The sequence below is a fragment of the Erpetoichthys calabaricus genome, chromosome 1, assembly GCF_900747795.2.
Source record: "Erpetoichthys calabaricus chromosome 1, fErpCal1.3, whole genome shotgun sequence".
Lineage (NCBI taxonomy): Eukaryota > Metazoa > Chordata > Cladistia > Polypteriformes > Polypteridae > Erpetoichthys > Erpetoichthys calabaricus.
Window position 1 is genome coordinate 91,091,490 of NC_041394.2, and position 70,492 is coordinate 91,161,981.

Here is a 70,492-nt window from a genome sequence, read left to right on the forward strand (position 1 = left end):
GTCATAGCCTACTGTCTGAGTGTCACATGAAAGCTTATTAGGGTACAGACAAAAAAATAGGCACACAGTGGGAAAAAAGCACGAAATGTCAACTTTAATCTCGAAATTTCCACTTTGATCACATAGTTTATTTTGTCATTAAAGTAGAACATCACAAACTTCATCTTAAAATAATTTAATTTACTAATTTCTCAAATCCCATCATAACTAAAGTAGCACATTAAATGCTTTGTTTTGTATTTGATCTTCTATGTGCTTTATGTGTGTGAATCACTACGTGCTTACCGGCTTTCTCTTCCTCCAACAGGACACAAAATCCATTACATTCGTAATATTACAGCTCTCTGAATAAATAAAATACTGCGATGTATACTTGATATAATTTTCATGATGAAAGGAGTTAAAGCATGTTATTAGACATGGGAACACGGTGATATAGTGATTGTGAGCGACCTTTGATGAAATAATTTATTGCAGCAGTGCTGTCTCTTTCAAACGTACTAACCCCCAATTCCTGTCCTTACTTTTCTTTCTCCAAATACCTAATCGCCACACAATTAGCTCTGTAATAGACGTTAAGCCCATCTGTAAGCTTAGAACGCTGAATCTTCAAAACTTTTAAGGAATGTTGAAATATCTTCATAGTGCATGTTTAATTATTCTACCCTTCACGCCAGTCCCAGTGAAGCATACAGTGCGAGGCAGGAACAATCCGTGAACGGAGCGCCAGATCCTTGCTACCGTAGTGACACCGTGTCCATTAATTATTAACAATATAGATTATTTAAATTAAGTTAAAGTTTTATCTGTATAATATAATAAACATATTTTGCTGCATTTCATCTTAAAAATGATATCGTCATCATATGTAAATATGCGCTTTATAAAGTGGCTCAGGTTGTGCAATATTATAACTGTACTGCAAGTTTACAGTGAGGTGATTGTACTTATAAGTACAAACAGTTCTACAAGGAGCAGTTGATGGATTGATTGATTACGTTTAGAGCTCTTGGGATGAAACTGTTTCTGAATCGCGATGTCCATACAGGAAAGGTTTTGAAGCGTTTGCCATATGAGAAGCAGTTCAAATAGGAAGCATGGCTGAGGCAGCGTGTGCTTGATGCTGTATACCGATAATTCTCTTTCTGATCAGCTGCTCCGAGTGGTGCAGTGAGAGTAATATGGAAAAAGATGATCCGCTGTGGCAACCCCTAACAGGAGCAGCTGAAAGAAGTAAAAGAAGGTGCAGTGAGAGTAACAACGCTAAAGCAGTTATGGTATTTGGAATAGTTTGACCATTCCGTGGACCATTATATTGTTACTGGTTAATTACAATCAGATGCATTAAACTAATAAACAATATGTGGTTAATTTCAGTGTATTTATAAAGCCGCGTCAGGGATGTGGATCTGAAAAAGAAACGGTAACCACACAGGAACAGTAGCACTGCTTTGACGCAGGGTGCCACCAGTCTGCAAAACCGAGCGGAGAACTTGTGTACGCCATGGTATGAGGTACCGTGGAAATGTGTGTGGCTTTACGGCAAGTTTAGGTTTTATACATCGCAATTTGAGCGTGGAAACGTTCGTAAGCAACATTTCTGTGCGTACGCACAATTTATACATGAGGCCCCTGGTCTGTTTACTTTTATTTTTCCTGCTAATTTCAACTCATGCATAACAGTTCCATAGGTTAATCAACAACGTTTAAAGAGGCTTTATTATTGAGAGTGGGCATGTACATCGATTTTATTGGTTCAGTAATGTAGGAATGATTGTAAAGTTCTCACTGAGCTGTCTCTCAGATCTCGTATTTTCTGGCATTTTCTTCATCTCTGTGGATCTTCCTTTGCCATATCTTAGTTCCTCGCTCAAACCACCACTGCAATCACCCTCCCTGCCTAACACATTCAGTCTCTACTCACCACCTCAGTATCACCTATTGTAGAAGATGCCATCCAGTGTGCATTTCCACTCTGACAGATATCACAAGTTCCACCGTGCAGACTACATTACTATCGAAAGATCTCTCATGCCTTTGGCACACAGAGGAAATGTAAGAGTTCGAAAGCAGAAATGGAGGTTGTTCAGTTGCACTGTTCATGAAAAAGCCTCTTTTCAAAGGGTTGATGGGTGGCAAAGCAATCCTACTGTCTTCTTCAAAATAAAATTTTTGTATAAATTACGTGATGTTTCTATGTTTTTTCAGCATTGTTTTTTGTTTATACTGATTTTTTATTTCATGCTACTTTATATTTGTAAGGCTGTTGATGCAATGTTCTGGATATTCTCTGATTCCTTTCTTTTATAACGTATCACTCCATGGTTGTGTGGTTTTAATAATTCAAGCACGTTTTTGCTGGCTGCATTTTTGGGTCCTCTTGTCCATTGTAGGCAGGAATTTCTGATATTTCTATTTCCAATAAGTGTAGAGAAAAAAAAATCATAATCTTTGCTGAATCAGAAACTCCAGCACTCCTTGTGGTGTTGGGGCCTGTTCAACTCTGAACAGTTTCACACGTGCCAGTATATAGTATATATTTAAAAGTGTACTGTATACATTTGTAATTAATAAGATTAGTATATATTGAGAAACCCCACTTTTATAAAAAAATCTTTCATATTCAGTTGTGATATTTTGACATGTGAGCATTTTTATCCAATTAAATGAGTACTGTAATGATCTTTATGTTTACTCACATAATAAAGGCTAAACACATTAATATAATTACATGTTAGAAGATGGGTTTTAATTTTAAATTAAATACAATATTTAATGCAACTTATATCATTTCAATATTTTATACAGCAAACACTATTAAACAGTGCTTTATATAGCAAAAAGCAGTAAATTACTGTATATTTATAGATAAAGAGATAAATTAAACATTATTAGAACAATTTAAAAAATACATGGGCTTTATACAGGTATTACATTACCAGGTATACAAAACTTCTTTTTCCTTTCATTGAAATTTATACTTGAGTCAGAAGTGAAACATGCTGGGTGTCACCCCAGCATTCGTAGAGCCTGCCTACAGGAGAGGACATGTAAGAAGTCCAAGCCCTGCGAGATGGTTAACAGACATACTTTAGCTAAGTGGATTACAAAGCCAGAAACGATGTGTTGAAGACGTGGAGAGGCTCAGCACGGTTTTATCCAGCTTCAGGTTTAATGACAAGGAAGCTGTAAATGGAGATCAATAACTGAAGGTTTCTGCGTTTGGGGAGGTAATGATATCCAGGGCCTTTTGATGACAGCAGGTAAAGTGTCACCCTCCTGCAAATGATGGTGACAGTTAAAGCCATATACGGAATGAGTATGTCACTGGGGAGTGACATGGTGTTGGTGTTTAGAGCCAGTGGTCTGCCAACCTGGCCAGTTCACATTCACATTCTACATAGCTGGGCCTGCATATGGTGACAGACGACTAGAATTCTTTATTTGATTAATATTATTTATAGAATTCTGCCCTCCACAGAAAATAATAAAATATCACACTTCTTTACATTGGTCCAGTAATTTCTGATTTCTTAATGGCTCATAGTTTACTCTGCAACAGTTTGCACTTTTTCCGTTTGTTTGCATATAATGTGAAACGCTGCAGCTCACTTCTCCTGCTCCATGCAATCGAAGATGGTAGGTGATATAACGTTCATGTCGGTAAAAATGAAACAAGATCCAAACAACTTAACTTATGTAAAAAGGCTTACAAGATGACTCGATCACACTGCAAGCTGCAGTGACTAAATATGTGCTCAGTAGTTCTGTTACACTAAAAGCAGCTTCACGGATGCATTATCTACAGATTTTAACGATTTACTATTTCTCTGACACTGTAATTAATCTGCCGAGCACCACGATGATCCACTATGTGTCACGTTTGGATGAAGCCAACAATTTTAGCATTAAAAAATACTGCATTTAAGAATTTTGAACCATAGTTAGCCACAAACCCTCTAATAGCACACGAGTCTTTTCATCACTTGAGTCGGAATCTGATGTCTTTGAAAGCAACTTCAGCCACACAATGTTATAAAATGGCATTAATAAAACATGTTTTATGTACACCACAGATACATGTAGTTACATTCTGTTATTTTTGAATATGACTCTCAGTTACAGAAGTATGTAAAAGGCAAATTTTGATAACAAAGTGAATAGAAAATTCTAAAATGCTCCAACTTTCAAACCAGCTAACCAAGTCACTGAATGCACCTGAATGTTATGCCACACATACGTTTTCTTACTTGTTGAAATTTACAGCAAGCTGTATACATCTGTTCCTGTTAACATGGTCCATGTCTCCTGTATCATCTATGATTTAAATAGTGATGCTGTTTAAACTGGCAAAGCAAAAGTGTAGTAATGACAAAAAAAAAAATATTACATGTTACTCTCAGGTCTGTCCCAGTTATTAGACATTTTATATTAAATCCCTACTAAGAAGTGCTTACCACTTTGCAAGTTCGGTGTGAACTTTTGTCAAATTAAATACAGGGTGTGATAGTAAAAAAACTATTTTCCAAATGAGTATTGGCAGAACCACCGCCATCATTGGATACCTTGAGAGATACACCTTCATTTGTTGAAAGTGGACTCTGGCCACAAAGTAAATGTGCTGGGAGGCAGATATCAACAAGTGCTGGACTGTAGTTGTTCTGTTAAATCAATAGCACCCCCTCTGGTAAGTTTGCGTGTCTTACTGAGATCCTGTCCGCAACGCTGATAGATAAGAGAGAAGCCAGAGTCCAGCTGGCTGGTAATGTCTTGAAGGTGACAGTCCAGAGATAGTAGGCGCATGTCTCCTTCAGAACGTAGAAAGAGGCCGTAACTGTCGGCCTCTGAGATTCCAAATTTCTGAGCACATTTTTCCATAAAAGATTCCACGGAGTCTGTTTTTTTCAGGACCACCATTTTCACCACGCTGGTATCGGCCTCCGTGTAGACAACGTGCAGGAATTTCTGCAATAAAGGAAAAAATATTTCTTATCATGCTTAGAATAAAAATAAGCAAGACATACAAACTAAGTAGGTAAGTCTTAACCAAAAAGTAAACGACAATTTGAATTTTTACTTTTGAGAATCCGTTGCATTCAGCACTACAGAGGATTTTTCTTGTGAGAATTAGACAGGGAAGCCTGCAACCTTCCCCATGCTCTTGTTACCGTCATTGGAAGCATATCTATGCCCCATATATTTAATTCATAAATAATAAACCTAATGTCCGATTTTGTAAACATCTGTTAAATGTACAGACTTTACATTACCCTTCGCAAATTACACACCATGGTGTCATGGTCTTTGCAGAGTTCTGCCCCTGATCTCAGTCTCTTGTATTATTATGTAATTATTTTGTAATATTTGTTCATTTAATGTTCTACATTTGATAGTTTGTTTTGCCTTTATTGTTTTAAATTAATTTGGAATTGGCATTGCCTAAGGGCTAAATAAAACCTCAGCATGCCTCAGTCACACTACTGCTATATTAGTTTCTGACTTCATTTGTTACTCTTCAAGTTTGTGCCTTTCCATTTATGACTTTGGAGTAAGAAGCTTTTTGAACCTTTGCATTTGTTTCTTCAGTATTCATTTCAGTATTATTTTTCAAAGCTACGTTATTGTGAGACGGGGGCTTTTACAGTTCCCTCCTCTGTTTTGTTGCCTTATTTATGCCGCAGTACTTTACTACGTGTACACCTGAATTGCAGCACATGGACTTTTGTCCTGACATCTTCTGCCATCTCTGCTGTCTTGGTGTTCCCAGCACATTTACTTGCATGTACATGTACTCATTTTCTTCTCCTGTTTTGATATTTGGTCTTAAATTTATAACTCAATTTTTTGATGTTGTCCATTATATCTCCCCCATTACCTGAAATTCTTATTCTGGTAGACCCCTCTGTCATGGCTTATGGGCACCAATGTAATAGTTGATTATAATGTTCTACTTGTTTCTGAATAACAGTGACCCTAATTGTTGTGTGTGTGTGGAGTTTGTGTGTTCTTCCTATCTCTGAGCAGGTTTTTCTCCCATATTCCCAAATACATACAGTTTAAGTTAACTGATCATTTTAAATTGGACCCAGTAGAATATAGGATTTGTTTTTGATTGAGTCCGAATGGAATGGCACCATGACCTTGGCTGTTTCCAGCCTTCATCTCTGTCAGGATAAAGCCAAGTAATACTAACTTTAAAGGAACACCTGATCATACCTATGGAGTAATGAGAGCAGGATGTACAAGATGTTATTCCTGGAATCGATTCTGTAAACCTGACGTTACATGGAACTTAGAGTCCAATTGACCAGTTACAGCATACCATTCAGTCACCTGAACACACTGCCGCACCCCAAATAGCCATTCATCAAAACTGGCTTAAAAGAAAATATTCCCATGAGCATATCTAGCGTTTCAGAATTGTAATAAGAGTGCCAGATTTGTTTACAGTTTTTTTGATCTGTTCTCAAGCTATTCATGAGACGCAAGCTCAGAGGCACAAGAAATAAGCGAATTTCTAACATATCTAAATCCGTCAAACCCTTTGAATTTTTGATGTTAAAATGTTTTTTCCTTTCATAAATGACAAAATAATGGAAAGTATAAATATTTATTGTATCCCTAATTGTATTCATCTATTTTTTTCCTATTTCTTTCTTAATTCGTTTAATTATATGTTAGTTTTAAGCATCATTATAATGTAGTGTTTAGCACCGCTGCTTTGTGTCTCCTGTATTTAAGTTTCAGCCTATTTGGTGTTTTTGTGATAAGGACAAAAGCAACTTTACTTTTCCCAGATGTGTGTGAGTGTGTGATGTGCCCAGTGTTAGCTTCTGCTTTGCACCCAATGCTATGGAGGTTCAACTCCTGTGACCAAAACAATTTTGTAAAAAACAAAATCCATATTATTTGTTATAGGAACTTAAAATTTTATATTAAGGATGTTCAAAGAAACCGACCCTCAAATTTTCTACACAATATTAACAACTTCATGTACAGCATGGCCATCGTGACATTCACTGTTTACCTGGCTGTCCCGTGTAGCTCTTAAATTGTTTGCTTCAGTCCCCCTGCGTTTTGACCACTGCTTGATAGATTCGCGCATCTCCTGTGTGAGTATACGTTTGGGCTGAACTTCAGGGGGTGATTGTATTAGGCACAAACTGGCATACACACTTGTTAGGTAGTAGCCACCTGCAGAATAGTGAAAATGATATAAGGAACAAAGGATCAGTACAGTCTTGGGCAGCGGCGGCTCGTAGCTAAAATAAGTGGAGGTGCTGCTCCAGAAAATTTTTAGCCTTTGTTTTAAATTGTGTAAAAGGAAACAAACATGTATAAAAAGAAAATTTATTCAGAAACCGAAAAAAAATGAATCAAATAGAATAGCTGGAAGCAGGATAATAATCTAATTCTACACTTTATCACATTCAAGAATATGGTACACGGTTTTTAAGCACAACACACGCGGAGTAAAAGAAAAAACACTACCTTCCACCAGCGCGCCAGGGTCTGCACTGCGGGAGCGACAGTGCTCTCTCTCCCTCGCAGCCTCGCGTGCAGCTGCCTATGTGCGCATGCGCACAACAGCCAAACACCACACCGCTGGAACTGTGAAGCGCACAGTTCCATACAAAGATTTTTGTATCTTTTTCATAAACTGGGGGATGGCTACTGACATTAAGCTTAAGGATTATATATTGTACAAGTATAAAGAAAGAATTAAAGAAAAAAGGACTCATTATATTAAATGTTATCGATAATATCAAGTGGAAATAGGGGGTGCTGCAGTTCCACAGTGCCTATACGCGAGCCGCCACTGGTCTTGGGCTTTAACCTGTGCACCCTAAACATGAGCTGTTGCTTACCTTCGCCTGTCAATAGGGAGGGCTCGAGTAACTCCATCATGTACTCCACTTGCTGAGGAAGGTCAGGCATGTTACATTGCACTAGGACATAGGACAGAGCTGGCAGAAACTCATCGGCTCCATGGTCACTCCCTGGAAGAGATAAATTGTGACGTGAGAAATCACACAAAGCAGTAGTCAAAGTGAACATGAAGCTGTTGTAGTTCTTATTGTTGACAAACCCCTCGATAAATTGCAGTCATGGACCACAAACTAAAACTGCTCCTAGAGATAAAGAGGTTTTAAAGGTAAATACAACACCATTTCTCCTTCAGTGTGGACATAAAAAGTGATAGCTTAATTGTTCTACCAATTCATCTGGGATGTGTAAATGTGAATTACCCATAATCTTTAGGAATCCAGATAGACTCCTGATGTGCACTTTTCTGCTACTAAACAAAAATGTACACCGCTTATTTAATATAATGCCCTTTTTAATCGTTTACAAGTACTTAGCCACAGTACAATTGTCAGAGATGAGTTCTACTTTACCTTGTAGCTGTCCATATATAATATTATGATTCCAGTTCGAGTAATGTTTGTCTGACAGACGGGGGCTCTCCTTTCACAGATTGTATACTTGCAACGTGTTATTGAGGTCACGACACAGAGGGAGTGTTAGATCGGACAAATCAGAGTTTCACCTTCACTCTAGTGGCACAGGAATGGGCATGGTGGATGTCAAGAACCTATCAATACTCACAAAGTGTTTGCAAGCCATGTTAGATCTGAGGAATCAGCATTTCACTTCCAACATTTTACTGCAGCATTAGGGAATGGCAGGTAGCAAGCAAGCAAGCGCCTTTCAGGACGTACTAACTGATTGCTGGTCAGCATGTACTGTGGACACATCATATGGGTGATGTGTAATCTTATGAAACAACACCCCTTCCCTTTGACATTTTTACAACCACAAAAATGTTAACACCATGGTGATCTTTTAATGTCGTATTTTTGATGCCATCAGTCATTTTATTGAATAATCTCATCCTTAACTGTCTTCATATATACTTTTACAGTTGGAAAACAGTTTCTAGCCAAAAGTGAAAGAAGCTAGTACGGGTACATATCTCAAACCAATGAGCAGTATCAACTAAAAGGCACAGCAGTAAACCACCAGGGAGAGACATAAGCTAGAAGGGTGTCTGTGACCGGGAGCTGTTATATACTACAGTATACAGCAGAAGAACGACAGTATAAGAAATGTAGTCAACTTGGAGAATCATGCATAGAGACTGGTCAGACATGACAGATGTAGCACCACTCACCAGATCCAGACCTCATGGCAGTGTATATGCACTTGCAGGCTTGTAACAGCAGGATGATCTTGTCAATAGGAGAATAGGCCTTCTGCATGGTGGTGAGCTTCTGACGAACTCTTTCAATTCCATGGGAGTTTGGGACTGGCACTTTAACCTCAAAGCGCTTTAGAGCTCCTTGCTGGCTCATTTGCATACTGTTCTTCATCATCTGCAGGGAACCATCATTGGTGTGAAATGTCCTCAGACGTGTGTCAATGTGAGCCTTCAAGGGCTTAAGGATGCAGCGGTAGAGGGCCTTTTCAAGCACAAACTCTGTTGAAGGAAAATGACAGTGATGAACATCTGAATGGCAGGGTTTCCTTTATCGGTTTGTCTTTATCACCTGAGCCTATTTTGATACAACTGCTGTAACAAGTAAATCAACCAAATCAGACTTTTTCTTCATTAGTCGCCTTAACTAGGAAATCTTCAATCAGCAGCACCATCATTTTGCATACAACACTATACGGCTCATTCTTCACTATCATAAAACATAGGAGAAGTTTTGATAAGGGCAGGCCATAGTCCATCATTTTCCACTTCCCTGATGTTTATGCAATACCATCAGCATCTGACGGTTCCAAAGGTGCTTCTTTCAAATACACTCCTTGGTAACATGTTGCATGTATTAGCCATTTTCATTATAAAAAAAATATTTCCTGGAGTGGAGCACAGGTTAGTGCTGCTGTCTCACACCTGAACTGTCCCTGGTTTGAATCTTGACGCTGTCTCAGGCCTGTGTGGGTTTTCATCCAACATTCTAAAAATGTGACTTAAGTTAATTGTCAGACTGTCAACTGGCCTTGAATGAGCGAGTGTGGTGAGTGTGCCATGTAATCAACACAAAGTTGGCTCCTGCTCTTATAACCGTTTGGATCAGGTCCTTATCAGTGAACTCATCTAACAGTTCATCTAACAGTTTTTGTGATTAGCAGAAGCTCCTTTCAAATGGAATGAAACATAGAGGTGCTAATGGGAGTGTAATTTACAACACTGAATTAAAGATGGATTAAGACCCCCACAGGCCTCTGGATGATTTAATGACTAGAGCTCCCTAACAGAGACATGATCTTATTTTTAATAATTCATTTCATCTCGTTCAGGGTTAGGGTTTCTGTTGTTGTAAGTTGAAAGGGCCACTTGCCATCAAGGACCCTAGAGTGTGGACCCGGAATTCCCTGATGGTATTGACAAGTGTCTTTGGTAAATGGGAAATAAAAAAAATTAAAAGTCACTTAAATATACTGTCGCAGGAGGCTGGGGGACAGACCTGGCCAGGACGCCTGGAAGGACCGGGAGGTGGCGTATTCATCCTCCGGGCCACAAGGGGGCAACCGCCCTGGATCGGGAGAGGACCAAGGTAGAGGAACAAGGAGGCTCAATCCCGTTGGGGCCCGTGGCCACTGCCAGGGGGTGCCCTGAGCCTCAGGGAGCCCAGGAAACATGTACTTCCACCACACCTGGGAAAATGGAGGATGATACTGCCAGACACACCAGGAAGTGCTGCTGGAAGAACATCCGGGTGAGAATAAAAGGGGCCGCCTCCCCCTAATCAGGGAGCTGGAGTCGGGAGTGGGAGCAGGACGAGGCTCCCGTGGAGAGAGGAAAGGTGGCCCACGGACAGAGAGAGAGAAGTCCGGAGGAAAGGTGATTGGTGTTGCTGTGCGGGACTGTGTCTTGTGCAGAGAAAGAAAAATAAATGTGTGTTTTGTATAAAAATGTGGTCTCCGACTGGTGGTGTCTGGGCATGTCTCACAATACCTGTAAATTTCTAAAATGTTAAAGAATATATCTGAAACCCCTTCCCTTATTTTGTAACATACATTTCAAATGCCATGGTGTCAGATGTGGTGCTGTGTGTGCACCTAGCAATGACATATATGACAATAGTTGCATTGAACACTGAGGCCAGTGAAATCATCAGTGATCAACAACTGCGAAGAAAATTAAAGCAAATTATGAAAATGTATTCTACATTATAAATTGACAGAAGTCAAAGAAAAGTTGAGCAGGTTAAACTTTCGATCCTGACGCCTGCGTTGCACCCATTTCTCCTGGGATGGGCTCCCACCATAGCAACCCTGAGTGCCATTACGCAGACAGAAGCACAGAGTATGACAAGTTTAGGCTTTTACGCTGTAGATAATGGAAGACCCTGGACCAAGCTGGCCATTGTTGTGGATTCCCTGCTGTCTTCCAGATAATGACTGGATGACAGGTTTGGATTATTAACGTAATTCCTAATGAACAAAATGAGATGGATGATCTACAGTATTCTTACTCCCAACTCCAGAGTTTTGGGTTTGAATCCTAGCCTGGCCACTCTTTGTGTGAAGTTGGCATGTTGTCCTGTTTGAGTTTTCTTCACATATACAGATTATTTTAATTATTTTATTTGGTGGCCTCATGTTAACAGCTGTTCGTGTACCCAGTGGTGGACTGATGACCCAGCATGCCTGTTAAGTTAATTGGTGCTCCACACAGGTTTGTTATGAATTTAGCTGCTAGTAAATCTGGTTGTTAACTGATATCCTTTGTTACATGGTAGTTATTATTTTATAACATACTAAGGGGCTTCACCCCCTGCTCACTTTGCTCGCCAACCCCCAGCCTGCACTATGCGCCAGCCACTTCGCATCTCTGCTGCTCGCGTTGTGAAGAGGTGGGCTGAATGCACCCCAAGGAGACGCGATCGCTCCTCCTAAACCCCCTCTTAAATGGTGATACAATGGGAAACAAATACAGGTTTGTTTTTTTTACCTCCTCTTTGCTCGATCAGTAGCTGCTGCTGCTGTGTTGCGTGATCTGCATCTCGTGTGGCACTTCGAACATTTAAAAGTCTGTACAGCAGCTGTCCTTTTGTCTCACTGCCTTGTCTCTCTTCTACCCCAGACATCCTCTACTCCTGTTGGGGGTCCCGTTCCCGGGGCACACCCCTATGAAGAGGAAGATTTTCTATTCTTTTAATTGAGAGACGGAACTGTCCCCTCCGACTACACATGGAGCTCGATTCACTCCTGAAAGAGTCTTATGTTTGTTTGAAGTGTCTGAATAACATTTCTGTCTCTAAAATCTCCTGTGTATCTGTGGAACTCTGTGACCCAAGCGTGACAGCGTATCTGGATTTCACTTTCACCAAAAATAAATCTTTTAATTCTCACAGATAGGCCTCTTCATTGGGAAGAAACACTACTTTTCCCTGATCGCAACACGAATTAAACGATCTACAAGTCTCTGACTTAAAGTTTAAATCCGAACAATATATTCAATCTCTTTTCGCTGTTCCGTTAGTTCACCGAGTAATAATTTCCGCGCTAAGGCGATCTTTACTATCTTTTTTTTTTTTAAACTTTCAAATTTTCGTACTTCCATTATCTCTAACCTGCTCTGCATGAGTACCGTGCCAATGTTTTTGAATTCTTTATGATGTTCTACTTTGTCATCTACTCTTTGTCTTTTATTTTCGGCCCCGGGTGTGGTTAAATCTCTTGGCACAAAGTCTCATCTTGCAGGACTTGAAAGTATCTCTCTGAGAAAATCACGTCTCGTCTCCTTCCAAGATTTTTTTTTTTATAATAGAGCACACAATGACAAAAGAACCAAAAGTAGACATTAAAGACTTCAAAAGCAAGTGTCATACCGTTATCCTCATCTGGAAGAAGTGTTTCAATGGGTGGCTCCAGCTCCCCACACTCCAGCAGTAAGCTCTTGGCCTCATTGATGAACCCTCGCACAGCCTGCAGCATAGCTCCACTGGAGGCATATTCCTCACGGCTCTCCCTCTGCAGAGTTAGAAAGTCTTGTACCAGCATGCCAAACGTTGTCCTCCGGTCCCGGGATAAATCCTCTACCAGTCGGGCAATTCGCTTTTCTGGAGCAAAGAAGGAATAGAGCACCTCACTCATCTTTCGCAATGCAGACAGGTGGGGGCGGTGTCTGGGAGTTGGCGGAGTTGGAGAACTGGTGCCACGGGTGAGAGGGGGTCTCTCCACACTCTCTTCTACTTCCTCCAGACTACTCAGTGAGCTGCAGCTGTCCAGTTCATTCAGAGATGGGGCCTGTCCTTGATCTAACATCAGGACTAAATCTTCATCTCCGGGAATAGCAGGTGGCAGCTTTTCAGGAACATCTTTATTACTTTCCTGTGGTAGAACCAGGTAAATACTATAAGTAAACAGGAAATTGTACTGGCATTTTTATGGGTTCATAAATGAGTCAACCCATACTAGAAATTAGCCGTTGTAATAAGAAAGCATTCTGTTTTGTCTCTCCGCAAACAAAATAATATCAGCAGTATCCATGGAAAAATGGCATGCTTATTGTTTAATGCACAAAAGGGAGGATTGTTCATAGGGCAGCCTCAAATGAATAAAGACTAGATAAAACAAAATACAACCTGCTACTTCTCTAGGCCTTCCTAGACATGTAGTTTGTGTCCAGTGGTATGATGTCTCCATTTACCACCTCATAGTGCCACAAAGCTCTCTCTTCCTCACCTCCCATCTCTCTTCCTTGCCTCCATTAAACTCATTTTATGGCAGTGGCCTTAAAACTCCATACCAGGGTAACCTTCAGCAGGGTCCAGGAATCACTGTGGGTTAGGGGCGACCTCTTGAATCTATTGGTCCATTATATCAGAGAGCCCTCTAGTGGCTGCTGAGCTCCTGCCATCCCTGAGTTTTTACCAATGAATAAATGGATAGCAATCCAAGGCATATTTGAATTTATGTTCCTACATGTTCATCAGAATTGTACCAGCAATCTCTCTCCATTTTTTCATCTGCTCAAATCTGCTGGAACCCTATGAGCTGCAATGAGCACAATCCTTACACAGCAAAACAATGTCAGTCAACTTTAGAGGAAGAAATGTGAGTCTGAATTCAAAATCTGACACCCGAGTAGTACAGGCTTAAACACTGCCTGCTGAACAATATACTGGATTGCTTTTTTATTACCTGTTGAAGAATTTTGGGCATTTGATAGTCTTCCTCCTCAGCAGTCGGTGAAAGAGCCAACCCTTTGGGAAATCCAGTCACGTCCCCTAGGTTGTGACTGGTCTTTCTTTCAAAGGCAACACAGGGCAGCATGTACTCTGAGTCTTCTTCACTACGTGTCGCTGGATTTCCTCTCCCAGCCGAGCTTTTTTCTTTTTTTAGCAGAGGAGGTGGGGGAGGTGGCATAGCAGGCGGGGAAAGGGGGCTCGAGTTCTCGGTGGAAACGCGCACCTTGAAGCTTCGTTTGAACTGGTTGCGCTTCAGCAGAGCACCTTTGCCTTGTTGTTCTTGCAAAAAGAGAGGATTGATGAAACAGAGGGCCCCCTGTCCTGTGCCACAGTCTAATTCAAAGGGACTGCGCGTATGGAGCTGACAGAATTCACTAAATACGGTGGTGTTCTCCTGAGGAGTGCAGCAGTCTGCAGGATGAATAGGGGGCAGGTCTGGAGGACTTGGGGCACTGCGTGGTCCTCGGAAATTTAAGGGCGAGCTCCAAAATTCTGCAAAGGTAAAAAGTAAAAAGAACTTTGGTTATGAAAAAACCTACAGAGTGATTGTTCATCAGATGTCCAGCACACTGATCTTATGTGGGTTCCTATCAACATCTGCTGTGGTCATCAAGCTGCTTTTATAGACAGAGAGAACCTGATAGATAGATAGATAATAGTCTATCTATCTATCTATCTATCTATCTATCTATCTATCTATCTATCTATCTATCTATCTATCTATCTATCTATCTATCTATCTATCTATCTATCTATCTATCTATCTATCTATCTATCTATCTATCTATCTATCTATCTATGTTCTGAGCACACACCAGAATGACTAAAAAGGAAGACAATTAAAAAGAAAGAAAAGAAAACGTCTGACTTAGCAGTCACAGTCTCAGTGAGGCACTACACAGACATATTGGTGTTGGTGTCTTGATATACTTCTACTGAATAATTCATTGGCTGAACATCCTCAGTGTTAGTGCATCACAGAGAGATGATGTGCCACATTTTTCACTCAGTTTTGTTTTAATTCTCTCTTTCGCTCCGACCTCCAGGGTGTCCAGAGTGCATCCTGTAACCAAGCCTGCCCTTTTAATTAGCTGGTTTGTTTGGTGGGCCTCACTTGAAGTGATGTTACCAGCCCAGCACACCACAAGGTAGAAAATCACACTTGCCAGTATTATAGAGAAGATGTGAAGGATGTCAGTTCTCACATTAAAGGAACACAGTCTCCTAAGAAATAGAGCCTGCTCTGCACTTTCTTCTATAGTTCCTCTGTGTTCCAAGACCAGTCCAGCCTGTCATTGATGTGGACTCCCAAGTGGATCACCTCTACATCCACTCCTTGAATAGTAACCAGACATAGTGGCTGTTTAGTGTGGCAAAAGTCAATAACCATTTCCTTGGTTTTGCTGATGTTAAGATGCTGACAGTTCTCTTTACACCAAGAAACAAACTTCTCCACCTGACTCCTCTTCATCTAATCCCCTTTATCAATACACCCAATAAGTGCAGAATCATCTGCGAATTTCTGCAAGTGTCATGACCTGCTATTATATGTATCGTTTGAGGCGTACAGAGTGCAGAGACAAGTAGACAGGACTGTTCCTTGTGGAGCTCCAAGGTTGCTAACATCCATTTCAGAAACACAGTCCTTGAGTCTCACAAACTGTGGTCTGCCTGACAGATAGCCCCTTATCCAGGACACCATAGGCTCATCCACCTGCACATCAATGAGTTTACTTGTTGACAGACATAGCTGGACAGTATTGAAGGTGCTGGAGAAATCAAAAAACATGATTCTTGTAGTGTGGCCGGCTTTGTCTAGGTGAGAATAAGCCCCCCTGGAGCTGATGAATAGTTGCATCCCCAACTCCAGTCTTTGTCTGGTAGGTGGTGTGACAGTGGAAACCTGCAGGGTCAGCCATCCTATCTCTTAAGAGCTGTCAGTGAGTCCAGTCACGTTCAATTTCAGATTCATAGCATGGGTCAATACACAAAGAATTGTTAAATCCTTCATCAAAACTCAAATTAGAATCGTAAGTAAGAAAAAAACACCAACATTATTTTCCTAGTTTATTAAATCTTTTAAGTTGCTCCAGCAATACTTAGAAAATTTTCTCTTTAAAAGTCTTAAAAAGTTTGAACATTTGCTTAATATGAGCTGGCGATTTTATATATCATGGCTGCCATTATGTCATAGGTCACATGACACATTCATCAAATGATTAGCCACCATGCAGTACGATAGTGAAAAGACACACAAAATGTCGGTGCCCATGAAACCTAAGAATACAAAAAGGTGATGTGAGCACATCAGTGAAATACAAATAAATTTAGAAACAATTGTAAAACAAAAGTGCACAATGCATGGAAACAATGACAAAAGTAATAAGTTCATAATGTCTTCCTGACAGGTACTTCTGGGAAATTCCCAGCTCCTCTCAAGTCAGTGGAGGCACAGTATAGACGTGCTCCAGCGTGCCTTGGTCTTGCCCATGGCTGTACTTGACACACCTCCAAGGACACCTCTTGCTGGAAATAAATACATTTGATTTACTAATTAATGTTACCTTTTGCAAAAAGGTTGTAAGGTTTCCAAGATGGTTTGTCAAGAGGAGCCCATGCAATGTCCTTTGAATCGTTCCGTTTGGATATAAAGGGCAGCTGGCCAGTGGGGCAGGTCAAGTCGAATGCGGCCACCAAGCTGAGCAACAGCTAAGAGCAGAGATGACAGAGCAGAAATGAACAATTCATTCAGACCCAGCGGGGCTCTGTGAGTTGTTATCCATTCTTTCGATTTGCGTTGCTCCCTTTGTTTTTCCCTCTCCTCTGCGTGAATGAGTTAAACAAAACCATTTTGACTTTTGCTTGCTGTCTGACAAGCACCTTAAAGGTGTGTCACTGCTGCCAGGACAGCAGCCTGTGTCAATACACAAAAACAGTTTCGTTTAGAGATTGTCTTTACTAATTACGACTTGCCAGAAGGTGCCAGCCTTTTGATAAGGCGCCTTGGATGCATCAGGGATAAGAAAATACAAGCGTGTTGCATGCAAACAAGAAATGTACACAGCTGTATTAAATGGGTTATCTGGGCACTGCCCAGCAGTTAGTTTTCAAGTCAGTAAATTCACCACTTGCTCCATGTTGATTAAATCTGTAGAGAACAAAAAGAGCCTTGGCATTTCTGGCCATGTCAGTTAGCTTGCTTCAGGAAATCAGCACATTTTCTTGGAAAGAAGTCTACAGAGTTTGGATTAATTATTTGAAACTATTTTAATGATCAAACATGCCAGCAATTTAGTCATGCCTTCAGGATACGATTGCCAACTGGTCTGCCTGATTAATGGTAGCACTTCATTTAAGAGAGGGTAGACAAATGTTAAAGGGATTCTTAGCACAAATAAATGGCAGCACACGTCATTAGCGTTGATGGATTAGTGGTGATTATGGTTTCAAGGTTTTGTTTAATGATATTTACTTAAAAAGGTAACAGAGGCACCTCTGAGGTTCCATTCCTCTTTAGTGATCTCATCATCTTTCTTCTCAAAAGCTGTTATGTAACTAGACTAAAATCTGCCTGATTCTTAATGCCTTCTTGTCCATTTGGTTAAGAGCTGGTGGACGCCTGACTTTCCTGTCAATGACAGCATCTTTTGTTCAAATCGCCTGCTTTCAATTGAAACCTACAAGATTGGGAAGACCAAAGCACCCTTTGAAATGAAAACAAATGAAGTCTGCTGGTCATGAGTGTTTGGATAGCCCCAGTTACAGTAAAATCCCATTTAAACAGCAGAGATTGGCACTGCTGCCTCTAAGCTGCAGGAACCCGAGTTCAGTTTCTAATCCATGGACCGTCTGTGTGAACATGCCTGGCGTTCTGTCTTTAGGTACTTCAGTATTCCTTCTGCACAAACAGAGCAGGTTAACATACAATTCTGGATTAGCCCAGTAGGAGTGGACTGGGATCTCTCAGGAGTTCATTGCTGACTTGTTCCCAGTACTACTGGGATAGGCTTATGGATCCCTGGAACTCAGCTGCAGAAAGTGGATAGACAGTTGTTCCGTTCCATTAAGCAGTGTGTGGACTCCAGGGCCTCCAAGCCTATGTCAAGTCAAGTCAAGTCAAGTTGGGGAGCATGCACTGGGGGAAACACGCCACATGGCCATAGTGCCGTGACTGACACTCCCTCACAATGCAGGTTATGTGCCTCATTTGGGACTCCATGAGCAACCGCTCATTCGACACAAAGTCAAACCAATGGTACCCAAGGATTCTCTGAAGAGACACAGTGCCAAAGGAGTCCAGTCTTCATCTCAGGTCACTGGATAGCGTCCATGTCTTACAACCATATAGCAAGACAGGAAGCACCAGGACTCTAAACACTTGGACTGTTGTCCTTTTGTATAGATATCGGGAGCGCCACACACCCCTTTCCAGTGACCTCATGACCCCCCATGCTCTCCCAATCCGTCTACTGACTTCATAGGAAGAGTCACCAGAGACATGAATGTCATTGCCAAGATAAGTACACCTCTCAACATGGTCGACACTCTCTCTGCAGACAGACACACTGCCGATGGCTGTGCCCAAGAGGTCATTAAAGTCCTGGATCTTGGTTTTTATCCAGGACACTCGCAAGCACAGACACTCAGACTCCTCGCTCAATCTCTCGAGTGCCCCAATCAGAGCCTCCGTTGACTCTGCAAAGATCACAGCATCGTCAGCAAAGTCAAGATCCGTGAATCTTTCTTCACCAACAGATGCCCCACAGCCGCTGGACCCCACAACCTTACCCAACACCCAGTCCATACAAGCACTGAACAGAGTAGGAGCAAAAACACACCCCTGATGAACTCCAGAATCACCTGGGAAAAACACAGAGGTCCTGCCTCCACTCTGCACAGCACTCACAGTACCAGTGTACACGCCGGCCATGATATCCAGCAACCTCGAGGGGATCCCGCCAACCTTAGGATGTCCCACAGGGCAGCTCAATCAACTGAGTCGAACACTTTGCGAAAATCGACAAAGGCTGCAAAGAACCTCTGCCGATATTTGAGCATTTGGATAGGATTATTTTAAACTGTGAATTTTAAAAGAGAGCAAACGCCTTCCTTGTTCCCATTTGCTAGAGCAAACGCATGCACTCTCCTCCCTGAGCTTTTATGATTTTGACTTATCTGTTGAACCCATGTCCCATCTTGAGTGTGTACTCTCCATACTATTTCTTTAAGTACCCAATCATGTTTTTTGATTGAAATTGTCTCTTATTACGTGTTAAGCTGAGTGTCACACCATCGTTTTCACCTGACAAGACTTCTTCAGTGGCAGAAGTGATAATCCAACTTATATTTTAAAAGTCGTCCTGCACCGTTAGGCCTTTGAGAACAATTAAGTTTTTTCGTATTTTTACTAAGCACTCCCTATCCGAGTTGAGATCTTTTTTTATGAGTGTTTGGTGTTTGCTTCCTAACAATCTGAGCATTTCTTGCATTTTTTAAGGCTGTCGGAGGAATGGTTCAAATAGACGCCATTTTGGTGGTTGAACCAATCAGAGTGCTCTGTGTATATTCCGATCCTCCAACCGTTGTAAAGCTGTTTGAGTGTATTTTACTAAACTGTCTTTTTATATTTATAAAAATTAAACTCATTGCTAATATGTTTTATGCTAATAAGTGCTGAAAAACTGGGTTAGGTACGTCTAGCCCTGGGAACTGAGGGACAAATACCTCTCTGGGTGAGTACCCTTATAATTAGGTTAGGGTTAGAATTGTCAATAAAAAGATTGCAGTTTTCTCAAGAAGGACTCTTAAACTGATTTTAATTACACATGTATGAGAACGGAACCCGGGGCTGAGTTCAATCTGAATCATGCAAAGCTAGATTTATATTGAGACAAATCTAAACGCCTCGCCTTAGGATGAAATGGCGGCTGACCGACCTGTCCATTGCTCCATTCTGTGCAGTTTCAGATTTGTAGCCCCTTTTGCTTGCTGTACAGTATGGTAGTCATTGTGGCTCGCTGCTGAAGACTGCTAAGAACTTGGCCTGTCTTGAGTTTTTCACTGGTTCATTGGTCCAAAAATAATAAACTCTTGTGTAACCATCCTGCCTTTTTTAGAATTTGATTTTTCCGGTGAAGTTTACATGGAACCCAAACCTTTTGTGACAGAAGTTGGCACATGAAAACGCCTGCAATGTGACTTGATCAGGGTCACCCCAGGAGGCAGCGCTGGAGTTTGTGACCTTGAGTCTCTCAGCCTGACAATCGTAACCTCAGGGTCACTCACCTCGCCCAACAAATGATGTCATCGATAGCATTTTTTTATCTAATGAGCCGCAATTCCCACCTAAGAGATTAAAGAAGTGCAATTATTTTCAGTATTAGTCTGATATAATAATAAAATCTAAAAGCCCCAGACTGTTAAGAATCAGAATTGTCAGATGACTGGAAAAGGAGCATCGCTTAGCTCTGACTCAAAGGAAACCCCTCTGTGTCCAAGCCAAAGGCTCCAGGGCAGTGAGAGAGGGGGCAGCCTTGGTCTGCTTTGACAGCAAAAATATATTCTGGCTTTTATAGTGGGTGACCACGCATTTTAAGGACACTAAACCCGCTGGGTGTGTTCATAATTAACACACACACACACAAAAAAAAACCTCAAATAAGGAACACTGGAAAGCCACCAAAAAAAGACGTAAATTTGGTTTTACTTAATTGCTTTCTCTGTTATTTTTTCCACTTTTGCTGTCATATATTCCAAGTTCCAGCTGTTTAAGTGATGAGCTGATAATTTTATTTTTTGTTGACACTCATTTGGTTTCACTCATAAGATGCCTGCAGCGAGAATCTCTTATTTTTTATTTTAAATGGAGTTTTTCTCCGTATCTCATTCACTTGCTGCCACTGATTTAAACTAAACATCTTCTTGCAAAGACGTCTAGTCATGTAACTGTAGACACAGCAGCTGGCTGGGACCTCCAGACTGGTTCCTTTCAATTTTTGGAAATATTTTGAGTAAATTTGATGTTTTTGACTTAATTGTTTTTAAGATACTAGCTGTGCTCCCTGTCTAAGACAGGTTGAAATCTAAGTAACATTAACATTTGCTGAGCAAGATCTATTGGAACTATTTTGTAATTCATGTAGTAGTAAAATGCATTTCATTTGTCATTCCAACAGATGGTGCATCACAAACTTTTGTAGTAATAAAATGCATTGTTACAAATGTTTGTGTTGTCTCATCTGTTGGAATGACAAATGTAACACATATGTTTCTGTTGTATGATATTTGATATGGGATTCATAAAAGCAGTGTTAATGTTTGCGATGCACCATCTGTTGGAATGACAAATACAATGTACACATTTCTGTTATATGCTATTTGGTGTGGGATTTGTAAAAGCAGTGTTAATGTTTGTGATACACCATCTGTTGGAATGACAAATGCAATGCATATGTTTCTGTTATATGCTATTTGGTGTGGGATTCGTAAAAGCAGTGTTAATGTTTGCAATGCACCATCTGTTGGAATGACAAATGGAATGCATTTCATTACTGAAAACATTTGTGGTGCACCATCTTTTGGATTTATAAAACGGATGAACATACAGACAGGAACACAGACACATCCTTTCATTAAGGTGGCTTCTCATCAGTATGATTGCCATGGCATAATGAACAGTTACTGTTCAGCAGTGGTTCTTAACGTGTGTATGATACTTTTTCTGGGGGTGCGAGTTGTTGTTCTCATGGTTGTTTGTAATAATGTGTTAAACTAGAAACAGAAATAATTGTCCCCCATTCCACAACAAACCAACTAATGTTAATTCGGATCATGAGGTGGTTCGTTGTGTGGTTGGTGCGCTGTATCAGTGCATGCTCCCAGCCACTCTATGATGTCAAGAACTTGGCAGGATGATAGCAGGAAGATTCACTGTGTGTCCTCTGTGTGTATAAAAATAAAGCACCCACCCAATTCTACATTTTGAACTCACTGAATGTCCCGGAGTTGGAGGAGCAGCAGCTCCACTGTGCATGTCAGCCCAGAGGCCGCACATTTTGACAGCTTCCCTGGTTGTCTTTGTTGTGCACTTCTAATTTTTTTCTTTTATTATTAACACTCAGTGGTGCTGGTTCAGTGTTTAGCTGTTATAGAGTGTCCAGTATTATCTCAGTTACATAGCTACGTTATTATTATTTGAGGCGAGTGACTGCAAATTTGTATACAGTCGAATTGCAAATACAACTTGAATGTTAGTTTTTAAGGTCTTGAAGTCTCCTTCAGAAAAACAGAAAGCTAATTTCTTTTAAATTAATGTACATCCCAAACCTTAATATTCTTTAAATATTCTTCGCTTTGCTCGCCAACCCCCCACCCGATCTGCAATACACGCCAGCAACTACATGTCTCTGCCGCTCGCATATCTGGATTTCACTTTAACCATCTTTTAATTCTCCCGGATAGGCCTCTTCATTGGGAAGAAACACTACTTTTCCCTGATGGCAACACAAATTAGACAATCTACAAGTCTCTGACTTAAAGTTTAAATCTGAACAATATATTCGATCTCTTTTCGCTGTTCCGTTATTTCACTGAGTAATAATTTCCATCTACTTCATTTTTTTGAGACTTTTCGAATTTGATCTCTAACCTGCTCTGCATGTGTACCGCGCCAACATTTTTGAATTCTTTATGACATTCTAATTTGTCATCTACTCTTTGTCTTTTATTTCCTGCCCCGGGCGTGGTTAAATCTCTTGGTACAACGTCTCGTCTCGTGGGATGTGAAAGTATCTCTCTGAAAATGTCACATCTCGTCCCAAGCTAAAAAGTCTCGTCTCATCTCAGGATTTTTTTTATTATAATAGAGAGACAGTTGTTAAGCATCTTCTGCTTGTAACCTCACTCATTAGTCACCTAATATGATTACCTAATGTCACTTTAACATCGCACTTCTTGTGACTGAACACTTAGAACATTCAGGGTGACCGCCATGTGTATTGGCCACATTTCCACGCTGGCTCTGTCTGTGTGAAGGCTGCATGTTCTCCTCATGTGTATGATCACTCACATTTGTTATTTCCGCTTACTGTGGGCGTTTTCCCCACATGTAAAAGTCAAGTAAGTTTGATTGGTTACTCTAAATTGGACCGATTTGAGGTGAGTGTGACATTTTATTGTGTGTCATCCAGAATTTGTGCTGTTTCTACTCTCACAGATGCTACAATATGTTCTCTTACCCCATCACTGTCTTTTGGAGTAAGTTAAGAAAATGAATAAATAAATGAATGAAAGAACATTACCTGCTCTACGTTGATGCGTCCCTGTTCTGAGGGTGCTGATGTTCATTTGAGTTCACAGAGTTCAGGAGTCACGTCTGTGGTAACTACTGGTGAAGCCACGCAGTTAGCTGATTAGGACAAAGCGTCGCACGCAGTGCAAAGCAGCAAGTGGGTAGAAAAGAATGAAAGAGTAACCCTGCCAGAATCACAATACATGAAATGTTTTACGTTGACTGAGCTCAGAGGCGTGGAAGCACTCATGCAGGTTGAGCTGCCAGCGGGCTAACATGTCTACCGTGGGAAAACTCCTGACAAACAATAATTATAAATTGTTCTGACAAAAAAAAAAAAAAACACACTCTCAGCGAGCTTAACTCTTTCAAAGCTCACAAGTCTGGATCTTCGCAGTGTGGTTACTTATCTTCCTAAACTGGATCCCTGAAACCAGCTTTTGCCTTTCTTTCTTATATTAACAGATCAGTGATTGTGAGTCATGTCAATCAGATCCTCCCGCCTTCCATTTTCTAACCTGCTTACCCAGTTTCATGGCAAGGGCGGCTATTATACTGATAGGTCCGTAAGTATTTGGACTGTGATGCAATTTTCACAATTTTGGCTCTGTGCGCCACCACATTGAGTTTGAAATGAAGCAATTAAGATGTTATTGAAGTGTAGACTTGCAGTTTTAATTTAAGGTGTTTAACAAAAACATTGTATGAGCCATCTAGAAAAGACAGCTATTTTCATACATGCCCCCCAATTGTTTTCAGGGGCTCAAAAGTGTTTGGACAGGCTAACATAATCATGAATATCATGATCATTTTCAATACTTGGTTGAAAATCCTTTGCAGTCAATGGCTGCCTGAAGTCACCCATGACCTTCTCCACATATTGGGTTTCCACCCTACTGATGCTTTGCCAGGCCTTTACTGCAGCTGTCTTCAGTTCCTGCTTGTTCGTTGGACTTTCTGCTTTCAGGTTTGTCTTCAGCAAGTGACATGCATGTCCAGTTGGGTTAGGTCAGTTGATAAAAATGGCTGTCATTCCTAAATGGCTCATACGATATTTCTTGAATTAATGCTGAAAGCCCACACTTCAATCATGTAATTATTTCTTCATTTCATATCCACTGTGGTGGTGCATAGAGCCAAAATGATGAAAGTTGTGTCAATGTCCTGGGTTGGGGGTGGTCGTTTTATTGCTATATTATAATGAACTTTTCTGTGAGCTGTTACAATTGTTTACGATTTACACTTCACAAAAAAAAGAAAATTGTGTCATTGTCCAAATACTGATGGACATAACTATAGTAGAGTGGCCAGCTCTTTACAAGACAGACCTTCACAGGGTACACTTATACCCATTCCTGATGGACCTAACATATAGTCTTTTGGTGCAGTGGGTATCCTCATAGTTCAGGGCTTCAGATCCACATTTGGTCATGGTCCATAGTTTACATTTTCCATCTAGCAATCATGTCTTCTTCACACATCTCAAAGACATGCATGTTAGAATAACAGACAATAACATGTTGCCTCAGTGTCGGCGTGTGTGCCCGGTAATGAATTGGTACCCTGTCAAAAGTTGATTTTTGCTATGTGCCCAATGTTACTGAGCTCTGGCTCAGCAAGACCCTCAACTTGATTAACTGGGTCTAAGAATACAGGTATGTTTGTATGATTTTGGGAGGACATGGGAGTAACTTGGGAGCATCCAAAGTAACAAAATGACACAGAAGTGTAGAGAGTGTGTGAATGCCAACAGTGATTAGGCCAGGACTCAAACCAGAACTCTGAAACTGTAAGGCAGCAGTGTCACCATGGCACCCTTAGTTTAAGTTATTTAGGGCAAGCCGAATTAACATTTAGAGATACCTCAAAATGAATTTCAGGTATCTTCAAATATCTCTTTGAGATATCTTAAAATAATTTCCTTTACATACACCACTCTATACTTTCATTTGTATTGAATGACATGAATTGTGGAATTGCAACGGCAAATTTAGAACACATGGAGGGTGAGGAGCAAACGCGCCCTCTCCGCTTTCTCACTGCTATAAATGTAATGATCTTTCATAGCCAAATATGAACCTTACCTCTGTGTGTGTAAAGAATGCTGATGAGATATAAAACATAAGCAGTAGTCAATGTGCAGGCTGCCAGCTGAATAGTGGATAAGCTACTCTTTTGGGTTCGTATCTTTGTAAATCTGACTTCACGGCACGTCAGTGTGCAAAACTGATCAGTAAACAAACAGATAGCCCTGCGTCCCCACACCTATTAGAAGTAATGCTACCCATTAATAATTTAACTTATGCCCAACATACTATTAACAACATTCAGCAGTGAAGAAGCAAACCTTTCGGGTTAAGGTGTGTCATTTGGCTGTTTAAACAGAAGGACATTAAGAGGTGAAGTGTCTAAAATTATGAAAGGAATTAGTACAGTGGATCGAGACTGTTATTTTAAAATTAACTCATCAAGAACACGGGGACACAGTTGGAAACTTGTTAAGGGTAAATTTGGCACAAACATGAGGAAGTTTTTCTTCACATAGAGAAGCATAGACACTTGGAATAAGCTACGAAGAAGTGCGTTAGACCGCAGGACTAGTAATAATAGTTTTGTCACAGTGAAATTCTCACTTGTTTGTTTGACCAACATATGACACATCACCACTTCTAGTGCCATGGTAAACAAGAATATTAGAATACATAACTTCATTTTATGGAAGAGAATCAAAATTAGTTTACCGGTGTACTCCTTACACCTGTTTAGTACAGTGTGCACAAGTGATCTGCCCTTAAAGACACACATCCTACTGAACAATACATTCTTAAGATGTTTAATAAATAAAATGATTATCGGGTGCGTCGCCATTCCCCCAGGACTTCTAGATTATCAGAAAGAACTGATTCATAACCTGGGCTCACATACATCACTGCTTTTTTAATAGTCTGGTAGTGAGTTGTCCCTTTTTTCTTACTATATTTAGTTATTTATGTTTGCATCAATCCAGTAATAGTTGTGTTTTTGTGAACTAAGACCAGCAAATACTAACTAAAAAAACAAAAAAAAATCCCCAGTTTCCAGTAGGAATGCAGCACTGCTATTTATACCCTTTCCAAAAATTCAGTCTTGGTGACAGTGACACATATGTTATTCATTTTTTATTTCTGGGAAAGAAGTGAACTGTTATCATGTTTTTGTCTTTTGCTTGCATTTTTAGGAAAAACTTAGTTGTTCCATTTGGATGAATAATGAACTGAACTTGGACTGACTTACTGGCAGCCAGTTTCAAGGCCAGTATCTGTTAATTCACTAAATCATCTGAAGTAGGCCTTGGCTGTTGCAGGTTTATAGCCACTGACAAAGAAGACGAGGCAGTCCTCTGCACGCAAGTTTTACAAACTGAGAAGGAACCAAGCAAGCAAGTTGTAGAAGTTTCTGCATCCTTGGAAAAGACGAATCTGCCTTTTCACACTTGGTTGTAATTGTAAAGCGAGCTGCTTGAAGTGATGTTATACAGTAGGTTGTTTCCGGCCATTCACTCAAGCATGTTATGACACTCACCTACTCCCATGTGCGAGATTGCCTCCAGCTGTTTGTGAGACGTCGCTTTTGCAATGGCTTCAGGCAAAATAAGGGGGAAAGGCAAAACATCCCTAAAAAAAGAAAACTTCATTTTAGGGTGGAAAGCAAATTAGGGCTTTAAATTTAAGTGCAAAGAGGAGAATTTGAAGGAATGTGGACTAACCCCAAAGCTGGCCCATTTGCTGACAACACTTAGTGACACTACAATCTGACACTTGTAACAATAGACACACTTTAATACGCTTAAGCTACTCCCCTTCTCCTCCCAGAAGCCCATTCTTCATCATAGCCATCTCCCTAATTTTATAAGCACACTCCACTGGCTCAGTGCTGTGGTTGCCATACATCTTTGCACAGAGTTGCTTTTTTTCAAATAAGTCACAGTATTTACATTTTACCTTTTCAAATATAATAGATAGATAGATAGATAGATAGATAGATAGATAGATAGATAGATAGATAGATAGATAGATAGATAGATAGATAGATAGATAGATAGATAGATAGATAGATAGATAGATAGATAGATAGATAGATAGATAGATAGATAGATAGATAGATACTTTATTAATCCCAAGGGGAAATTCACATACTGCAGCATACTGATAAAGAACAATATTAAAAAACAATATTAAATTAAAGAGTGATAACAATGCCGATAACAATGCAGGTATACACACAGACAATAACTTTGAATAATGTTAACGTTTATCCCCCCCCGGGTGGAATTGAAGAGTCGCATAGTTTGGGGGAGGAACGATCTTCTCAGTATATCAGTGGAGTAGGACAGTGACAGCAGTCTGTCGCTGAAGCTGCTCATCTGTCTGGACATGACACTGTTTAGTGGATGCAGTGGATTCTCCATAATTGACAGGAGCCTGCTGAGCACCCGTCGCTCTGCCACAGATGTTAAACTGTCCAGCTCCATGCCAACAATAGAGCCTGCCTTCCTCACCAGTTTGCTTAGGTGTGAGGCGTCCTTCTTCTTAATGCTGCCTCCCCAGCACAGAACCACATAGAAGAGGGCGCTCGCGACAACTGTCTGATAGAACATCTGCAGCATGTTATTGCAGATGTTGAAGGATGCCAGCCTTCTAAGGAAGTATAACCGGCTCTGTCCTTTCTTACACAGAGCATCAGTATTGGCAGTCCAGTAAAATTTATCATCCAGCTGCACTCCCAGGTATTTATAGGTCTGCACCATCTGCACAAAGTCACCTCTGATGATCACGGGGTCCACGAGGGGTCTGGGCCTCCTAAAATCCACCACCAGCTCCTTGGTTTTGCTGGTGTTCAGGTGTAGGTGGTTTGAGTCGCACCATTTAATAAAGTCCTTGATTAGGTCCCTATACTCCTCCTCCTGCCCACTCCTGATGCAGCCCACGATAGCAGTGTCATCAGCGAACTTTTGCACGTGGCAGGACTCAGAGTTGTATTGGAAGTCCAATATATATAGGCTGAACAAGACCAGAGAAAGTACAGTCCCTTGTGGCGCTCCTGTGTTGCTGACCACAATGTCAGACCTGCAGTTCCCGAGTAATTAATGACATTACTTCTAATATGAGTGTTATTAAGTGGATGTACAGTGCCTGGCAGCAGAATTTGAAGTTTTTAAAAAAAAATTCCCGTGTTTTACACCAACACTAAATACAATTTATGTTAGGGGGAGCAGCAGGGCGAATTATACCCCAAAGCCAGGAGGTATCCAATTGTCAGAACCCAGACACTCCCAGCTCACCCCTCCTAACAATTCAAAACATCGACTACGCCACCCCAAATGGTATTCCACACTAATTCACCCCCATTGCTCAAGTACTTTTTATTCCAGAGTTGTACAATAACTTCAAACACCAATGTAACCACTCCTTTGATTTTTACCAATATAATCACAAATATAACGATAAAACCAATAATTAAAACATTCAGAACCTGCTTGTATCCCAATCAATACCATAGAACAATATGTCAGAGTCACTTAACATCATTGGGTGTCATGTAAATTGGTTCCTCAAAAACAAGAGAAAAAGAAGAGAACAAAAATTTTCCTTAGTGCGTCGTCTTAAGCAATCCCCACCCTGTGCATGCACTCGCCATCCACAAGTCTGCAGCCTGGTGTCTTCACGTTACGCCCTCCTTCAGCACGGCATCTACAAAAAGCGCAGATTAGGCAGCACTCTACGTGTAGCATCTCACTGTTATACATCAATCCAATACACCACAAAAAACGGGGCTACTCACACTCTGTCTGGGCCGTGGATCCCCACCACACACCCAGACCCCGTCACTTGTGCCTTGTGGTGTTAAGCCGAGCGGGACGCTATTCTTCTGTCACCTTGGACAGCTGTGATTACTCCTCCACTCTCCGCAGACAGCCCCTCTCGTTCTCCTGCATATTTCCATGATTTGCTTCCGAAACGGAAAGGGGATCCTGTAGCCACCAGCCAAAACGATAATCACCCGTGCTCCCGTCAGTCTTTGCAATGCTTCCCCATTACCACACCGTGCGTCTCTTCACACGTTAAGGGCACAGCTGCACCACTTAAAAACTTACAGCCCCGCCCCCAAGGCATACATCGTTGGCCTAAAATCCACATCATAGGTGAATCCAACAGCCAATCAAAACATTTACATACAAATGTCCAGGTGTAAAAAAATTAGCATGAATGAAAGAGAAAAAACTGACCTCCAACCAAAAACACTACCACACAATTACAATAATCAAGATATATAAAAACACTCTATAAAAAAATGTGCTCAATTCAAGTGCAAACAGAAGAAAAAAAAAGGTGCTCCCATCCAACAATGCCAATTCCACACTGTAACATTTACAATACGATTTATTTTTGTATAGCCCAAAATCACACAAGGAGTGCCGCAATGGGCTTTAACAGGCCTTGCCTCTTAACAGCCCCCCAGCCTTGATGCTCTAAGAAGACAAGAAAAAAAACCCTTGTAGGGAAAAAAATGGAAGACACCTTGGGAAAGGCAGTTCAAAGAGAGACCCCTTTCCAGGTAGGTTGGGCATGCAGTGGGTGTCAAAGAGAAGGGGGTCAATACAATACAATACACAGAACACAACACAAGTAATCCTCAATACAATATAATAGTAAAATAACAATATTACAAGAACAGAGCAGAATGCAAGTATAGATTATATTATATAACAGGATTCTGATTTGTTCAGAGTCCTCAAGACCTCGGCCATCAAGCTGCCTCCCCATTACTGGCCATTCCACAGCTGAGTCAGTGCTGGGTGGGCCCATCTGATGAAAGGACCCCTCTATGCGACGATTCCAGTGCTCCTCTCTCAGAGATGACTTTTCCTTAGGCAGGCAAACAAAATGGCCGTAGGGCAACTAAATGACAGTGCTTCATCCTGCATCCAGTGAGCTTAGAAGAGGACCACTAAGGAACATGGGTAGACTAACTGCTGGCAAGAGGTACATCTTTTTAAACTCTAGAAACCCACTTATTACTTTTTATGGTCAATATGAGCCAAACTGAGGAACCACAAGCAAATGCAGCAAAATGACAGCTGAAAAAGACAGTCACGAAATTCGGATTCCATAGGTTTAGAGGGTCATTACTGTCACATGTACAGAATAAAGTAAAATTCATACTTGCATGTGCTAACCAACTAGAAACATGTCAACACTCTCCGGTGCTACAATCTCTTTACCTGCAAACTTCTGTCTTTCTTCCCATAAAACGTCTATGTGAAGGACTGTAAATACCTTACCTCACAGTTAAAATTAGAATAGAATGGCAAGTGAAAGCATTCACCTGGTTAGAGTTTTCAACATTTTATTGTGCCAGCATTGGAAACTTGTTGTATTTAATGGTTTGTCTTGAGGGGCTTGGGAACCTTTAAGATATCTCATCTAGATACCATAAGAGTTCCTTCCAAAGCAGTCCAATCAATGGTAAAACTTGAACTCTGCTGGCAAGGCTGGATTAAGACCCCTGCAGAACCCTAGGTGACCTAGCTCCTCAACTGAGAGTTGATCCTACTGTTAGCAATGCAGTGTGCGGACATTGGGTTGTTTCATGCAGTATGGTGTTTCTCACGAGAGTCTCGATCACTTAAGCAATCGAGGGGGAGTCCCACATGGTCGTGCCAGCAGCACACAAATAGTTGATCATTTGACCAAATGTGGGTGATCCCCTTGAGATGCGGATACTCAATTCTTTAATCAGTTTGGGGGGGGGGGGTCATCATTTTGGCAAATGTATTCTCTATTTTTCATCAAGTGAAGGGTGTGTGTCTAAAATGCCCTGATAGTACATCTGCCCCTGTCTGATGGAAAAATCAGTCCCAGTCTCCAGCTCTAATAATAATTTTTTGCATTTATATAGCGCTTTTCTCATTACTCAAAGCGCTCAGCATTTGCAGGTTAAGGGCCTTGCTTAAGGGTACAACAGAGAAGAGTCCCTATGGGCATTTACGGGATTCAAACCGGCAACCTTCCGATTGCCAGTGCAGATCCCTAGCCTCAGAGCCACCACTCCGCCATAGCCTCTCCCAGCAGCATCGGGTACAAAGCATGAACCAACTCCAGTGAGAGAACAAGTCCAAACTAGAGCTGTGATCATTTTTTAAGCAAATAAAGAAAATACATAAAGGAACAGGAATGTGTGCAATTAAAATAAGAAAATCCCTCCCATCCCTACCACATATGAAAAAGAAATACAAACAATAGGAATGATGACTGAATGAAACCTGCATGCATGCAGAGATGATGGCCAAACCACAAAAGAGAATGCCACAAGGACTGTGAGCTACTATTATCACCACCAGACATCCAGTCATCCACAAGATTGGTGTCTAAGAGCCATTTCCTGATATTTCATTGATCCTCAACTTCAAGAACTCATGAAGAATCAGCAAACAGAAAGAGGCCGTCCAGTGAGAGGCCAGTGCCAGCTTGGTGGCAGTGATACCCAGGAATAACAACCCCTGCTGGACTGGATTAAGACAGAATGAGGAATGGTCTCAGAGGGTGAGTGCAATTTGGACAGAGAGTTTGAGGTAGACATTCAATACAGAATGACAAAGGGGTAGCCCCAAAACATGTGGAGGACAGTTCCTGAAACGTTTAGGGAGCAGAAGTGACAAAAAATATAACAGCCACCAGTCACCCTAGCACAAAGAAAACACACAGACACAAGTCCAACTCAGCCAGCCGTCAGCCAAGGATTTGAACCCAGCATTGTTTTCAGTACTAACTCACTGCAACACCTTTTTAAAATAACTTTCTTAGGGTAATGTAATGTGGACAGTGAAACATTTTAATGGCACTGTAAACTTGCGCATTTTGTATTGGTTTGAAAACAAGCTTTATCAAGGAAAAATAGTAATTACTACAAATCCAAGCAACAGACACAAAAATAGTTTAAGACATTGGCACAGTCCCTAGCATGCGTTATTATTAACTGATCAAGCAATGCAAATAAACTTTTGTTTAAGTTTATTTGACTACTTGATTATTTAGCCTACTTGTTGTAGACTCAGTGCTGCTGTACTAGCACTGTATCGAGTAAGAGCAGAGGCCTTCTGCAAAGATGTCTGTTATTAAACACATGATAAGCAGACGGAAGGTATGGTACATCGTACAAACATCGACTCCTGGAGGCAGTGTGGCTTACTAAGTATAGTACTGGATGCGAATCTATAAAGTTCGGAGTTCATTTTGCCACCAGTGACTCACTGTGAACACGTCTGAGCTTGAAGTGTAGGTCTAGGGAGGCCATTGTGCTAACGCATGTGTGGTTTGCAAGTCATGTTCGGTAAGGTATATAAGTGTTGAAGTCATCCACATTTTTTTTTTTGTTTTTACCAACCTAAAGCATCATTTACAAAACTCACTTACACTTGACAATGGGTGTGAGCCATTTCTTATGCAAAAGTCGGGATTTATAAAACACAAATTCATCCTGGAAATTGGTTTAAAGTTACGAAAAGTTTTGATCATCCGTAAGTCTTACGCATACTTTTTTTTGGTGTTGGCATTTTAGCGATTGGCAGCAGGACAATAAACCGAAAAATCTCATGTCATGGCGTTTTTCAATAATAATGCGTCAGTCGAGTGACTTCTGCGTGATGGCCTCTGTAACGTAGGCGCCAGTTCAGCACACAACTCTAGTACTTCTTAATCAGCTTGCAAGTCACTCATCATCACAAAAAACACAATACCATATTTAAATGTGTTTTAAGTTTGTCTACATATTTTAATTGTGGCGAAATAAGCACTTTCTTAATTTAAGAACTTAGAAAATGTACACATAGTGGAACATTGGGTTAGGGGTAAGGGTAGGCTTAGGGTGACTCAGTGAACTGATTTGAAAGTTGGAGCGTTTCCTGTTGTTTATTTGCTTCATCAGACTTACACATATCACGTTTTTGCTTTCTATGTGTTTTGATACAGGGCTGTGTGTGACGTGGGATGGACATTTGTTCAGACCTCCTCGCCTCTGTTTGTACAGGCAGGCATAAGCCACAGCTACCTGCACTATCGTTTAATCGTTCTTGCTGACTATAGGATAGGAGCTTCTTTCATTTGTAAAACAAACTACTCCAGTTGAAAAAACTCTCAAGCACAATCTGAAACAGTGAACTAATTGAGACTGTACAGTGTATTTCTCTGTCTCTTTTAAGAATCTGCAATGGGCAAGAGACAGTTGCTTTGAGAAGGACAGCTTATAGTATTCATTTATCCACCTGTCTTCTAAACCCACTTATCTAGGGCAGGGGGCAGCTGGAGCCTATCCTAGCAAGCAATGGGCACAGGCAGGAATGCTTGGACAGAGCGCCAGCCCATCACCAGGTGAACACACACACACACACATCAGGAGATGATTTAACATCAACAGTTCACCTAACCCACATGTCCTTGGACCATGGGAACCATGGGGACCCATAAGCAAAAATCCATTTATTTGGGGTTTATTTTAGTAACATGGCACATCATTTGGGACAGGGGATAGATGAAGTCCTCCTGGCCACTTCATAAACTCCACCAAATTTTAGCAAATCTGAAGTTCACATTCAGTCAATTTCAGGCATCAGCACTAATCACTGTAATTCATCTAAACTAATTCATCTTCTTTTCTGAAATAAACTAACAAGCTTTAATTATTGTTTACTTGAGTACAGAACTGTAAAAAAGGAGATTCTTAAGCTATACAGTATCTCAGTGCTTTTAGTTACATTCCTTTTCAATTTCCAGTTTGTTAGTTGTGAGGTGACTAGAAGACATTCACATTCATCATCTTGGCAGACTCTAGCTGGGCACCTTGGCAAAATATGATGAGTTTATGCTTTTTAATTGGATCTTTGAAAGTAAAATTCATGTCAAAGCATTAGTGGCATCCAATGATAGCCAGGATTTGGTAGATACAACATGACTTATTGTCTTTAAACCAATGTGCCGTGAAATGGCAGTGTTTAACAGTCCGGCTATTGGCTCCAACAAAAGATACCAGCCACTACATTCATTTCAAGATATCTCTCTACTATATAAAAAAATCTTGGGTTGAGACATGATTTTTTGGAGACACTTTAATGTCCTGCGGGACAAGGAGGACAGCTGCTGTACAGGCTTTTAAATGTTCGAAGCACAGCGCAACATGCAGATCATGTAACACGGCACAAGCAGCAGCAAGTCAGCAGCTGTTCGAGCAAAGAGGAGGTAAAAAAAATGTATTTGTACCCCACTGTATCGACATTTAAGAGGGGGTTTTGGAGGAGTGACTGCATCTCCTTAGTCTGTGTTCATCCCCCCTTTTTCACAACGCGAGTGGCAGAGTGGCTGGCATGTATACCGTGCCCCGGGGTGGGGGGGTATGCGAGCAAAGCCCCCTAGTATATATTAAAATGATTCAAACCTTGCCCCTCTTGTTGTCTAGACATCAGTCAGTTTGACCACCGTCACAATGTAAACAGTCGTACACATAAGAGATTTTTATTCCTTTCACCCAACATTGTCTTCTTGATATTGGCTTGGTAATTTCGAGACTTCTATTCAGTGGGTCCAACCATTCATTTGTACCCATAAGTACCCAGCTTTTCCATTAAAGAGACACTAAGAGTTAGAGCTTATCCAGGCAACCATGGCTGATCAGCCATCAGGGTGCCTTGGGCACACACCCTGCTTGCTAAGGGGCCTAATAATATGTGGAGTCCAAGTTTTTCCCTGCAGTACAGGCACTCACTGATCCTCATGATTATAAACCAATCTGATCACACTTCCATAACAAAAGAAAAAATATGAGCCCAGGTTGGTTGATATGGGTGACTCACAATGAGAGCAGACATCTAATAGGTTACGTTTATGAGATTGTACATTTGATGTGTTTCTGTGCCACAAAAGAGAAAAAGTCCAGATGGATGGTGATTCAAGACAAGAGCCTAGTTGTGCAGTGAAAATAAAAATAAAAAGAGAGATAGAAGAAAAAGATGCTGTTTTGGCGAAAATGATCTCTGACCTTTTCAAAAAATGAACCACAATGATGATATGAACAAGCGATGAAATACTGAAGTTGAGACCACTGAGATTGACCTTACAGAAAAAGACTAACAGGGCAGCTTCTAGCAGCAACGTGCAGTCCAGTTCTGTGGCATCCCATAAACCTGAACAACCTTAGACAACAATGTGGAGGACAACAAAGCCGCTGCATGAAATAAGACGCAATAAACAATGCCAAACCCGAACATATGGTCTTTTATTTTATTTGGTGCAAATACTGTATGCTCAGTTACATAACACCTTTTTATCCTACAGTGGCAAAGTCCTTTTCATGATCTTTAACTGATATTCGTTAACTACTCTGTCATGTGAAAGTTGAGATGTTGCACTAATCAATTAATTTTTTACATTTATTGTACAAAAAGAAAGGTAAAGTCTACTAGATACAAAGTTTTGGATTTTTTTTCCTGCTTCAATCCCTTGACATACATGATGTTTATAATCTGTAAGCACATGCATGTTCATAGTGGCGTAGTAAGGTGAGGTAAGGGGAGCCTTTTGAGCTCCAGCACCTAGGGGGCCTAAATCCAGTAATGTCGGAGGATGTACATACACACAAACACACTCACCGGTCCAGTTTAGAGATGTTAGCTACCCTAAAAAACACATTACTGGGATGAGGGAGATAACCAGAGAGCTTAGGAAGAACACGTAAAGTCCCAACAGCCATGGACCGAGCTGAAATCAAATCCAAGTGCCTGGAGCTATGAGGCAGCAGCACTACCCGCTATACCACCATAGAACATTCATGAGCTATTACTAAATTGTGAATTTCCCCTTGGGATTAATAAAGTATCTATCTATCTATCTATCTATCTATCTATCTATCTATCTATCTATCTATCTATCTATCTATCTATCTATCTATCTATCTATCTATCTATCTATCTATCTATCTATCTATCTATCTATCTATCTATCTATCTATCTATCTATCTATCTATCTATCTAAAGGCGAATGTATAAACTAGCAAAAGACTATTTCATTTTATGACATGAGAGTTTTAGTATGGAGTATTGGGGGTGGTGGAATGCTTAGCAGAGCTACCTCACAGATCCAGAGTCCCACATTTGAACCCCTGCCTAGTTACTGTCTACGCGCGTTTTGTACATTCTCTATTTTTCTGTGTGGGCTTCACTCGAACGTATGTGTAATCCTTAAACTTGCTTCATATGCAGGCCTGTTCACTGGGGAGGGCATTTATGGGGCTGTCACTTACCCCCCTTTTCTGAATCTCAATAAAACTCAATTACAGCATTTCCATCCTTACCAATATCTCAAAGATTGCATTGCAGCTTTTTTCTTCTCACATCCTTTTGTAAAAGAAGATTTCAAATTACTGTACCCATCTCCAAAAGTACTGAGCCCACTGTGTGTCTGGTCCCTGTATTTCACAGTAAGAGCGCCAGCTAAAACTTGGCCCTGAGCTCAATCCATTTAAAGCAGGCATGACTGCCTTGTGTCTTATGGTGCCGGGACATTAAAAACATGGACTAAATGGGTTCAGTTTGCTAGAAATCTAAGTGAAGTTCTCAGGAGGGTCTCCGTTTAGTTTATTCTTTTCTACATCATTGCATGTTATGTTAGGATATTTTCTCATGAGACTGAATTAGCTTCACTTACAGTATTCATAGCAGCTTATTCATACAGGTCTGTGGTAACTTTAAAATTCAATATTCTAAAAGCTATTTACTCATATGATCAATGATTCAAAAGATAATATTCCACATTTTAATTTAGTTTGACTTTTGCCCAGCCCAATGTAAAAACACTTGCCAAATTCACTGGTAAACAGGGCACAATCTTACTGATGCAATGAATAGGACGGATGGGCTCTTAAAATGGTTAGATCATGTTGAGACACTTTATTTTCATGTGTCAAAAGGGATTATGAGGATTTAATTGGAAAGTTTTCTCAGTTATAATTAGGAAAATAAAATTATATACAGTATATATATATACTGTATATATGGAAGCGAAGGTCTGTGATCCAGTTTGCATATTTGTAGCTAGTAAACCACAAAGGGGGAAAGTGAATCACGTATCTTAAATAGTTTTTTATTCCTAAGTTTTCAACAACCTATCAGGTGTCATCATCAGAAGAAAATGATTAGACATACAGGGATCAAAGGCAATATATGAGTGGGTGGGGTTCGGAGGGTATATACAGTAATCCCTCCTCCATCGCGGGGGTTGCGTTCCAGACCCCCCCGCGAAAGGTGAAAATCCACGAAGTAGAAACCATATGTTTATATGGTTATTTTTATATTGTCATGTTTGGGTGACATATTTGCGCAGAAACACAGGAGGTTGTAGAGAGACAGGAACGTTATTCAAACACTGCAAACAAACATTTGGCTCTTTTTCAAAAGTTTAATCTGTGCTCCATGACAAGACAGAGATGACAGTTCCGTCTCACAATTAAAAGAATGCAAACATATCTTCCTCTTCAAAGGAGTGCGCATCAGAGAGAGAGAGAGAAAAAAGCAAACAGTCAAAAATCAATAGGGCTGTTTGGCTTTTAAGTATGCGAAGCACCGCCAGACAAAGTAGCTGCGAGGAAGGGAGCAAGCATTTTTCAGCATTTTTTAGAGGAGCGTCCGTATCCTCTAGGCCAGTATGCGAACAGCCCCTCTGCTCACACCTCCTCTGTCAGAGCAAGAGAGAGAGAGAGAAAGCAAACAATCAAAAATCAATACGTGCTGTTTGATCTTTTAAGTATGCGAAGCACCATGCAGGAAGCATATCGCTTGCAAAGCAGCCACGTGTAAGCCCAGCAAAGAAGGGAGCACTGTGAAGGTAATCTTTCAGCGTTTTTTGAGGAGTGGCCGTATCCTCTGGGGGCGCGAACAGCTCCCGTGCTCACAATATATTTGAGGAGTTTTATTTAATACATAATACGTACTGTGGTTGGGTAGCTTCTCAGCCATCTGCCAATAGCGTCCCTTGTATGAAATCAACTGGGCAAACCAACTGAGGAAGCGTGTGCCAGAAATTAAAAGACCCATTGTCTGCAGAAATCCGCGAACCAGCAAAAAATCCGCGATATATATTTAAATATGCTTACATATAAAATCCGCGATAGAGTGAAGCCGCGAAAGTCGAAGCGCGATATAGCAAGGGATTACTGTATATCTATTATAGAAAAAAATCCTGCGATGAGACGAGACTTTTTTGAAGAGAATTTTTCAAGTCACGCCCTCATCTCAACCATTTTCAAACACGCACCCAGCCCTCTCACCTCTCATTCGTGTGAATGCTTTTGTCAGACACAGTTCCTGGTCTCTCAGCTCTTATAAATTTTAACATTTTCCTCACTTTAAATTCCCAATTAAAGAAGATGTATTATGTCCAAATCTTTTTGAAGAATTTCATCACAAAGGGTTATCAACAGAAAGAATGAGTACACGGGCAATCCTAGCTCCAAGAAATGATGTCAAATGAATTAACGGCAAAAATATTGATCGGTTACATGGCAAATTGGTTAAATGCGTATCGAAAGACTATGCTGAAACAGTTGGTGGTAATTGTGCAGAACATGAAAACATCAACTTACAATATCCCGAAGAATATCTACAACCGTTAACACCGTCCGGTCTTTCACCGCACGAATTACTGTAGAAAAAAGGATGTATCCAGGAAAGGTAATGTAGTACATCTTCCGTGGATAACAATAGACAACAAAGGAGATCTTGATATGCCATTCGTATTAAAATGTTAACAGTTTCCCGTTAGAATAGCGTTTACAAAGACAATTAACAAATTTCAGAGCCAAACATTCGAAAAAGTCGTTTTATTTAATACAGAGAAAGAAACGAAATTCAATCACGGGCAGTTATATGTTGCGTTGTCACGATGAAAGTCCAAACACAGAATCAAAATTCAATGTGATATTGACGAAAATTGAATTCAAAAAATTGTTTTTACTAAAGTTTTACAGTAAAAGTGTAAGTGTAAAAAGTATTTGCGTGTTAATTTCAAAGCCAAACAGAACAAAATCGTATTACGCAGCAAATACCTCTAACGCAACCTGAAACATAATTTACTTTCAAATTATTACGTTTTACTATTTTTTAACATGGTTAATTACTCACTGTAATGTAAAATAGGTAATTCTATTATGCATATGTAACAATTCCCATGAAAATAACATTCTGTTTAATTTGTACATCCGCATCCCCATACTTGAGTGGCAGAGCCACAAAGAGGCTAGCGCCCGCCCGGGGGATAGCGAGTGAAACGAGCAGGTGGCAAAGCCCCCTAGTATACTGTATATATAGAGTATATGCACTGAATGAGTTTTCTCAGCCCTTATACACTTCTAGAACAATCCTGCTCATACGAGTGTGTTTGAGAGTATGCAAGTGGGCCCAATAATGCATTGGCACCTTGCCCATGGTTGGTTTTATAAATGTGAGCTTAATCTGTTCCTACTATGCAGATCTCACACTGCCCCGGCTGTCAGCCCAGCTAAGTCTATGTACGATACAGAAGAAGTGCAATCATGAAATCTATTAGAAAGATAATTCAACATGCATCTCCCACAAATGTGACCAATGGCTGCTCTGATATTGTTTAGGTCATTTTCAAGAAAGAAGCATACCTCACCTGCTCAAGCAGTAAAATGAAATGAGACGACACAGATCAGGGAAGCTGATAGCAGAGTTCTCCAAAGAGAAAGCTGGAAGACAAAGCAAGATTGGGATTTTTAAAAATCTTTTTGATGGCTATAAAAGCAGTCTGTGGTCACTCAACAGAGCTAGATAAAAAAAAAATGTGGCACACTTACTGGAGTCCTTGCTCTGTATAGTGAACTGGCGAACAAATGATGGCATGGTGTCATCAGCAAGGCGAACACACAAGACTTTCTTCTGGGATGTATTTGACTTTCGAACTAGGAAGGACTACATAAGAAACATAATGGGGAGCAGTTAGATTATCTAGCACTTTGGGAACCTGCAACTACACAAAGAAGGTTAGGAAAATGAAGGGATGACACCCACACAGCCGCACAATTAGTTCAGGGTCATGGGAGGCTTGTGCCTATCCCAACAGCTTTGAGCACTTGGCAGGAATAGGACTCTGGACACAGCACCAGTTTCATGCAGGGCACACTCACATGTATAACCACAATGGGCCAATTTAGAGTCACCCCTCATCATACCCATGGATGGATGAGAGGAATTGCAAACTTATGGAAAACTGTAAATTGTATTTTGAAAAATCAACGAGAAGAACATCTAAATTCAGTGTTATTATAAAGGAATCTATAGAAACATTTTAATCAGTTTGGCTTCTTTTCCAACTCCATAACTAGGAGAGCAGATTTGTTCATATATTGCGGATGAGGAATTTGTAACCTTCAGTTCCTTAGTCCCCACCACTATTTCATGTTTAATCTTCACTCTGCCTGCACATTCACTGAGGTTGCACCACAAGTCTAGATCAGCTGAAAGTTACTTTGCTTTCTTACAATCACAAAACAAAGGCACATTATACCCACAGTGATCATGTCGATCACCTCCAAATGTATCCAGACCTCTGCAGCATGTGTTCCCTTACAATAAGCCCAGGGCAGCCCATGTTGTTTCTTTCAACCGATGTTTGAATTCTGGGTTACAGGCCTGGTTGCTGTCAGTGTGCAGTCTGCACATACTCTAAAAACTACATTTGCCGCTTTGCGTGTGAAGGTGAGTGTACAGGACTAAGCCCTGTGGGTAGACAAGTGGGCTATCCAGGGCTGGTTCCTGCCTGTACATAGTAATGGCCGGATAGGGTTGGGTCCCCTAAGACCCTGACTTAGATTAAGGTGGATCTGAGAAAGTTATTTTATATCATTTTACAGTTAACACACAATGAAGTTCTTGTACCACCAAAGTCTCCACTGTTATGTGGGATACAAGCTACTTGGTATTTTGTTTTACTGACAACTTATTACAAACAAGGAAGGGGCAAAGTTAGGACAAGTAAACAAGTAGGACAAAAAGGCTGAAAACTGTGAAAAGCAAATAAAAGTGATAACGATTGAGAAAGACAGCTTCTGGTTTCACACACTGAGATTAGCAGCAAGTCCTCACAATACAAGAAGAGTCTCATTAAAGATCATCTCCAGTTCAAGATCACAGGGGTCAGAGCCTACATTGGCACCATCCTAAGACAGTTACACCCACGCTCATTCACACAGGGCCACTTTGGCGTCACCAAGCATTTCTGGGATGTGGTGGTACAAATCCACGCAGACACAGTGAAAACATGCAGACACTACACACATATTGCCCAAGACAAGGCGCAGGAACTGTGAGGTAGCAGTGGTAACCGCTGTGCCTCATGTCACACAGTTCAGATGGAATCTCAATCAGCACCAAGTGTGATAGCCCCTCACAATTTCTCATTACATTCAGAGGGCTTTCTTTTTAAACTGTAACCCCAGTTCATCAGCTTACCCCTGGTGGCTCCCTTTGAAGGATATGCAAAGCAGTTGCACAGTTGATGGATAGCTGCAGCCACACTGGGTGGGTAAGGATGAGGCGATCCAATATGCTGATCCTGTTCAAGGATCCCCAGGTATGAGTGGGATGGCATTGCTGGGAATCAGGGGAATCGTAGATTGGATCCTCCTCCATCTATGAGGCAAAACAAGAAGCCAGTCATTCAGTCTGTATTCTTCTTACAGTATAAATCTGGTTTTAGTGCTGAGAATTACAGACCTCTTTAACAATGTCTGTCTGAAAGTAAATCTAGCAAACTAGGCACCTTTAGAGTAAGCCCACTCAGTAACCTTGACCGACATTTCATGATGATTTATAGTTCCAAATATACATTCGGTGTTAGTCAGCAGGGATATTTTGCAACATATTTCCTTTAAACTGCTTCCTGTGAAAAGTCTGACTCTAATTTGTAATCCTTCCTCAATTTTTTATTATTTCCAATGCAGTTTTTTGCCCTGACGCACTGAGTGTTAGTCTGATATTGTGGTTTGCCCACGTTGTCTTCATGAGAACAAGTTAACAGATTATGACAAATCAGCAACAAAAAAGTCCTGGTAACTTTATCTTACTTAAAAGGTAAAGACTGAAGCTGAAGTGTTGTTGTTAAATGTGCAAACTCAGGATAAGCTGCTATCTCTGTGTTGTAATTTGTCCTGTCTGGAGTGGTGGTCTTTGAAGAATCTTGAACTAGCGTGGGATGCACAATGTGGTCAATCACCAGTAAACTGCATCTAATGACTACAGACCAGTGGCACTTACGTCTCACATCATGAAGACCTTTGAGAGGCTGCTCCTGGACTGTATGAGTCCTCTTGTGGTAGACCACCTGGACCCACTGTAGTTTGCCTGTCGGTCAAAGAATGGAATGGAGGATGCAACTACTGTATATGTCTGCTTCAAAAGGCTTAGTCTCACCTGGACAAAGCTGGCAGTACTGTGAGGTTTATGGTTTTTTATTCTCCAGCACCTTCAATATCATACCACCCATCCCTGTGCAAGGGTAAACTCATTGATGTGCAGGTGAATGAGCCTATGGTGTCTTGGATAAGGGGCTGTCTGTCAGGCAGACCACAGTATGTGAAACTCAAGGATTGTGTTTCTAACACGGATGTTAGCAACCCTGGAGCTCCACAAGGAACAGTCCTGTCTACTTGTCTTTGCACTCTGTATGCCTCAAACAATACATATAATAGCAGGTCATGACACTTGCAGAAATTCTCAGATGATTCTGCACTTACGGGGTGTATTGATAAAAGAAACGAAACAGAGTATATGAGACAGGTGGAGAACTTTGTTTCTTGGTGCAAAGAGAATTGTCTGCATCTTAACATCAGCAAAAACAAGGAACTGGTTATTTACTTTCGTCACACCAAACAGCCTCTATGACCAATGACTATTCCAGGAGTAGATGTAGAGGTGATCAACTCCTAAAAGTACTTGGAGGTCCAATTCAATGACAAGTTGGACTGGTCTTGGAACACAGAGGAACTGTATAAGAAAGGGTAGAGCAGACTCTTTTCCCTCAGGAGACTTTGTTCCTTTAATATGGTTAATGGCTTCCTTCACATTTTCTACAACTCTGTGATCTACTCTGTGGTGTGCTGGGCTGGTAGCATCACTTCATGTGAGGCCCACCAAATCAACAACTAGTTAGCCCTGGATGTAGTAGAGGAGGAGAGAATAAAAACAAAACTGAGTGCCATTATGAACAATGCTCCACATCCTCTGTCTGACACACCAACACTGAGGACTTTCAGCTGGTGAATTATTGGCAGAAGTGTGTCAGTAAACGTCACTGGGGCTCCTTTATACCAACATGTGCATGCTTGCATAATGCATCACTGTGGCTGACAGCCAAGTCAGAAGATATTTATTTTTTTCCTTTTTAGTCCATGTGATTCGTGTGAAGACCATAATGTGTGTGTGTGTATATATATATAAAATTAATAATATATATATTATTTAAAAAAATCTTTGGGAAGGAGACAAGGGAGACAAGACGTGATCTTATCGGAAGACAATTTGAAGTCCCGCGACAAACACTTTATAACTTGCTCCCAGCTCTTTAAACAACAACAAACGACAAGCAAAACACGCAGCTCGCCAGCAGCAGAAAGCCAGCAGATGATCCGACCGCTTCTCCTTAGCGTGCGTTCAGCCACCAAACCCCCCCACCCCTTCACAACGTGAGCAGCAGAGACACAAAGTGGCAAAATGACAGCTGCAGTGCAGGCTTTGAAATGATCGGGCAGCGAGACAAGCAGAACAGGCAGCTCGCCAGCAGCAGCAAGCCAGCAGATGATCCGACAGCATCTCCTTAGCGTGCGTTCAGCCGCACCCCCTTCACAACACGAGCAGCGTTATACGTCCTGCAAGAAAGATATAATCATGCCCGGGGCCGGAAATAAAGAACAAATATTGTTTTTACAAAAGTTTTAAAGTAAAAGTGAAAATAATGCATATGTAACAATTCCCATGAAAATAACAATCTCTTTAAATTGTATATCTGGTAAACCAAACCAGGGGATGAGCGAGCGAAGCGCCCTAGTATACAACCCCAATTCCAATGAAGTTGGGACGTTGTGTAAAACGTAAATAAAAACAGAATACAATGATTTGCAAATCCTTTTCAATCTATATTCAATTGAATACACTATGAAGACAAGATATCGAATGTTCAAACTGATAAACATTATTGTTGTTTTGCAAATCTTCACTCATTTTGAATTTAATGGCTGCAACACGTTCCAAAAAGGCTGGGACAGGGGCAGCAAAAGACTGGGAACGTTGAGGAATGTTCAAAAAACACCTGTTTTGAACATTCCACAGGTGAACAGGTTAATTGGAAACAGGTGTTTGTCATGATTGGGTATAAAAGGAGCATCCCCAAAAGGCTCAGTCATTCATAAGCATGGATGGGGCGAGGTTCACCACTTTGTGAACAACTGCGTGGGCAAATAGTCCAACAGTTTAAGAACAACGTTTCTCAACGTACAATTGCAAGGAATCTAGGGATTTCATCATCTACTGTCCATAATATCATCAAAAGATTCAGAGAATCTGGAGAAATCTCTGCATGTAAGCAGCAAGGCCGAATTCCAACACTGAATGCCCGTGACCTTCGATCCCTCAGGCGGCACTGTATTAAAAACCGACATCATTCTGTAAAGGATATTACCACGTGGGCTCAGGAATACTTCAGAAAACCATTGTCAGTTAACACAGTTCGTCACTACATCTACAAGTGCAAGTTAAAACTGTACCATGCAAAGCGAAAGCCATATATCTACAACACCATATATCAACAACCCAGCTTCTCTGGGCCTGAGCTCATCTGAGATGGACTGACGCAAAGTGGACAAGTGTGCTGTGGTCTGACGAGTCCACATTTCAAATTGTTTTTGGAAATCATGGACGTCGTGTCCTCCGGGCCAAAGAGGAAAAGGACCATCCGGATTGTTATCAGCGCAAAGTTCAAAAGCCAGCATCTGTGATGGTATGGGGGTGTGTTAGTGCCCATGGCATGGGTAACTTGCACATCTGTGAAGGCTCCATTAATACTGAAAGGTACATACAGGTTTTGGAGCAACATATGCTGCCATCCAAGCGACGTCTTTTTCAGGGACGTCCCTGCTTATTTCAGCAGGACAATGCAAAGCCACATTCTGCATGTGTTACAACAGCGTGGCTTCATAGTAAAAGAGTGTGGGTACTAGACTGGCCTGCCTGCAGTCCAGACCTGTCTGCCAATGAAAATGTGTGGCGCATTATGAAGCATAAAATACGACAATGGAGACCCCGGACTGTTGAGCAACTGAAGTTGTACATCAAGCAAGAATGGGAAAGAATTCCACCTACACAGCTTCAACAATTAGTGTCCTCAGTTCCCAAACGCTTATTGAGTGTTGTTAAAAGGAAAGGTGACTTAACACAGTGGTAAACATGCCTCTGTCCCAGCTTTTTTGGAAAGTGTTGCGGGCATCAAATTCAAAATGAGTGAAGATTTGCAAAACAACAATAAAGTTTATCAGTTTGAACATTCGATATCTTGTCTTTGTAGTGTATTCAATTGAATATAGGTTGAAAAGGATTTGTAAATCATTGTATTCTGTTTTTATTTCCGTTTTACACAACGTCCCAACTTCATTGGAATTGGGGTTGTATATATCAATAACGTTTATAATTTATTTAATGAGCTTCTCTAAAAAGCCACATTTCCCCCTGGAGATAAATAAATAAAGTTCTGTCTTACTATATATAATCCAGTTATGTTTGGCATCCCACTTAATGGTTGGTTGCCTTTTTATGTTTGACTCCAATTACAAGCAACCCAGTAGTGGGATAATCATTTTCAGAAAATGGATTGCCAGACATTGCTAGGCAGATGCAGTTTTGAAGATTGAGTGGAGTTAACCAGAACTAATGCAGCTGGCGTATGGGCTACGCTGTATTTTTATTTATTTGTCATTTTCACAAAAATACTAGCAAGGTCCAAACTAATATATGAGTTAAGCCATTGTAAGCAGTGGAGTGCATTTATGAATTCAAACTATTTGTTTTAAGTAGAATATTAAATAACTAGTCATTTAGCCCGTTACAATAACGGGCACTAGAACAGTAGTGCATAAACATTAGTAGGAACAGTCTACTGTATATTAAATGGCAAGGGACTTTGACCTCATTCTTTTTGTTGGTCGTATTTTTCTTTCTTTCAGCCTTTCTTTTGTTGATGTTTACTTGCTGAGCTGACTGTTCTTTGTGTGCTGCCGCTGTGTATTGTGTGTCTTTAATTTTCTGTGATAGTAATACTGTCTTGTACGTCCATAATATACCTTTAATTTTTTCTGGCGGTAATACAGGCGTGCGCGTCGGTAATATGCCTTTAATTTTCTCTGACAGTAATACTGGCTTGTATGTGGCTGTAATATGAGTCACTGTATTGTGTACCTTTAATTTCCTCTCGCAGTAATACTGGTTTGTATTTCCGTAAAACGCCTGTAACTTTCTCTGACAGTAATATCGCGCATCGCACCGTGCCCCGCGCATGCGCACTTCACCAGAAGACACACACACACGGACACCTGGACGCACACAGGGATTTTATTAAAGAGGATTACAGTATAGTACTGAAGATTTTTTCATGTGCTGTATGGAACATGGTTGAAAATTGTCAGCAGTTACAGATATCTTAGATCACTTATCACCAAGTCAGCTACACAACAGCAAGGTGTCAGTGTCAGAGGAAACCAAGCAGAGTCTGTTTTATTGAGCTCTAAAACATTTGCAAACTGAAGCATTTTTATTAAAACCCATTAAATCTTTAACATGGTCTGTGGTAACCTAGGCAGTTCAAATCATGGAGGTTTCAAAATCACTTTGACAACAGCTTGTAAGTGCTAGAAAGGAGATGTTAGAAATAACATGGTCACCCCAAATGACAAATGAAGAAGGTCTGAAGGGGGCTGAAGATCAAATGGAGATAGCGATGCAAATTATTATTTGTATATATGATGAAATGACATCATAGTGTGGAAAGGCTTATCGTTATGATAATGACATTGTGAAAGTGGAGGATGTGCCCAGCTGTGATGTGATGGGGCAGACAGTATAATACAATTGAGTGATCTCAGGCCTTAAGAGAGTTTCATGGAGTGGACTTGGATCAGTCAGCCTTCAGATGGCCTACGATGGTGTGCTTTTTGTGACATGGCACATTATCTTGCTGGAAGTATCCATTGGAAAAATGGCGGACTGTGAATATAAAGGGATGAACATGGCCAGCAGCAATGCCTCGATAAACAGTGTCATTGAAATGATGTTCAGTTGAAATTAAGAAGCCTAATGTGTGTCAAGAAATCACTTTCACACCATTACAGAACCTCCACCAGCCCAGGCTGTCGACACAAAACAGGCTGGAGCCATGATTATATGCTGTTTATTCCAAATCTTGACCCTGCCATTTGCAGGTCATAGCATAAATCACAATTCTTTAGTCCATGTCACATTTTTCCAGTCATCAGACGTCCAGTATTGATGACCACGTGCCCACTGTGGCCTTACTTTGCCTGTTCTTAGCTGACAGGATTGTAATCTGGTTTGGTCTTCTCCTGCTGCTGTAGCCCACCTGCTTCACAGTTGGACATACGGTGAGCTCAGTAATGTCCGTCCACACACCACTGTTTTACAGAACTGTTTTTTTTGAGTATTTGTTTCCTTTCTGTTAGCTTGAACACGTTTGGCCTTTCTGAAGCATCAGCCTCACGGTTTACATTAATCTGCCTTAGCGACAAGACTACACTGAGTGAAGCTTCTCATTAAAACTGACAGAACTCAATTTAATTTTAATTAAGTCTTCTTCTGTTTTAACATAAGTAAGTATATTTTAGAAACAAGCCTTTACTTCACTTTTGATCTGCTTTTCTTGTTGAGCATGACAATGGAAACATGCTGAGCTGGGCAGTCGGGTCACCTCATTCTCCATGGACAGTCTCTAGTTCTTCCTAAAGAAATCTCAGATTGTTCCTGGCCATCTGTGAGATGTAATCCTGGGTTTTCATTTCGGTCTTCAGTCTACGTACATCATTTGGGTGTAGGCATAGCCGTTCATGTGGATACTAACATCAGTTTTGTGACAACACTTCTTGAAGGAAGCCATTGAGATAGCAGTTGCAAATCTCTATTAAGAATGTATAATAAGGGTGACTAAGAGTCCACTGCTGTAGGGAGGGAATTATGGGTAATACCAGAAGGGATAGTCTTGTCAAACTTTTAAGTGTGTTGTCTATGCAAGTTTCACCAAGTACAAAAATAAAATGGAGCCACAAAGCCAAAAAAGGCAGTCTTAGACCAGGAGGCAGATGGGATTGCAAGAGAAACATAACCTGTGACATGTCAGGCCAACTTATTTTTATAGTAATCATATGCCTGTAAAGTCTTCATTTAACAGAGTTCCACATATTTCCAGTTGTTATTGTTCACAGTAATTAAAGCAAATGATTTGAAAATAACAGGTTGAAGGCATTTCACTTGAGTCAAGGCATCCTAGGCCACAATCAGCATTTCTTAATTTACTTTGGATCTCTATATTTCTTGTGAGTTTAATATAATAAAGTGAAATTTAATATAATATCAGAGCAATTACAAGTGATAATGGATTTACATGACTTGTGTTCCATTATCAAACTCATCTTAACAGTGCCACGATTTTTCCTCTTGTTGTCTCGCACAAAAGACAGCAGTCTGTGCTAAATGTATGTGATCATTTCAGGAAACACTTCAGTACAAGCCTGTCGTCTCAGTAACAGACATAACGCCACTCCAGCAAACTTGAAAATACTAGGGCTTAACGTCTGGGACATGACGCTGTTTTGGTTTTTAAGTACACTGAGTAGGCATCGTAATGTGTGGGCGCCAAGGAATAATCCAGCACAATGGGCAGTTGCTATGGTAATGGAGGGCAACGAAACACCTCCTGATCCTCCCACGGTTACAAAGCCGCCCATCCCGACTGCCTGTAATTATATGTAGCAAGCGACAGCACTAGTGGAACCAAGAATATAATGTTAATGTTCATTTTTGACTTTTATGCTTTGCAAGGTCTGCATCTGTGTTTCTGTGTTTCCACGAATCCTGATACAGATTCCAAGAACCCTGCACTTGTGAACTTGGGGATCTGAAATGAAGTCTCATAAGAAAATGTTCAAATAATGCACATTGATATCTTTCCATCCAACACATTTCAGGCTTTTTTTTTTGTGGAATGATGGAGCCTGTGGTGGCAGCAATGGTTGCAAGGCAGAAACCAACCTCAGATGGAGCTCAAGTCCTCTGGAGGCCCCACTCATAAAATGCTGGTTCGCCTAATGGACAGGTCTTTTGGATGTGGTATCAAACCAGAGGATGCAGAAAAACATCCTAGGGTTGCAAGAAGGGCACACAGAGTCAAGAACACACAATGAAGAATCCAGAAATCAAATTCAGGTTCCTGGAGCTGAGAGGTTGCCACTTCTTCTAAGCCCTAAGACATTTATATTTCTCCCTCACAAAGATGGCTATGCTGCTGCTGTTCTCCCATTTCTGCTTGTTCCAACAGGCAGTCTCTTGCCTAACAATTACTCCAGTAGGCTTTCTCATTTATGTAGCCTGCTTAGAAGACTGGAGGAGGTAGAAAGCAAAACTGTTTTAGTAACTGAATGTGTCTAAGGCTCTTCTTCACTTTACTGTGGCATACTGGAATGAACAAACACACAATTAAAGATACAACTAATTTCAATACAAACAGAAAGTGCTCATATCTGATTTTAAGTTTTTTTCTGATAGCCCCCTTCTGTAGTCGCTTTCATTGTGAGCATCATTCCAAGGCCCTACACATAAAGAGTAATTGTGTGAATTTTCCCGGGCAGGTTAAGTGACTCAGTTCAGTGTCACACAGTGACTCAGGGGGCTGTGGACTAAGACTTGTGCTTTCCAGTCCTGTCCCTTAGCCACTAGGCCACACTGCCCGCATATAGCACACGTCTATTCCCCTAATTGACTTCATCAAATTGCTTATCGCAGTTTTCCTTTCCTACCAAAGATTGTCACCCACTGGCCCAGTAAAATGACTGGGATGTAGTGTGATTCAGTTTATATGTTACTATTGTGTTATCCTTGTGATCATCCCTGCTTTGTGTATTTGCATGGTAAAAAACAATTTTGGATATATATATATTACTAGGGGGTTTTGTCCCCTGCTCGCTTCGCTCGCCTACCGACTCCCATTCTCTTACCGGGTGCGCTACGCTCCAGCCACTTCGCATCTCTGCTGCTCGCGTTGTTTGGGGGGGTCGGGGCTGAATGCCTGCTGAAGAGATGCGGTCTGATCAGCTGCTGTCTTTCTCCTGCTGCTGCCGTGCTGCGTGTTCTGCTTGTCGCACTGCGTGTCAATCATTTAAAAGCCTGTACATCGGCTGTCCTTTTGTCTCACGGGACATCAAATTGTCTTCCGAAAAGATCACATATCGTCTCCTTCCAAGCCTTCCAAGATTTTTTTTTTATAAATAGAGAGATATATCTAAATAATATATATAATATGCAGGGGTGGGCAAAAGTAGGTTAACAGTTGATTGTATGGAAAAAGACATGCAGGTTATGATTATTACAATAGCTTTATTAACTCAATAGCTTTAAGAAGACGACACATAAGGAGACAAATAATACAAAATTAATAATACAATAATTAATAAATAAATAATAATACAAGAATAAACTCTGTGTTTCACATACAACTGTAAAGCTACTTTTGCCCACCTCTTTATATATTGTGATGGGCAGCCTCAGTCATTACCCAGCTGGGATGCCAGCTGAATAGAAGGACCGGAGGGGAGATCATCTTCGAGGCACTACCTCCCCTGGGACGCTAGAGGGCAGCCCCCCACAGATTCCCGCAAGGCATGCTGGTACAGCCCTGTTGGGTTCCGTGGGGGCCACTAGGGGGAGCTGCAGAGCCCTACATAGGACTTCCACCGCACCTAGGAGTGATTCCAGGTAATGCTGATGAGCCACCTGGAGCACTCCAAGGAGATGAATAAAAGGAGCCACCTCACTCCATTTGAGGAGCCAGAGTCGGAAGGAAGAAGGGCGAAGCTTGGCGAGGGAGGAGTAGAGGCAGAAGGACAGTGAATTGTGCTCTGGGGAGCAAAGAAAGGCGTGTTGCGTGCTGCACTTGTGTCTCCGCCTGTCTGCGTTGGGTTATAGCAGCTCTACGCGGTTCACAATATAGATGTGTGTATAAGGTGGTCCAGATCTAATTATGCAATTTTCATTACGCTATAACTTATTAAGTTTATTACATAGAGAATTCACAGCACCTGCCCTGCACATAGAGATTTCACTTAAAATTCTTTTTGTTGCCGATAGATGGCAGCACCTACCCTGCATTTCAAAATGGCGGAGAGATGGTTGTCAGTCGAACAGTTGTATATATATATACTGTATATTGAACATTAATGCTCTTTGGTCCAGGTAAGGGTGACACAAAACGTTGCCTCCATTATGCTCCAGAAATGAGATGTTTCTAATACATATATTGTATGTAACTTGCATTTAAAGAGCCATTGAACGTTACACACTGAGAATAGTGGTAAGATGTTGAAAGAAGTAGTTTAGTATATCTGTCATGAAAAAGATACAAAAGTCGTTTACTAAATCTCAGTCCAAATGGATTGCTGAAACAGAGCATTGTGTGCATCAGTATGCACTTCAGATATCTTATAACAATTTGCATTTTGCCTGCTGTAATTGAATAGTTAGTTATCTGCTCATTTGTTGCTATAGTAGGAATCACAGAGCTCTGATACACACTCATTTTAAAGTGCTTCTGCCGCAGTTAACACTTTTATTACGTGAAGCAGTCAGTAATTTGTAAAGCTGGTAATTGTATTTTATCTGTGAACTTGTTACGACGCTCTGATCTTGAGCTCAGTGAAGAGCACTATACAAAAATAACTGAAGTGAAGTGAACAGCACGTTGAAAGTCTTGTTGAAGCTTTTACACAAATCTTGTTTATCACAATGTGTGAACTCTGCGATCCCATGACACATGCTAGCTTTCTTCTTTTCATCCTCTACCACATACTCAAGCCATCAGTCTTCTAAGTGGTGCTTATTAATGACAGATATGCTAGACTGTTAACTGTCATATTTCTAGTCATCATTGTCAATATTCTGGGACCAACGCCAAAGTCACATTTGTTGTCGTTGCCAGACAGTGTGTGAAATCTGGTTTATTTTTCCACTGTGCCTTATGTTAACCTTAAAGGAAATGTGTAATAAAATATAACGCATTTTTAATACAGCAGGAAAACGTGCTTAGCTGTAAAGACCTGTTCTCACTTGTGAGGTTAGTGCAAGTAAGAACTGGTGCCAGGGCATGGGCCACTGCAGTGTCTTACATTACCCAGAAGGGTGTGGAGTATTTTCACTCCTGGATAATCTAATGTTGCACTTGCCACCCACCCTGGAAAAATGTATTATGCTTTAAAGAGTGTATTATTACCAGTTTGGACTTGGTGCTACTGATTTATCCATGTGGTTTCTGTGGTTTGATTTGCGTAGCCTAAAGAGGTTGTTAAGCTGGCACAACTAAAAGAGCACTTAAGGCCGGGCAGATGGAATGCAGAGGAGCTGCCATTTGTGTGGGATGCATCTAATCAAGAAAAAGATAGCTTAAAGATATTATAGCCTTTTGAAAATTAAACAGTAAACTGTTAGGTTGGGTACCCTCAGTTAGCAGTATATGTGAGCTCAGGCTCATCTTTGCAAAGTAAACAGAACAGACAAGCAATTGCTCAAATCAAATTCCCAACAACTTCGATCTTCAAAAAACACGATATTAAACAAGGTAACATGGGGTGTGAGTTTGCACTATTTCTAAGTTACTTTGTGAACTGATGGCTCAGAGGAGTCTTACTTAATATTAATAAAAGTGTATGTCCCCCTCAATAACTGCTTGCTGGGGTGTGGTTATCAAAATATTGTTCTTTGGCATCTACTCATTGGAATTCATTTCAATGAACTCCTAAATCATTCTCTAAATTATGTGAAAGTACCATACCAGGGTGGAGTGGTGGCTCTGAGGCTAAGGATATGTGCTGCCATCTGGAAGGTTGCCTGTTCAAACCCAATTGCTTCCAGAAGGAATCCTACTCCACTGGGCACTTGAGCAACACCCTTAACCTCAAAATTGCTCCAGGGGTGCTGTACAATGGCTGACCCTGACCTCTAACCCCCAAGCATTATGTGAAAAGGAATTTTCCCCTCTGGGATTAATGAAGAATATCAAATCAAAAAAATAAATATGTGAATGTGTCCATGTTCTTGCTGAGCCTGACTGACCGATATTATCAAGTGTCCTTCTAGCCACCTAACTCACAGAATCCTTTTGCAGTTGGCATGGTATTGCTGGGGCAGGAAAAGTAAAAGACAGGCAAATGACCCGGAACAGGCCCAGAAACCTTCATACATTTCAAGAGAAACCCAGTGATGATTGTGATAGTGCTAGTGGGAGTAAACAAAAGCCACCATTAAGTTGTATTTAATGTAATGGTGCCCTGGAGGTAATTACTCTGTGGGTACCAAAGAAAGAGAGAGTAGTCATGTGGGGCGAGTATGTACCCCTTCAAGCCATGAGACGAAAGTACAGGCTTCCAGCATGGCATAGATGAGATCATACACGGGGGATCTGCCTGGACAGCAGGCTTGGGAATAAAGATATGCCTGGTGCCAAGATTGGAGTGGGTGACAGAGATTTGTACACACATTGGGAAACCGAACCCTCAAGCAGGTGGGGAGATGTCAATTGGGTGTGCTTTTGTAAAAAGGAAACAATAGAAATCACACTCAGGGAAGTTGAATCATAAACATGTAACTCTTAAACAAAACTGTACAATATTATTTATTTTTGCAAAAAAGTATTTCCTTATTTTCTATATAATGTTCAGTCAAGACATTACTGCAACCCTTCACTAAATAGTGATACCAAATACTGGCCTTATGATTAGCGCCACTACAGCAACAGAAAGTGTCATTAGATGCAAAGAGCAATGCAACACAATAATGTCACTACGAAAACAACACAAAAGAAAGCCTAGTACAAAATCTCCAGAGTTCATGATGGTTTTTCATTTGTTTGCTTAATTCTCAGTGTTGCCCTTTCTGTTGTGTTTCCCTTCAGTGTGATGGTTAATAATCAGTTATTACTTTTGACATACAGTATATTTCAACTTTGTCTCACTTTGTTCCAGACAGTGTGTCACAGAGTATAGCTCATCACTTTATACCAGTCAGCAACAACAACTTTAAAACCACCTGCCTAATATTGTGTTGGTGCCCCTCATGCCACCAGAACACATCTGACCCTGTGAGGCCTGCACTCCACAAGACCTCTGGTGTTATAATGTGGTATCTGACACCAAGGTGTTAGCAGCAGATCTTAAATTGTGACGTGGATCCTTCATGCTTGATTGATTGAGAACTGGAGAATTTAGAGGCCAAGTCAACACCTTGAACTCCTTGTCATGTTCCTCACACCATTCCTGAACAGTTTTTACAATGTGGTAGGGTGCATTATCCTGCTAAAAGAAGACACTTCCATCAGGGAATACTGTTGCCAATGAATGATTGTGGTGTGCATCAATCTTTAGGTAGGTGGTACAAGTCAAAGTAATAGCTACATGAATGCTAAGGCCCAAGGTTTCCCAGCAGAACATTGCCCAGAGCGTCACACTGCCTCCCATAGTGCATCCTGCTGCCATCTCTTCCTCAGGTAAAGGACACACACACCCAGCTGATCTAACAAAAACCAATTCATCCGTTCACATTTCCTCCTTCTGTTTCTCCATGGTCCAATTCTGATGCCACTTTCAGTGGTGGGCAGGGGTCAGCATAGGCTCTCTGACCAGCCTGCAGCTACGCAGTCATATACACAGCAAAGCTGCAACACACTGTGAGTTCTGACACGTTTCTCTCATGGCCAGCATTACGTTTTTCATCAATTTATGCTACAGTAGCTCTTCTGTGGGATCGGTTCAGATGGGCTGGCCTTCACTCACCACACGCACCCATGACCCTGTCACTGGTTCACCAGTTGTAGGTATTAACAACTGCATACTGGTGACAACCCACAACACCTGCCGTTTTGGAGATACTGTGACCCAGCTGTCTAGCCATCACAAGTTGTCCTTTGTCAAAGTCACTCAGGTCCTTATGTTTACATCACCTGCAAGAACTGACTGTTCGCTTGCTGCCTCATATATCTCACCCCTTGACAGGTGCCATTGTAACGAAATAATCAATGTTACTCACTTCACCTGTTAGTGGTTTTAATGTTGGTGTGTACTGTATATCCTCATATATGTCGATCCAGTGCCCTGGGTTTGAATTCAGCGCCTGTTGTTTGCCCGTGTTGAGTTTCCTTCTTCTCCCCATGTCTATGTGGGGTTTACAGCTTTCCTCCCACATCCCCAAAGACATGCCGGTTACATTGGTTGGTGACTCTACATTGGCTCCAGTGTGAGTGTGAGTGTGCGTTTCCTGCCTTGTGCCCACGGTGGCTGAAATAAGCTCCAGTCGACAGAAACTCTTGATTGGATTAAGCATCTTTGAGAATGAAATGTTATGAAAATAATATGATCCTTTTTGAAGTATCTGGATTGACACAATGGTATCAAATGAGAACTGCCAGCCTGTATATGAATTGGTTAGAATGAAAATCTGTAGCAACTGGGGGGCTGGGGTTGGGGGCTCTGGGACAAGTTGGGGAACCCTGGTATACAGTATATCATCACCCATCCATTTGTAATCCTCTTGCGAATAGAAACACAAATAGCTGATGCCCCAGTATTTTGTGTACTGCATTTAGTTGGCTGTATTGTATGTTCTCGATATAAATACTACTGAAGGTGTGATGAACATATATAACATATTCTCAGCATTCTGATTAAATAAATTAGAGCTTGTCTTCAAAATAATGTAAATGTTAAGGTGTAGATTAAAATTATTGTTTACCCTTGGCTCCTGCCTTGACTGTAGAATCCAAAAAGTACAGATGCCTTGTCTTTATTCCATTGGCACAGCCCAGAACCCAATTTTCTACCTTAGGTCTGCCAACACAGAAAGCTTAATTAAAGTGTAGATGAGCAAAGTTTATAATTAAATGCAACTGTAAGACACTGACTAGCAAATCTCAGCTGTCCGTGACACACAGGAGTGTGCCCTGTGATAAGATGGTGCTCGGAAAGTAGAGAACTGCCGTTTTTATGAGAGGACCTCTATGTCATTTTCAGATGCATTGAAATGGCTGTGCTTTTGCTTATTCATTTGGTTTTTGAACCTGCATGTGTTCAGAAGTATTTCCACATGAAACTGGATATCTGGCGCTTGTTCTGTTTACGAATTGGTAAGAATGAGTGTTTAAGAATATTAGTGTTAAGATTATGTTTCTTAATAATCAATAACATTCTCAAACCTGCTTATTTTGGTCCATGATCGAAAGGGTGCCAGAGCCTATCCCCACTGTAATGTGCACATGGCAGAATCAGCCTTGGGTGGGGTGCCAGACGATCACAGGGCCCACTCCCACATAATGCCAATGAGTGTCACCAGTTTACATGACCTCACAATTAATTGCACGGCCATGCTGCTCTTAGTAAACCAAATCAAATCAGATTCTCCTTGTAAATTTAACATACTCTGGAAAGATTTAGTTGTTCCATTGTGGGGTGGCATGGTGCTACATTGGTTAATACTGCTGTGTCACAGATCCAGCGTCATTGGTTTAAATCCTATGCCTGGTCATTACCTATGTGGGTTTAACATGTGCCTCAGGAGTCTTTGTTGGCATTCCTGCCAAATCCCAAGTGATATGCAGGTTAGATGGGCGACTCTAAACTGGCACTTTGTGGATATGCACATGAGCGGGCCCTGTACAGGTTTGGTACCTGTGTAGCAATGCATGGGCACAAGGTGGATATCAACTCTGGATGAAGCACCGGAGCTTGGATACTCATCATGGGTCCTTATCATGAACCATACTTCGTCTTTGGGATGTGGGAGAAATGCTGCAGTAGCATTAGAAAATAAAAAAAAGAACATGCAAACTCCTCAAAAACTGTGACCACATTTGGACTGGAAGCCTGGACCCAGGAGTTACATATTGGGTCAAGGTGTTCTTTAAATCGTAACTATTGTGGTAGTAATGACCGTCACCATTATCACACTGTCTTTTTTCTTTATATCTTCATTATTTTGTGACCACAAAATATTTGTGGAATGTGTGACTTTTTTCCTTTGTTTTCACCAAGATTTAATTTTAAAAAGTGTATAATTTTAAAATAAACCTAGTTCAGCTTTTTTTTTCCCCATTAATCAGTTTTGAGTACAGTGCATTGGTGTCCATCGCCCAGCAAGATCCCAGTGAGTTGGATGTCTGCACAGAGTGTCCAAGTTATCCCTGTGGTTGCGTCCACTCTTAAATAACACTGGTTCTGTGATGGCATTTTACTGGGTTGTGTGGTTCCTTGTTGAATCATGGCTTGACAACAAACATTTCATTCTGGGAAGGATTCTCTGCATAATTAGTTCTTTGATGTTTTAAAAGGCTCCTAATATGTGGAAAGAATGGAAATCTTTAACATATAGCAGGCTACCTAGCAGGACACAACAGATGAAGGAAAGTTGAACTTGTGCTGTGTTGTTGTATGCAGCAGAACTCCTTTTAAAATCAAGAACCATTGGGATTTCACAAATCTGTTACCTTCTACTCAAAATTATTTATGAAACCTGGCACAGGTCTCTATAATAAAGGCTCTTTCTGGAGCCAAATGGATGGTTCTGTTGGGAAGCGGACATATGGTATCGCTTTGAAGAACCACTTTGGCCCCTGTATTTATAAGACTTGGTGTTTTCTTGAGGCATCCTGCTTATTTATTTATTTACATTTATTACTTTACTATTTATTTATTCGGTAAGCTTGAGTGCAAGTGGGCTTGTGAATGCGTCCTATCACTGATCGGCGTCCAGTCCAGGTCACATCCCATGGCGATTCAGTCTTCAGAAATTATACGGGTTTGGAAAAATGGATGGCTTTTTCAGCTTTGAAGCATACAATATATTGTGACACGATTTAGTAATATGGTCCGAATCGCCTATTTTAAACGGTTAATTGGAATATGCTGAATCTCTGCTTTACTTTATTATCGATGTAATCTTATCGGAGTGGATGTGTGGAATACGTCCGACACATCACGAAAATTTTGCAGCACACATGGCAACCTCGGGCTTTCTTTCCTATGATGTGTAAGTAGCTTTGTGGGTGAGAATGTGAAATAAATACAAAATATTTACAGTGATGTGGATGTTCCTCCTGAGGACTACCAAGTTTAGGTTATTCTGCGAGTCACGATTATCCTAGAGCGCGCGCGCGCGTGTGTGTGTGTGTGCGTGTTTTTTTGTGCTGAATCCGCGATTTACCTCCTGCTTCGCACCCACTGCTGCCTGTTCTCTGCTACCCCGAGATGTTGGTGGATGTATAACTTGAACAATGTTAATTAAATGTGGTTTATTTGAAAGCGAAGTCATAAATTACTTGGAGTAATTTGCCATCCTGTGTCACTGGGGTTTTAAACATAAATCGTATAGAACTCAGTTTATTAAAATAGAACGATGGCGCTGCGCAATGCTGTCTGCCCGTCTGACTGCCAACTACTCCACTGGTGCGGTGGCAGCTCTGAATCACTGGGCGCACACCTCGAATTTTGAAAATTTAGGATCAGCATGTACTATTGTGTATTTGTTTATTCATTACTTTGTTGGGTTTGGAAATGTTATGTTTTTTGTATTTAAAAGTTATTTTTGCATACATTTCAAAACACTTAAGGATAAAAAAAACTTGTGGTGCATATTCGATTAAAAACTCCGTTGAAGTGACTAATCCAAGCACAACAGGAGCCATCTGTGCTATCGGAACTTGTGAGTAACTGTGCGGTTTCGGGTCCAACTTCATACTCACTCATGGCACAGCCTGTGCGGCAGGTTATGTGCCCTCTAGCAGTCGTTCCATATACATTTGTCACATCCAGATTCATTTAAAGTTACGAGCATACAGACCCTACCCCGATCCGTACGACTATCTCCGTAAATGAGCTCAAATATGCCAAGGTGGCACCAACACTCATCTCCAGTGGCACAGCCCCCATAATACCAGGCGCACGTCAGATTTCAAGTGTACTGCCGACGTGAGTGGCAGCTCAGGTAGCAACGAGAGACAAACGAGCCGAAACAAGTCACACGAAAGCACTAAGTCATCAGCATATCTGAACTATGCGTAGTTAGGCAACAATCAGTAAAACATACATACCTCTCAACTTTAGAAAAAATGTGGCGACTAGTCCATGAGGAATCCACGGTGCTCTGCTTGGTATGTGCCTCCCTTCACATCAGCTCTCTGGAGCTCGTGGTGTATTTGCCGGCCATAGGTTCTATGAAGTGCGTCCGCTGCTTGAAAGCCAAGTGCTCCTGTCCCTCTCTCTCTCTCTCACACACACTCTCTCTCACTCGCTCTCACCCCCCGCCTCCCCACGTCTCGTGATTCATACTACACTCCGCTCCGCTTCTTTACGTCCTTTCCAGTCTCCCGCTCTTCTCTCTCTGAACGCAGCTACTTCCTCCTTGCAGCGCTCTTATCTCCTATCTTTTGTTTTGCTACCTGAGAACACGACCGCTTGTATTGTTTTTATCTTTTTCTTACAGGAATAGAGTGCGAATAGTAATGGTTTCCGAGAAGAAACACAAATGGTCCAAAAAGGAAACTGACCCATACATCCTAATAATTTCTTTTTATCGAGGATATGCTATCCGTGATGGGTCAAGCAGACTGTGTGACCGAAATATCTCTCACATCTCTGTTAAACGAAATGGGGTGCATTACAGCAAATGGATAAAAAAAACTTCACTTTTCTGTAATTGTACACAGAGCCTGGTCAGCTAAATACTTTAGCCTAAAATAATCTTCCCATAGATTGGGGAGTAACAGTCAGGTTGCTCACCATTCAGTTCAAACCGTAACTCTGTTGTTGCTTCACCATTAACACCAATTTAACAGATTAGTACTGACATACACTTAAACCCACGAACTAACATTGAACATTTGAGGCGCAGACAAAAATAGATAGATAGATAGATAGATAGATAGATAGATAGATAGATAGATAGATAGATAGATAGAGTCACTTCTGGCATTTATGGGGTTCAAACCAGCAACCTTCCAATTGCTGGCGCCGATCCCTGGCTTCAGAGGCACCACTCTACCCATCAAGCATACCATATAAATATATAATAAAAGAATGTTGTGTACACGGAGCATCTCATTATTTGCCCTAAGGGGGTAAATTGAGCTCTTTACAGAAGCTCAAGAAATATTGTAACAAACAACAACAGCCCCTTCAAAGTCACACAATAATTACAAATAAGAAGAAAAACCCTCTTACTTGGCTAAACATAAAAGAGCATTCACAGTGAGGCATTATACAGGCAGTACTGCTGAATAAAAAAGCCCCAGTTGTGTTTCTTTGACATACTTCTGTTGAATAAGATGTGGACTGAAAGTGCTCACTGATCATAGAGGAGATGTACAGAACTGTTCATAATGGCCATCATGTTTGCCCTCCTTCTACAACGTTCAATTTCTTCCCTGGCTGCCTGTGTTCCATTCTGACAGTCTTGCATATTTTATTTCTTAAATTCATTTATTCTACATTGCCATAGTCCACTGGTGCTTAGAAGGCACTTTCTTCTTTCACTAGCAAAGAGTGAGTATTCATTGTCTATCTTGTCAAAACTTTGTAGTTTTTATTTATTTTTCAATGTTACTTTGTGTATTTACCTAATTTTCTTCTCAGTAGGAGTTTTAGGACATGAAAAATCTATTTTTGTACTTTATCTTTTCATTTTGACATAATTTTGTCTGTCTTAGAACATATCATGTCTTAATACGACACCAAATTGGTTTTGCATGGGTATTAACTTTGGTTCACTAGTGCTAGCTTTGTTCCTAGCATATGACATCCAGGGGTTTGTGAGCTACGACGCAACCATTGCAACAATATAAAGGTCAAATCTGTGCACTTAGTTGTCCAAGAGTCTGGATAAAAGACAAAAACTTTCTGCAATGTTAGTAGTGTGTTTATTTAAATTCTTTAAATAATTTTTGCCCGCTTCTGTCAGCTTGATTCTGGTTAGTGTTTTAGGCCTAGTTCTCTTTGTAATGTGTTGATGCTGCTAATCTATCTATCTATCTATCTATCTATCTATCTATCTATCTATCTATCTATCTCATTTTATGTGAATTTGATATGGGCGGCATGGTGGCGCAGTGGGTAGCGCTGCTGCCTCGCAGTTGGGACACCTGGGGACCTGGGTTCGCTTCCCGGGTCCTCCCTGCGTGGAGTTTGCATGTTCTCCCCGTGTCTGCGTGGGTTTCCTCCGGGCGCTCCAGTTTCCTACCACAACTTCCTGCATGGTTAGATGGATTGGCAATTCTAAATTGGCCGTAGTGTGTGCTTGATGTGTGGGTGTGTTTCTGTGTGTCCTGCGGTGGGTTGGCACCCTGCCTGGGATTGGTTCTTGCCTTGTGCCCTGTGTTGGCTGGGATTGGCTCCAGCAGACCCACGTGACCCTGTGTTCGAATTCAGCGGGTTGGAAAATGGATGGATGAATTTGATATTCTGAACAGTACAACCAGTACAACCAATTAGTCTTCTGAAAATGATGCTATGTAGTAATAAATTTAAAAAAGCATGAATATTGTATTTTTACATGTCCTTATCTGCTTAGTCTCAGCGGCATGTATATATGTATATATAAGTGCATATTATGCAGGCAGTGTGGCATAGTGGTTAAGGATTTGGCCTTAAGACCCAAGTATGTGGATTCAAGCCCGGCTACTGACACGGTCTTTCCATAAGCAGGTCACCTCACCTGCCTGTGCTCCAGTTGGAAAAGTGAGGGGAATGTAACCAATTGTCTCTCAAATGTTGTAAGCTGCCTTGCATAAAGGTGTCAGCCAAATAAGTAAATAATATATATATATATGAGGCAATCACATTTTAACTTTTACAGACACAAAGGCTTTTTCTCATCATTCTCTTTTTTGCCTCTGGTAAGAAGATACTGTCCATTAAAATGTGATTTATAAGCCTGGAAAATCAGTTCTTGGCCCATCAGATTTGTAGCCTTAGGTCCCTTCAGTTAACTTATCTTGACATAATGAAGGGAAATAACAGAAAGCTTTTATTCAGATATTTACACATCACTTCATCTTATTGCATGTTTTTTTTTTTTTTTGCTGTTTTTGACAATGGGGTCTGCAGTTATTACTGTACGTCACCTTTAAATGATACAATGAGAGCAGGTTTTCAGATTGTGACGTCTTTTCAGGTTTTCTCAGTGTCACCTGCCTCTACCCTGCCAGCCTCTGAAAGGAGACGTGAGGCAAAGGGAAAGGTTGGAATTGTGACAACTCTCCAGTTTTAATTTGGGTAATTATATAGCAAAATACTGTGGGAGATGCAAAACAGGACCCCCCACCACCTCAAAAAAGCACAGTAGTTAGAGTTTAAATGTTTTTATTTTACTGACTCATTGATACATATCATCCAACCAATACAAGTGCTTGAAAACAAATGCATGAGGATGAATAAACAAAATGGACGTTAGATGTGGTATTAGAATTATTCCAAAAGCCGCAGTCAGCTAGTTAGTTCAGAGGTGGCTCTTGTTAACATGTTCAGTGGAAACACTTCCAAATGTTTTTTGGTTGCAGTACATCATCATTCTCATTATTTTCATTCGACTTTCCCTGTCGAGGGTTGCTGTAGCAACAGGCAGAGGTGAGTTAACCAGGCCTCCATGTCGTCAGCAGCTTCCTTTAGTCCTTCTAGGGAATGACCAGATGCTCCCATGACACAATCCCTCCAGCATGTCTTGAGTCAGCCCTCCCGAGTCTTCATCTTATTGTGAATATGCCATACCCTGTGCCTCCTGTGGCAGGCATTCAGGGGGCATCTTAAATACATTCAGTGTATATTTTTGAATTTGAAGCACTGACAGGGAAAATGACATACTCTGGTTCAGTGATGTGGTTTGCAGTCACTCTTGTGGAATAAACTCACTAAACCACATAGACTTTTTGACACTTATCTTTCCTTGAGCAGATGAAGAAACATTACCCATAATTTATACCCCATGATGTTTGCCAATATTTTGAATTGTTTATGAGGACTTCAGACTGTTGCACTCATCAAGCATAGGTTGGGAGCATGCGCTGATAGCACATTACTGCTCCCACCACATGACAAACCACCTGGATTTGGACCCCAGTGCAGCAAGTGACACCTCAGCACCACACTGAACAATGCGAGGTTTTCTATGATAGCTGGAGTGCCAATTCTGCCACCAACCCCTAAGTTTTGCCTGTAAGACCTGCTTGCAGGGCTGAATGCAAATTAACGTCAGACCCAGGACAAATCAATTGCAGGTTAAGGGTCTTGCTCAAGGGTCCAATGGAGTAGATAGATAGATAGATAGATAGAGAGAGAGATAGATAGATAGATAGATAGATAGATAGATAGATAGATAGACAGACAGACAGACAGACAGACAGACAGACAGACAGACAGACAGACAGACAGACAGACAGACAGACAGATAGATAGATAGATAGATAGATAGATAGATAGATAGATAGAGTCACTTCTGGCATTTATGGGGTTCAAACCAGCAACCTTCCAATTGCTGGCGCCGATCCCTGGCTTCAGAGGCACCACTCTACCCATCAAGCATACCATATAAATATATAATAAAAGAATGTTGTGTACACGGAGCATCTCATATGAGACTCTGCTCAACTACTAGAGTAGTGCAAGGTGCTACAAGCACTCAGAACATTAATTAGATGTTCAAGATGGACAACAGCAACCTACAGTAAGCAGACTCTGGAAAGGATTTAGAGTTTCCAGTTTTATCTCACTTCCAGTGATATCTGTGTGTTGGCTTGATTTGTGACTCTCAGCTGCGCTGGCATGGTGGTCTATTAGTGTGCCCTGTGATGGACTGGCGCCCCATTCAGGGTCTTAGTATAGCTATGCACCCGGGATCTGCTCCTCCAAGACCCTGAACTTCATAATTTGGATTAGAAGCATGAATGGAAATCAGTTTCACTATTTTAAAACTAATTACAGTTACCCTTGAATACAGAGCATAAAACTGTCTTGCTTTGTGTTAATTATCGAGATTTATGAAACAGCTGTTAATTGACAATTATTTCCTGTTGGCAAAAAATTAACAGTGAATCACTTACTGAATTGCAGTGTATAATGATTTCAGACTTTATTAACAAACATAAGGAATATTGTGGGTGTCAAATTAAACAAAAAAAAATTATGATTATGAAATAACCACATTAAAAAGGGCAGTGATACATATATTAATGAGTCACTAAATTGTGAACAAAACAAGTAAAGGTCATACACTTTCATCATATGGTTTTGTTCCAAAAAATAATTATGTTAAATTTAATTAAGTTTTATTTCAACATTGCCTTTATTAAGTTTTTATTTAGCAACTAGGGGGCTAAATGTACAGTTAGGTCCATAAATATTTGGACAGACACAACTTTTTTCTAATTTTGGTTCTGTACAGTACCACAATGAATTTTGAATGAAACAACTCAGATGCAGTTGAAGTGCAGACTTTCAGCTTTAATTTAGTGGGGTGAACAAAACGATTGCATAAAAATGTGAGGCAACTAAAGCATTTTTTAACACAATCCCTTCATTTCAGGGGCTCAAATGTAATTGGACAAATTAAATAACAAAATAAAATGTTAATTTGTAATACTTGGTTGAAAACCCTTTGCTGGCAATGACAGCCTGAAGTCTTGAACCCATGGACATCACCAGATGCTGGGTTTCCTCCTTTTTAATGCTCTGCCAGGCCTTTACTGCAGCGGCTTTCAGTTGCTGTTTGTCTGTGGGCCTTTCTGTCAGAAGTTTAGTCTTCAACAAGTGAAATGCATGCTCAATTGGGTTAAGATCAGGTGACTGACTTGGCCATTCAAGAATTTTCCACTTCTTTGCTTTAATAAACTCCTGGGTTGCTTTGGCTGTATGTTTTGGGTCATTGTCCATCTGTATCATGAAACGCCGCCCAATCAATTTGACTGCATTTAGCTGGATTTGAGCAGTATGTCTCTGAACACCTCAGAATTAATTTGGCTGCTTCTGTTCTGTGTCACATCATCAATAAACACTAGTGTCCCAGTGCCACTGGCAGCCATGCACACCCAAGCCATCACACTGCCTCCACCGTGTTTTACAGATGATGTGGTATGGTTTGGATAATGAGCTGCTCCACGCCTTCTCCATACTTTTTTCTTGCCATTATTCTGGTAGAGGTTGATCTTGGTTTCATCTGTCCAAAGAATGTTTTTCCAGAACCGTGCTGGCTTTTTAAGATGTTCTTCAGCAAAGTCCAATCTAGCCTTTCTATTCTTGAGGCTTCTGAGTGGCTTGCACCTTGCAGTGCACCCTCTGTATTTACTTTCATGCAGTCTTCTCTTTATGGTAGACTTGGATATCGATACGCCTACCCCCTGGAGAGTGTTGTTCACTTGGTTGGCTGTTGTGAAGGCGATCATCCACCACTGTTGTCTTGCGTGGACGTCCAGGTCTTTTTGCGTTGCTGAGTTCACCAGTGCTTGCTTTCTTTCTCACGATGTACCAAAGTGTAGATTTTGCCACTCGTAATATTTTCGCAATTTCTCGGATGGGTTTTTTTCTGTTTTCGCAGCTTAAGGATGGCTTCTTTCACCAGCATGGAGAGCTCCTTTGACCGCAAGTTGTCTGTTCACAGCAAAATCTTCCACATGCAAGCACCACACCTCAAATCAACTCCAGGCCTTTTATCTGTTTAATTGATAATGACATAACGACGGACTTGCCCACACCTGCCCATGAAATAGACTTTGAGTCAATTGTCCAATTACTTTTGAGCCCCTGAAATGAAGAGATTGTGTTAAAAAAATGCTTTAGTTGCCTCGCATTTTTATGCAATCGTTTTGTTCACCCCACTGAATTGAAGCTAAAAGTCTGCACTTCAACTGCATCTGATTTGTTTCATTTAAAATTCATTGTGGTAATGTACAGAACCAAAATTAGAAAAAAGTTGTCTCTGTCCAAATATTTATGGACCTAACTGTATACTATATAATATATATACTAGGGGGCTTACCCCCTGCTCGCTTCGCTTGCCAACCCCCCTTGCCTGCGCTACGCGCCAGCCACTTCACGTCTCTGCCATTCGCGTTGTGTAGAGGGGGCTGAATATACCCCAAGGAGATGCGGTCGCTTCTCCGAAACCCCCTCTTAAATGGTGATACAATGGGAAGCAAATACAGTTCTTTTTTCCCCTCCTCTTTGCTCGATCACCTGCTGGCTTGCTGCTGCTGAGCCATGTCATCTGCATCTCACACAGTGCTTTGAACATTTAAAAGCCTGTACAGCAGCTGTCCTACTCTTTGTCTTTTATTTCCAGCCCCGGGTGTGGTTAAATCTTTTGGCACAAAGTCTCGTCTCGCAGGATGCGAGTTCTTGATATTTTTTAGTTTATTACTTAAAAACGGAATAAGAATCTGAAAATCTAACAACATCACATTAAAGTTTAATAAACTCTGAAAAGAATGATACCAAACATATATATGTAGGTTTTAAAATAAGCCTGATTTAAAGCGTGACAAAAAACATGACATAAATTTGTTGCAATTTTAGGATTAGGATTTTATATATAGAGAGTAGATGAGTCTTTTGAGCAGTATATTTCCAAATATATTTTTTAATGCCAATGTTATTTATTTCTTAGGACCAAAAGAAAAAGGAAAACACAAACACAGAATGACGTGCCAGTCAGCCAACTCTCAAAATCAAAAAGGAAAAGCTTCTGTCATCACTGAGGTCCGACCTCCTTAGAAGCTATTCCGATAATGAATATCGATTTCTGATTGAGGAAGAGGTGGTTCGGAGCATGCGTTGATACAGTGTGTTGCCGCACCCACCGCATGAGGATCCCAGATTAGGACCGGAGTGCAGCCATGCAACGGGTGACACCTCAGCACCACACTAGCTCAGATGGAAGATGGGCAAGCAGGTTATATGTGGATGGGACCAGAATAGGCCGGCCTTGTGGATGCAGGGCAGAAGAGACATCAGTGTGTTTCCAGTTGACTTCTCCTCCACTCCGGGGATGCAAGTGGTAATGAGGTTAGTGACTGTGCAGCACCTATATCCATCCCTTCACCAGAACCAGTGAGGCACTCTTAATGCTCACGTGTTTGATAATATCCCTTTCAGCCCTGACATACTATTACTAGTACATAAATATACAGCCATCTTTGTAAAGCACTGGCACGTTTGCAGTCATTGGAACCGGGCGTGCTACTGTTAGCACAGACTGGAGAGACTAGCATACAGGCCGCAAAACACGGAAGTGAAAATGGATGCTTCCGGACTGTGCATACCATATAGTAAGTAGCTCCACTTTCAATTGTATTTCCTCAAGAAGATTGAAGTATTTGGCAACTATTGTATAATAGTACTAATAATTGTTTTGTTTTTTTTCATTTTTGAGCATCCTAGACACCCCAAAGGTAGAATATCTCACAAAATAATTTTTCCCCTAAAAATGGAAAATCCAGGGCCAAAAGGGATACTCGTAAGTGTATAGCCACGTGAAAAAGTAACAAAACCCCTTGAAATGTTTTTTATATGTAAACATATCAAGATTTGATTTTAATTTAAACAATGTCTATAGATAAAGGTGATATAAAATAACAAGCACCATGCCACATTTCCATTTTATAGTCCATGGTATAATTTAAATAAACCTAATGCAAATTTCACATGAGAAAAAGTAAGCACACTCCTAACCTAAAACTAGATAAGAGAGGATTCTTGAGGAAACCATCTTACTTAAACACTAGACGCTTAGTTTGGTTTGCTTTTTGTTGTTAAAGTGCTTAGATCAAAGAGATCTCTGAGACCTTCATAAGCTATAGATTCCCATGAATATGGGATAGGATTTAAAATTATCTCCAAACAAGTGGAACTCAAACCCTTCCATTGCCTTGATTATCATCTACAAGTGGAGAAGATTTCAAACAACTGACAACTTGTCCAGGCCACACTTCCCCAGCAAGTTTAGCACGAGAGCAGAATGCAAAATAATGAAAGAAGTCTCTAAGAATCCCACAATTTCATCATGGTACCTACAGGTAGCTCTTGCCAATGTTAATGCCAAAGTGCATGAGCGTACCATTAGAAAGAGGCTACATAGGAGGTGTACAGAACATTTGCTGTCCAGAAGGAACATCAGGGCAAGTCTATAATTTGCAAAAGAACACAAGGGCAAAGACTAGGACTTCTGGAACAAAGTGTAGTGGACAAACAAGGCAAAGATGAGAGTTATAAGAATCAGAATCGCTTCATTGCTAGCATGTGCAACATACCAGAATTGACTTTGGTTAGGTGATGAAACATGGAATTCAAGACACTACCAACTCAAGACAACACAATTTCAAACCACCATTAATCTGATATTGTGCAAGCAACTATAAAAATAAACCGTAAAAACAGTTTCTTGACCAAAAACATTTACAAACTTCAATAGTACCCTCAAATAAATAGAAAGACTATACAAAAAAATACAGATATCAAATAGTACAAGTTGAGCAAGTATGAAGTATTTACAAATACATATACAGCACAATTACCAGTTATATGTTGCAAAAACAGTTAAGAGTAACACTATGTAAGTTTATTTAGGATCTGAATAAATTGAGGAAAGAGGAAAGCTTTGGAGATGGTGTGTAATAATTTGGGCACATTTCCAGAAGACATATTTGGCAAAAACCAAACCTGACATCAACTGTAAAGCATGCTGGTAGAAATGTTATGGTTTGGGGCTGCTTTGCTGCATCAGAGCCTGGGCAGCTCACCATCACAGCATCTCCTATCAGTTCTTCATTGTACAAGAGGGTCCCTGAGGATATAATGTCACATCATCTGTCCAAGGACTGAAGCTCAACCAAAAGTGGACCTTGCAACATGACAAACATACCAGTAAATCTACCAAGGAAGGGCTGGAAAGAAATAGTGGAAGGTTCTGGAATGGCCACGTCAAAGCTGGATCTGAATCCCATCAAGATGCTGTGAAGTGATTTGAAATGGGTTCTGCCTGCAAGACATTCCTCAAACATCATACAGCTGAAAGAAGTCTGAATGGAGGAGTGGGAAAAACTTTCTCCCAGTCGATGTCAGTTGTAAGAAATACTAAAGGGGACAAGATCAGCTATTAGAGCCAAGGGTGTCTTTTTCCACAGACAAAAATGCCATATCTGTTTATTTTTATTGAGTTTTCATTGATTTTCAATTACATCAGCTTTATCTAAAGATACTCTTTGAATGAAGATCAAATCTTGATACAACCACATATGTTAAAAAAGAAAAAAACATTTCATGGGATGGATTTACTTTTTAAATGTAATTATTTTTTCTGAGGTTATTCATTTCCTAATTGGCAGCATGGTGTTTGATTGCCCTTCATCACTTGAGGCTTAGGACAAATGTAACCTCTGAGTTGTTGGCCATTGCTTTTTCTTTTCAGTGCCGTTAAGCAGACAGCATGTGCACATAGCTGTAGTCCTTCAAATGCCTTCATGGAGCAGTGTGCTGGTCCACAAATTTCTCATACAATACTGAATGGTTAATTTGTATGAAAGCTGTGCCACATGTAATACTCCTCCATGCGGTCAT

At 40.8% G+C, this 70,492-nt stretch overlaps 1 protein-coding gene across 3 annotated transcripts; it reads right to left on the bottom strand.

Moving 5' to 3' along the window:
• Positions 1-2,925: 2,925 nt before the first annotated feature.
• Positions 2,926-60,180, bottom strand: rin1b (Ras and Rab interactor 1b). 3 transcript variants are annotated; one of them, XM_028803290.2, is made up of 11 exons: positions 59,989-60,180; positions 42,051-42,230; positions 40,397-40,511; positions 40,216-40,288; positions 27,061-27,152; positions 14,164-14,702; positions 12,849-13,350; positions 9,176-9,481; positions 7,869-8,000; positions 7,028-7,194; positions 2,926-4,965 (listed from the first exon to the last, which is right to left on the bottom strand). In XM_028803290.2, the coding sequence occupies exons 2-11, from the start codon at positions 42,228-42,230 to the stop codon at positions 4,636-4,638; spliced, it is 2,436 nt and encodes an 811-aa protein (XP_028659123.1). In that variant the 5' UTR covers positions 59,989-60,180; the 3' UTR covers positions 2,926-4,635. The 3 variants fall into 3 exon arrangements, with proteins under 3 accessions (XP_028659123.1, XP_051778066.1, XP_051778065.1); XM_051922106.1 differs by lacking the exons at positions 42,051-42,230; positions 59,989-60,180 and having other exon boundaries at positions 40,211-40,288; positions 40,397-40,407; XM_051922105.1 differs by lacking the exons at positions 27,061-27,152; positions 40,216-40,288; positions 40,397-40,511; positions 42,051-42,230; positions 59,989-60,180 and adding an exon at positions 23,510-23,643.
• Between the last annotated feature and the right edge of the window lie 10,312 nt (positions 60,181-70,492).

Bases quoted from the DNA above. Each gene is read 5' to 3' on its own strand.
- rin1b (XM_028803290.2), bottom strand. From the start codon at position 42,230: ATGGAGGAGGATCCAATCTACGATTCCCCTGATTCCCAGCAATGCCAT. The intron at 40,289-40,396 runs GTAAGTGTGCCA...TTTGTCTTCCAG, and splicing joins TATACAGAGCAAGGACTCCA to CTTTCTCTTTGGAGAACTCT. The intron at 27,153-40,215 runs GTGAGGTATGCT...TTCTTTTTTTAG, and splicing joins TCATTTTACTGCTTGAGCAG to GGATGTTTTGCCTTTCCCCC.